Source organism: Akebia trifoliata, chromosome 7 (assembly GCF_017979445.1).
Source record: "Akebia trifoliata isolate Shusen 1 chromosome 7, ASM1797944v1, whole genome shotgun sequence".
Lineage (NCBI taxonomy): Eukaryota > Viridiplantae > Streptophyta > Magnoliopsida > Ranunculales > Lardizabalaceae > Akebia > Akebia trifoliata.
The window spans coordinates 1,776,178-1,848,266 of NC_141381.1; the positions used below are offsets into that span (position 1 = coordinate 1,776,178).

The 72,089-nt window shown below is 33.2% G+C and overlaps 5 protein-coding genes and 1 long non-coding RNA gene across 8 annotated transcripts in view; 4 read left to right on the forward strand and 2 right to left on the reverse strand.

The window, feature by feature from the left end:
* The first annotated feature begins 3,724 nt into the window (after positions 1-3,724).
* On the forward strand, positions 3,725-7,466 carry PSKR1 (phytosulfokin receptor 1). Its single transcript, XM_086447003.1, has one exon. It carries the CDS (start codon positions 4,088-4,090, stop codon positions 7,100-7,102), a length of 3,015 nt encoding a protein of 1,004 aa, XP_086303129.1. The 5' UTR covers positions 3,725-4,087; the 3' UTR covers positions 7,103-7,466.
* Positions 7,467-14,048: 6,582 nt separating this feature from the next.
* LOC147397921 (NADPH-dependent aldo-keto reductase, chloroplastic-like) lies at positions 14,049-19,900 on the reverse strand. Its single transcript, XM_086447004.1, has 4 exons — positions 19,493-19,900; positions 18,474-19,049; positions 17,136-17,390; positions 14,049-14,474 (listed from the first exon to the last, which is right to left on the reverse strand). Exons 2-4 carry the CDS (start codon positions 19,038-19,040, stop codon positions 14,217-14,219), a joined length of 1,080 nt encoding a protein of 359 aa, XP_086303130.1. The 5' UTR covers positions 19,041-19,049; positions 19,493-19,900; the 3' UTR covers positions 14,049-14,216.
* A 4,595-nt stretch (positions 19,901-24,495) lies between these two features.
* Positions 24,496-33,212, reverse strand: TOM3 (tobamovirus multiplication protein 3). Its single transcript, XM_086447006.1, has 11 exons — positions 32,919-33,212; positions 32,319-32,409; positions 32,159-32,211; positions 31,975-32,067; positions 31,781-31,852; positions 26,567-26,639; positions 26,409-26,454; positions 25,865-25,928; positions 25,738-25,791; positions 25,408-25,485; positions 24,496-24,930 (listed from the first exon to the last, which is right to left on the reverse strand). Exons 1-11 carry the CDS (start codon positions 33,060-33,062, stop codon positions 24,838-24,840), a joined length of 861 nt encoding a protein of 286 aa, XP_086303132.1. The 5' UTR covers positions 33,063-33,212; the 3' UTR covers positions 24,496-24,837.
* LOC147397923 (uncharacterized) lies at positions 25,886-31,751 on the forward strand. The gene is made up of 2 exons (XR_015179674.1): positions 25,886-25,977; positions 29,632-31,751. It is a non-coding gene; the product is annotated as an uncharacterized LOC147397923 (long non-coding RNA).
* A 16,132-nt stretch (positions 33,213-49,344) lies between the features above and the next one.
* LOC147397924 (uncharacterized) lies at positions 49,345-63,131 on the forward strand. The gene is made up of 15 exons (XM_086447007.1): positions 49,345-49,932; positions 50,887-51,063; positions 51,869-51,993; positions 52,074-52,212; positions 52,984-53,133; positions 53,223-53,276; positions 59,116-59,211; positions 59,345-59,404; positions 59,555-59,629; positions 59,716-59,769; positions 60,319-60,420; positions 60,523-61,113; positions 61,604-61,738; positions 61,892-61,999; positions 62,747-63,131. Exons 1-15 carry the CDS (start codon positions 49,504-49,506, stop codon positions 62,894-62,896), a joined length of 2,445 nt encoding a protein of 814 aa, XP_086303133.1. The 5' UTR covers positions 49,345-49,503; the 3' UTR covers positions 62,897-63,131.
* A 4,797-nt stretch (positions 63,132-67,928) lies between these two features.
* The window catches only part of LOC147397925 (Remorin family protein), a 7,861-nt gene continuing 3,700 nt past the window's right edge, over positions 67,929-72,089 (forward strand). For 2 of the 3 annotated variants that reach the window (XR_015179675.1, XM_086447008.1), the window contains exons 1-3: positions 67,929-68,090; positions 68,531-68,657; positions 68,758-69,339. Coding sequence is in view for 2 of the 3 variants with exons in the window: in XM_086447008.1 (XP_086303134.1) it covers positions 68,046-68,090; positions 68,531-68,657; positions 68,758-69,339 (754 nt within the window). In the remaining variant the exon portion in view is untranslated. Of the gene's footprint in view, positions 68,091-68,113; positions 68,386-68,530; positions 68,658-68,757; positions 69,340-72,089 lie in introns of those variants that run through there. The other variant, XM_086447009.1, reaches the window with a different exon arrangement.

Genomic DNA, 72,089 nt, shown 5'->3' on the forward strand with positions numbered 1-72,089 from the left:
ATATAACAAAATTTCTTTATGTAATAATAACTAATTTATAAAACATTAATGAATCTTTTCAAAAGTATTTTTTAGCTTAAGAATAATTATTTAATATGATTTTCAATATCATTATAATGGCATAGATAATGGAGGAATGGATGAATGTGATTTGTTTAGTCAACCCCAAATCCGTGGGGTAAGAACTTGATGATGATGATGATGAGCACACAGCAATAATGAAACTTTTAATGATCCCTACCAAGTGTTCTTAATTTAGATTGGATGGTCGAGATCATCTTGTTTTTATCACTCACATACAAGAATCCTCATGAACTCATCGATATTGTGATTCATGGTTGTGGTTTCCATGTCAAGTCTTACACCTAGGGGTGCAACTTGGTTTGGTTCAGTTTGGTTTGGTTTGAGGTCAAATTGGACCGAATTGACATAGGTTGGTTCAACTAAATAAGAACCAGAATTAAATCGAACCAAATTTCATTGGAACTAAATCAAACCAATCCAAATAGAATTAAAGTCGGTCTGGTTCCACAGATTCCAAATATTTTATAAATTGTAAGTAATATTTTTTAATATAAAAATAAACATAAAATTTCATACACTAAATCACCAATCTATCTATAAAAAATCATTAATTTATCCATAAAAGATCATTAATTCATGTCCTAACTCTTAAAATAATTCATAATAATTATTATATACATATATATTTATTTATTGTATAGGGGTTCGATTCGGTTCTATACAAGTTTGATCCGAGAATTGAATCAAATTGATCGATTCTCCATTTTCGTAATCCAGAATCAAACTGTAACTTATTTTAAACCGAACCAAACCATCACAAAGCTATTGAATTTGTTCGATTCTCGATTTGAACCGGACGAAGTTGCACCCCTACTTACACCTACAAAAAAATCTCCTCGTATGGGACCCACACAAAATATTGCAAATAGCCTTTTGGTATGCTTTTGTCGTTGATTCATAATTAATGAAAAATAACATCAATTCAAATGATTTGTACTTTATTTTTTTGGAAATGATAAGGTCAGGTGTATTATTTAATTTGTATATTATAGCCATGGTTTTCACGTAATTAACATAAGAAAAAGTAGTTGACTTCAATACATGCATCTTATAATAAGTTTGATAATACACCCCTCCTTTTGGACCTACATGAAAAGTCATCACGATTTTTAACTTATACCTGTTGGATCCATTAGGATTCCACAATTAACTAAAATGGTTAGAAATCATCGATGAAATTGATTCTTAGTGTTTTATTTAATTTTATGACGGATCAAATTTTTATATAATATTTTTCTTTGATAATCGAGACTATATCTGGGCTTTACCCAATCCATAGACCATGGTCTTGTCCAAAGACTAGTCTCAGGGCACGTGCAACGCTCGCATATCACATGCACCAAGTAGTGAGGGTAAGTTCTCGTGGGTGGCTCATGAGAAATTATTACTCATATTGCTCATTGAGACATCTTGAAGATGTAGAGATTGACTTTAAATTCATATTTATTAGTTTAAATTATAGAGAAAGCAATTACTCGTAATTTACAAATGATATAATATTAGTTAATGAGATTAGAAATAAATACTTTTGAGAAAATGTAAATATAATATAATAGATAATAAACTAAGAGAAAGTCGACTAAGATGATTTAGACATGTTTAACGAAAGTTTGTTACAGTTCCAATTAGATCAAATATTTAATAAATTAAAGGTCCTAAAAGAGTTAGAGAGAAATCCAAAGGAACATAGATGAACACTTTAAAATTAATTGTGAAACAGCGTTAGAGTTGGTGGATTTGAAAACTTGTGACATGTTCAATTTTTCGAGATATTATGGTGTTAGAATATTTAAGATAGAATTATTGTGAAACTGTCAGTATTTAAGATAACTTTTGTAATTTGGTGGATTCACATTTATGATTTTTCCTAAGGTTCCTAAATTTATTTACTAATACCATGTCCGATTAATGAAACAATTACGGTTAAAGCTGTCGTCGATATCTTTGCAATGATATTCAAATTAATTATTTATATAAATATAATCTTAAAATATTTTTAACCATATTTTACAACCAACAATAATGCATAGAAAAATATAATTATTTCATTTAATTATATATTTTAATGATTTAAAAAAAAATTATCTTGATGACCTCTATTATTTATAATACCTTTGGAAAATGACTTAATATGTGCTTGATAATATAAGAAATACGTTTGGATTTATCAATTTTCTTATATTATTGTCAAAACTCGACAGTCATACGGTGTGTACTCGTTACTTGACTCTCTTTCGCTAGAAATTTGATATTTTAGCCCAAAATGGAAAAATATTGTACTCTTAACGCTTTCGGACTTTTTTATGTGAACAGGACGCCAATGTTAATTTGGCTTCCTTACAAATAATCTCTCTCTCACGTTCTCACCCATTCGTAATTTTAAGGGGATTTCTCTTGACCCCTCCAATTAATTAGTTGAATTTGTAAACACCCAATATTTTCAATTTATTTCCATCTTCCCCAAGAAACATAAATAGTGTTGATAATCTAACTTAGGCACATGGCAACTCAATCGGCATACCTGACGTAACAGACTCAAGAATCATAGAGGTGCTCTCCTCGGGATACATAATTATAATTTCTCATTTAATGTGCAATTTTATATCCTGAAGAGAGTAGATATATGATTTTCAAGCCTGTCACGACAAGTAAGTCATTGAATACGCCACATGTCTAAGTCAGATTATCTCAACTCAAATATAAATCATTTAATAAAAGAGTCGTGTAGGAGTGACCTCAAGCTTGTACCTCACATGACACATCTTGACGTGAAAATGTGAAAGTGGATAGCAACCATAAATGCTTATCTCTATGAAAAACATCTATGATTCTCATAAATTTTTTCGTCAGGACGTAGGATGTCAAGTATAATCTTATCGTCACTTCAGTATTATTCTTAATTAAATTTGTTTATTTTAAGAATTGCAAAACTAATCTTACTAACTTAATAAGATTTCAAATTTTATTATAGGTGATTGAGTTTACCTTGTCACATCTAAAAACATGATCCCTTGTCCCCACCAGATTCTAAAGGGAAAAATTCTATAAATTTAAAAAAAAAATAGTTATTTTTTATCATTGAATTTTAATTTTAAATTTGAGAGTTCAATAGAACTTCAATAACCGTCCATTTTCAAAACTTTGAATCATGCAAAAAAAAAATTTGTTTAAAAAAAAAAAAAGATCTAAATTTTTCTCTAAAATATAGAAGAGGAATGTGATGTTGGACTGCCAATGAGCAAACCCTTAGTAAGATTAAAATCTTACTAAGTTAGGAAGGTATGTGTTTTTTTTTTTTTTTTGGGTTAGAATACTTTCTTAGTTAAAGAAGTATGGTCAAAGGTGAAAATTTAAATATAAAAAAGAAAAATTGTATGTTAATTATTTTAGCCAATTAAGTAGGGGGTGAAATAAAAATTTTGTTTTTCGTTAATACTTTATTTTTACTCACATGAGCCATACGTGACTAATGACTGTCTTAGGCGGCCCGGCGTAGATTTGATGACTCAGTGCACGTGTTGAATTATTGACTTCTGTTTACCGGCTATTTCCGGTCACCACTCACCAAAAACGCTTTTCCCGTTCCCGTTACCGTTATCTCAGTCAGTGACTCTCTCTACTAACGTCTCTCTCTTTCGTCTCTCTCATAAACACAAAAGGAGGCTTCTACATTGAGACCCCCAAAGAGGTAGAAAGTCAAAAGCCAATCTCTCTCTCTCTCTCTCTGACTGGTTTGTCTTCTCTTCCTTTAGTTCTTCTTCTTCTCTGTGAAGGAAACCCATCTCTTTCTGGTTCAGTTTTACTTTATTATACTTTTTGTTAAGTTTGTTTGTCCTTCTGATCTTGAACAACAACAACATGGTAGAACCCAGACAAGAAATCTTCAGAATTCGAATGGGTTTTGCAGAAATTAGATTTTCTTCCTGAAAAAAAGAAACTTTTTTTTTCTTGTTTTGGTGAAGTAGTGTGGGGTTTCTCTACCTTTCTGGTTGTATTTGGAGATATGGGTATTAAAAAAATGTGGGTTTTGTTCATTCTTTTGGGTTTCTATCTCCAAGCTTTGGTCTTGAATTCTCAGAATTGTAATCCAAAAGACCTGAATGGGTTACAAGCTTTCAGGAATGGTTTGGAAACAGGGATTGAAGGTTGGGGAATTATCACAAATTCTTCAAATTGTTGTAATTTGACTGGGGTTTTCTGCCAATCTTCAAGGGTTATTAGGTTAGAACTTGGTGGAAAAAGATTAAGAGGTACTATCTCTGATTCATTGAATGATTTGGATCAACTAAAAACCCTCAATCTCTCTCGAAATTTCCTCAAAGGTTCCCTTCCATCAAAACTCTTCCATTTGCAAAAATTGGAGATTCTTGATTTGAGTTACAACGAATTTGAGAGCTCGATCCCATCCAAAACTGATCTACCCTCCATTCATTTTCTCGATCTTTCCGAAAATTTGTTATTGGGTACCATTGATGCTAATATCTGTATAAATTCGACTCAAATTAAAGTTCTCAATCTTTCTACAAATTACCTTTCTGGAGATTTTCCAACAGGTTTCGGAAATTGTACTTCGTTACGATATCTTTCCCTCGCTTCGAATCATCTCTCTGGAAATTTGCCCGAAGATTTATTCTCGTTACGAGAGTTGTATGAATTGCATCTTCAGGATAATTGGCTTTCAGGGCGATTGAGTAACCGAATCGGTAATCTCTCTAACCTTGTTCAATTGGATATCTTCCTTAATGGATTTTTTGGTTCTGTTCCTGATGTTTTTGGTAATTTTGGAAAGCTAGAACGTTTTTCGGCCCATTCGAATAATTTCACTGGCCTTATACCCACCTCATTGTCGAATTCCCCTACCATTCAGTTTCTATCTTTGAGGAACAATTCACTTAGTGGTTCTATCAATCTTAATTGTACTTCCATGGTTAATTTAACCTCGCTCGATCTTGGAACGAATCAGTTCCAAGGGGCTCTTCCCAATAGTCTCTCTTTTTGTGTAGGATTGAAAGCCGTGAATCTTGCCAAAAATAACCTCACCGGCCAAGTACCCGAAAGCTTCAAGAATCTTAGATCCCTTTCTTACCTCTCACTCTCTAATACAAGCCTCCACAATATTTCGGGTGCTCTCAGGGTTCTACAACAATGTACGAAGCTAACAACTCTCGTTCTCACATTGAACTTCCATGGCGAAGAAATGCCCAAAGACGCACAATTTGAGAATCTCGAGGCTCTCGTAATTGCAAGTTGCAGTCTTACAGGTTTAATCCCACAATGGTTGAGCCGATGCACCAAGTTGCAATTGTTGGATTTATCGTGGAACCAATTGGGTGGAACCATTCCGAATTGGATTGGCACATTCGAATCTCTCTTTTACTTGGACTTGTCGAATAATTCTCTTTCAGGGGAGATCCCAAATGACTTAACAAAGCTACCGAGCCTCATATCCCGCAATATCTCATTCAAAGATCCCTCCCCTGACTTCCCATTTTTCATGAGATGGAACGTTAGTGCGAGGGGTTTGCAGTATAATCAGATTTGGAGTTTCCCACCGTCTTTGGTTCTGTGTTCCAACAATCTTACAGGACCAATTTGGCCAGAATTCGGGAACTTCAAGAAGCTTCACGTGTTTGATCTGAAGTGGAATCATCTCTCGGGATCCATTCCCGATGAATTGTCTGGTATGACAATGTTAGAGAAATTGGATTTGTCCCATAATAATCTATCCGGAGTTATACCCTCTTCACTAACCCGGCTCAGCTTTCTATCGAAGTTCAATGTTGCGTACAATCAATTGGTTGGAAGGATCCCTACAGCAGGTCAGTTTATGACGTTTCCAACTTCAAGTTTTGAGGGAAACAAAGGTCTTTGTGGAGAGCACTCGGACCCTTGTCCTCACCCTGATATTTCTCCAGTGTCACCTACTAAGAGAGGACAGAAAAAAAATGGGATTATTATTGGAATGGCTGTCGGAATTGGATCGGGGATGATTTTTCTTCTCGCACTCATATTCTTGATTGTGACGCGGACCCATAGTCGGAAGGAAGATGATACCGAACAGAGGGACATTGATGCAACCGATTTTGAAGTGCCCGGGTCGAAATTGGTGGTTTTGTTCCAAAACCGGGAGTTTAGTAAAGAGCTCTCTATCGACGATCTCTTGAAATCCACCAACAACTTCGATCAAGCAAATATCATTGGGTGTGGAGGCTTTGGTCTAGTCTATAAAGCAACTCTTCCAGATGGGAGGAAAGTCGCGATCAAACGGCTCTCGGGTGATTGTGGACAGATAGATAGAGAATTCCAAGCTGAAGTCGAAGCCCTATCAAGAGCTCAACATGAGAACCTTGTTCTCCTTCAAGGGTATTGTTGGTGCAAGAAAGACAGACTCTTAATTTACTCGTTCATGGAGAATGGGAGCTTGGACTATTGGTTACACGAGAAGTTTGATGGTGCATCCTCACTAGATTGGGAAACGAGGCTTCGGATAGCTCAAGGTGCGGCGAGGGGATTAGCTTACTTGCACCAATCATGCGAGCCTCATATCCTACACCGTGATGTCAAGTCAAGTAATATCCTCCTTGATGAGAACTTTGAAGCCCATTTGGCTGATTTCGGGCTTGCTAGGCTTATACTCCCTTACGACACACATGTGACCACGGACTTAGTTGGAACTTTGGGTTACATTCCTCCCGAATATGGGCAAGCCTCGGTTGCATCTTTTAAAGGCGATGTGTATAGTTTTGGGGTCGTTCTATTGGAGCTCCTCACAGGGAAGAGGCCTATGGATATGTGCAAGCCAAAAGGGTGTCGGGATTTGATATCGTGGGTGCGTCAGATGAAGAAAGAGGAGAGAGAAGCTGAGGTGTTTGATCCGTTCATCTACGACAAACAGAACGATAAGGAAATGTTACGGGTTCTCGAACTTGCTTGCCTTTGCTTGAGCGAGTGCCCTAAAGTGAGACCGTCCACACAACAGATTGTCGCATGTCTCGACAACATCGATCTTTATGGCTAGTACATATCTATCTTTATACATCAAGTTCCCGTATCCAATGGAGATCAGCTGTAAATATCTATGTTCACTTTCAAAATGTCAAGAGTTTCATCTTCTGATAGAGGCGAGAGGGATCTAACCATAGCAATAAAAATACGTATTTCAAGGTTTGTAAGTCTTTTACTTTTTACATTCAAATCAGTTTTCTTTACTTCCTTTGAAGAGAAAATGATGGTGCATGTCAATATTTTGTAATATAAGCTTTCTGAAAACTTTGTATGTTTAGGTATCTAAAACAAAGAAAAAGAAAACTTTCGTAATGTTACAATGTCGGATACTTGAAACAAAATTATATAACTTCTTTTAATTGCACTTTAGATCATAATTTCGCGTCAATGGGTTATAACTTTCACTTGCTCTTGTTGCCATCTAACCTTGTTCAAGCTGGTTTATATAACTTTATATTCTGTATTTATACTCAAATTTCAAGTCGAAACCAGGGACAGTTATACTATTTTGGGGTTTCAAGTGTATGTGAGAGTTATGTGGTGAGTGAAGTCGAATAGGGAACTGTGGGTTTCAGGGATTGGGAGGTCTGAGACATGGTGCGGGGAGAAAACCCACTCTATATTTTCTTTTGTTATCATCTCATCATCATGAACTAAAGCATTCTGTCGAACCACGGAAATCTTGTTGTGTTATGAGTGTTCTTTTATTTTATTGCCTTTTTTGGTTTTATCTCCTGTTTGATGTTCAAATACCTTTTTCCAACTCGACTGCCTTTTCAGCATTTTAAGGCTTGTAATCAACTTAAAGAGGGCACTTTAGTTATTCCCATTAGTACATATATCATGGTTTCAAGACTCGTCCAAGATCGAGATGTATTGCCTAAGTCATCTAGGTATCGCCCAGTGATGAGACGGAGGGACAAGTCTATGTATTGGACGAGATTTAAAACCCATATTCATTTTTCTCATTGTTAAACAAGATGTCTGAAACGTATTAGAAAATTTGACCGAGATGACTCGGTCTCGTTCATAGACGAGACAAGATGTCAAAACGAGTTTTAAAACCATGGTACATATTGCATCTATTTCAAGCTTCTTTGGTAGGGGAATGAGGATATCTCATGTTGTTTATTGTCGTTCCGCAGTTGTGCCTTTTTTTTTAGAGCTTCTATTGGCACACCAACTTCACCCGAATCAAGAAAAAAAGTCAATGGCTTAGAATAAGTTGATTTGAATGTTGAGGTAATGTATTTGAATGTTGTATTTTAATCTTTAATTTTGGGTGATAAATATTTTAGAAAAAGGGAGTGCTAACATCTAAGATCTCATGAGAATATTAGTATTGTCCAATACTCTTTTTTTTCTCAAAAATACCCCTCATCGTTGTCTTTTAGTAAAAAGGTAAGAGCATGTTAATCTTTTACTCAATAAATATATTTATTATGACATTAATAAATGCATGTATTATGTTAACATTGATTGCCAAGGTATTTATTAATATATATATATATAATTCAAAATACTTAAATGCTCATAACATTTATTATGTAAATAAATATTTATTGTGTTAAAAACCTATATACCCTCATACTTTTCACTAAAAGACAAAACAAAAAAGAAGTATTATTAAATATATATATATATATATATAAAATTATTGGACAATACTAACCTCGTGAAATCTTAGACATTAGTATTTCTTCTTAGGAAATTGTAGTGTAATAAGTAAAAGTTGGGGGTGCCAATATCATCTTTCTCTCTCTCTCTCTCTCAAAGTCTCCTTAGTAGCATTGATACATGCAATGCTTCTTCTTCTGCTTTGAGAAATCCGTGCATTTTTCAAATTGATGACATATTTCTTGATCGCAGTCTAATGTGAGAAATTAATGCCTTCATTTTATTGCCAACAACCCTTGATTAGCCCCACACCTGAATCCATTGTTTGCAAACTTTTGTTTTGGTGACAAGATCGCCGCTTATTCTTTCCAAGATTTGATTAATTACTTTATTTTCTCTATTACTTTTCCTTATAAGTCAATGAGAAGAAAATGCGGTCAAGAAAATGGATTTTCCATAGAAAAAGCCAAGATTTTTTGGGGAAAAAAAAAATCAAGAGTTGTCAAACAAATCAAAGTGTTTAATTACTTCAAAGATTAAAGAGGTTGAATATGGTGGATTTCAAGGAAAAATCAAGCAGCTTCTCGAAAGGATGAGACAAGGTTATTTCGGTCATTTTATTGATATCTATACGATACCACAGTCAAAGGGTATGTCATAAGTTTAAAAATAAATAAGGGTCTCTAAAATATTCACCAAAAATTCGGAGGGGCATGTCTAAATTTGCAGCAAAATTCGCGTTATCCTACCCTACCCTAAAATGCGGCGTCGCACACTTTTTTATTTATCTGAACAATGCTAGAGTAACTACATAGAATAATGCGTTTTGACACTACGCTGACGTGAAAGTGTTTATAGAACCATAGATTTTTTCACTCGTTTCTCGAGGAAAAGCATCTATGATTCTGACTTCTGAGTACACCACAACATCAGTTCAATATCGTAGAATGTCACTTTAGAATTTTTTTTTTCTTTTCTTTTTTTTTAACGGATCCCATGGATGGCCCACATGGGTAAGGTAATTACAATTGAAGGTCACCAATCAAATCAAGTTTTGGAGGAGTGGGCCCAGGAAAAGTAAGCTATGTTGGCATCTTTGGTGACATTTGTATCAAACTATTGATTCAAATAGATTTATTAGAATACCAAACAACGCGTAAATAGGTCGACGTGAGTGGAAATCGTTTTCAAACGCTGACCGGGTATGAACGGTTGAACAGGTGAACCAGTGTACGGGCAACTAAAATGGACTATAGGTCGACTACGAAAATCGAACCTGTCATGTGGTTTTGACTGACCGGTTGAACCAGTAACCCAATGGACCAATGTTCTAGATGGATGACCAATCTTGGTTTGAAAGCGAAGTGGACATGAAACTGTATGACGACAAATGATGTAAAGTCTCTACACCAATTTCATTCAAACAAGTTAGTTGGTATCCACCCGACCCAAGTGGGTGGTCATGGGTTCAATTACATCATGATGTAGATTTTCTTTGTGGAGTTTGATTAGGATTCATGATATGGGGGTGGTGAACTTTTACCCCTTTTGTGGACTTAAAATTACTTAATTCCCAAGGATTAGTTAGGTTTAGGGGTGTCAATGGGTACCCATTTAACCGAAATCGAATTGGAATCGTAATCAAAAACAAAAAAAATCCGATTCCAGTTTCCTTTTTGTTGGAACCGATGATAACTGGTTCTAAAATGGAATCAAATCAATAGGAGCTACAACGGTTAGGTTCTATCCAATAGGTATTCATGGGTACCCGAAATTGATTTATTTTATCATTTCTTTATATATTATAGATGATTTAAGATATTATTTTATTTTAAAGTTAATGCATGTTATATAAAATGATTCAATTTTTCTTATAAATTATCGATTGAAGCTTAAAATGAGTTATCTCTTCTAAAAATTTATTCTTTTCAAATAAATTAAAATTTTATTTTTGAAAAAAATCAACAACTTGTATTATAAGTATAACAAATTATATCTAATTTAATAATTTTGTAGATAATACGTTAATTTTTTTAAAGGAAAAAAAGTTTTATAATGATTCGAAATACTTTTTTTCTCATTCTATTCTTGAGAACTAGAACGTTGGGTAGTCATGTGTTTTGGCGGGATCTTTCATTTATTTTGGAATTGGACTCGAAACCAACAAGAACAAGAATCGAAATAAATATAATACTTATGGTTCTAAGTTCCTTGAGAGCCGACCCATTGACACCTTTAGTTAGATTGGACATTTAGGATTGTCAATGGATCTGGTTTGGAGTCAAATTGTGGTACTAAATTAACGTCGATCTAATAATAATAAAAAAGATTTTATCTAGATCCAATCATAAGTAACTTATTTTTAGAAAATTTAGAACCAATTCAATATATATAATACCATGATCCGAGTTCAATCTAAATATCCAACCAGTTAGAAAATTCAATATTTCCCCATCGAACCTAACTCAATCCGATAAAATTTGGTATATAAAGGGAAAAGGTTACATGAAGAGAAGGTCCATCTAAAGCCTTGACCAAGATCCTCAATTGGATCGCTGAATTGCTGCATTGGCCCAAATGACACCTCAGCCCCCTAAGGCTCATGCCACAGTTTAGATTAGAATTTTAGAAGAAGAAAAAAATTGCCTAATGAAAGGCTTTAAAAATTGAATTCTAAAGTTTAAAATGCGTCGATCAATGGTGAAAAAATATCTTTAACTAATTTCTTTAGTGGTCTTATAATTTTGTGCTCTATGTCTAAGTGGCACTTGATCATGTTTTTGGGTGCCACTCGAATGTTGTCTATATAGATAGGTGGTCCTTGGGTCCATGTAAATAATATACATATAAAGGAATGCTAATGATTTGAAATACTTTTTTTCTCATTCTATACTTAAGGGATCGGAACGTTGGATACTCATGTGTTTTGGCAGGACCTTTCATTTATTTTGGAATCGGATTCTAAATTGACAAGAACAAGAATCGAAATAAATATAATGGTTATGATTCTAAGTTCTTTAGGAATCGACCCATTGACGCCCCTAGTTAGGTTGGACATTTTAGGGTTGTCAATGGATCTGGTTTGGAGTCGAATTGGTACTAAATTGGCATCAATCTAATAATAAAAAAATTATCTAGATCCGATCATAAGTAACTTATTTTTAAAAAATTTGGAACCAATTCAATATAATACAATGATCCGGGTCCAATCTGAATATCCAACCAATTCGAAAATTCAATATTTCCCCATAGAAAATAATTCAATCTGATAAAATTTGGTATATAGAGGGGAAAAGGTTACATGAAGCGAAGTTCCATCTGAAGCCTTGACCAAGATCCTCAATTGGATCTCTTGAATTGTCGCATTGGCCCAAATGACACCTCAACCCCCTAAGATTCATGCCACAGTTTAGATTAAGTTTTAAGAAGAAATTTTTTTTTGTCTAATGAAAGACTTTGAAAATGAACGACCATGGAATTCTAAATTTTAAAATGCCTTGATCAATGGTGAAAAAATATCTTTAATTAATTTCTTTAGAGGTCTTATAATTTTGTGTTCTATGTCTAAGTGGCACTTGATCATGATTTTGGGTGCCACTCGAATATTGTCTATATAGTTAGGTGATCCATGTAAATAATATAAGAGAGAGAGAGAGAGAGAGAGAGAGAGAGAGAGAGAGGAATGCTAATGATCAAGATCTCATGGGAACCTTAGTATTATCCAATACTTTTTTTTCTCCTAATAATACCCCTCATCATTTTGTCTTTTAATAAAAAAGATAAGGGTATATTAGTTTCTTACACAATAAATACATTCATTATGTCATCAATAAATGCATTTATTATGTTGGTATTGATTTTCAAAGTATTTATCAAAAAAAAGATATTTAATTCAAAATATTTAAATGCTTATAGCATCTATTGTGTAAAAAATCAATACACCCTTGTCTTTTTCACTAAAAGATAAAATGAGAAAGGGTATTATTAGAAAAAAAAAAAAAAAAAAGTAATATTAACGTCTTCATGAAGTATTGGACATTAGCATTCCCCATATATAAGGTCAGGATCGGGGGGCAACTATTAGTTACAATTTCTTTTTTACCACCAATGTTGTCCATTTTTCAATGTTTTCTACAACACCATTGAATGCCAATGGATCTTGTAAAATGGATGGACAGTGAAGTCATTGTTGTGATGGAGGACATCAACCAAACGCAACCTTAATATTAGGGTTGTAAATGGATTGGACCGGATTAGATCAGGGTTCATTTGGTAGCAATCCAATAAGGATCGTATCAGATCGGATTTTATCAAAACTCAATATCAAGATCCAAATCCAATCCATTAACAATCAGATCAGGTCCGAATCAGGCCAGACCCAATTATAAATACAAAATCTAAATAAAATCCATTCATCTCAACAAATATATAATGTAATTTATATACTTTCTAACATTTTATGAGATCAGGAACTTATTGGGTTAGGACATGGTTGATCTAGATCCGATCCAATAAGATATCGGTTTGAAACCTTATCGTATCAGATGATTATTGGAATCCAAAACATCGATCCAAACCTTGTAGTTATCAGATCGAAATGGATCAAATTTTGGGTCTGACCCGATCCATTGATAACCCTACTTAATATGTATAACAAAAATCAAAATATGAGGGGGGAAATGAAATATATGTGCTACTGATTTAAAAAAATAAAAAAAATAAAAAAAAATTGATATCCTTTCTTTATAAGTCAAATATTATTAAAATAAAATGAAACCCAAGGGTGGCTGTCAATGGATAAGATCAGACCCAAAATCTGACTGTTCCAATAACTTCGGATCTGGATCAAGGGCTTGGGTTCGAATACAAACATGACTCAACAAGGATCCGATTTGATAACTTTTCAAATTCGTCCTAGATCAACTGTTATTGATAGAACAGGTCAAATAAAATTTGAGAAATTATATTATATTTTGTTTAAATATATGAAGTTCATTTATACTATTGTATATAAATGTTTTTACCAACATAAATCAACGGTCAAATCATGGTTTTAAAACTCATTTTGACGTCTCATCTCCTCCATGAATGATATCGAGTACGAAATTAAAAAAACTGCCTTCGAATTAGAACAAATCATGTCTTTGAGATGACTTGTCAACTCGTCTCATTGGTGGATGATACTGAGATTATTTGGACAAGTCCTCTCAGTCTCGGACGAGATTTAAAACACAATATTACAAATAAAATCTCATCTAAAAAGAAAAAATTTGGTACAAAAAATGAAGTTACGATCCAAAAGTTATCCTTGTACAGTAAGTACCATATAAAACATCAGGGTGTGGTCCAATGAAATCTTTTCATATCTCCCACTCCATTAAAATGATAGTCAGACATAAACAATAGAAAATATAAACAATATAAGGAAAATGTTGCAAAATAATGCACATTGTATAATGCGAATCATGAACAAATCATAGTCTTAAAATTGCACAATAAGTAACAAACCATCAAGCATTGTAGTCAATGTCATCTTCCGTCTCGTGCACGGCTTGAAGGGGATCACTTCGAGATGCAAAGCTACCATCAAAAGAATTGACGAGCCCGTTTCCAAAGAGACATACTTGCGGCTCGATCCTGTTTAATCTGTTCCATTCTACATCCGAGAGAGACCAATTGAAAATATCTATGTTTTTATTGATCCGATCGGGATTCAGACTGCAAGGCAGAACACTCGTTCCTCTTTGCAGTCCCCATCTCAGAATAACCTGCAAGAGATAAAATCAAAGTTTTTTGTTCTTAGGATGTGAGCATTGCCCGACTTTTACCACAATTTATGTTCCCTTTTTTTTTTTTTTGGTTTTGCTAGATAAAACAATTTTGTTAAAGAGAAATATAAAAGAAAAATAATAATGGGACTCTCGAGGATGCCTAGGAGACTATACGGAAAGAGAGACATCGAAAGAACAAGACCCCATATCAAAAAATATTAAGACTCGGAACCCCCACAAGCAACCAAGAAAACTCAAAATTAAGAAATCAATGACTCCCATCTATCAAAACAAGCATGATTATAGGTTATTTGGTATGTCAGATTGCATTGTAGTGTATCATTAAATAGGAGAAACCGATGTGTTTTAAGCATTCACAAGTACATTGTAATGTGTCATTAAAAAGGAAATTTAGTTCTTTAGGACTGATGAATTACTTCAGTCTCATGTTCCTTCTAAATGGGCCATTTATCAGTTTTCATTATATAATCATACCATCCAAATCAACCTTCCCTTAGTTTATTTTATTTTTATGGGTAAGCTGGACTTGAACCCACAACCTCAAAGTTGTTTTGCAATGTGTCAAACCAACTGAGCTATGGACCTTAAGTGCAATATAATCACGATAAAGAAAATGGTTGCTTCTAGGTATTCACCAGCAAACAATTTTAACTAGCTCTTCCTTTTTTTTAAGTAGAAATTTGTTTTGTCTAATTAGCAAACTTTTCACGATAGTTGATCACCCATGCATAAACTCCGCTTCTCTTTTCTTATGAAGCCTTGCATTGCTGAAAAAGTCCTTGGACTTGTCTTTCATAACCATATCCAAATTCCTCTTTTACCCTAGCTTTAAAACCCTAAAGGAACTCAAAATACCCTATTGCCTAGGAATCATCTAGCACACTTGTAATGTTTCAAGATGACTTGTTAGACTAGCAATGATCTAACTAATCACAAACATATCCAAAATGCAACAAAAAAGTTAATTAGGGATAAAACATGAATAGTGGAAAAGTGATTTCATTGTATTTTCTTTAAAAGAAAAGTATTCAAAATGTGTTCAGTTCACGATGATTCCAATGGATTGCCGACACCTATTTTTGGTCTAGTAATGGACAAAAGATCATGCAGTAGTCTGTGATTGTGACTTGTCAGACTCATTCATGTAAGCTTCCAAAGGAATGGATGACAAATTTTCTTATAGTAAAGCACGCCAAAATTTATTCATGATGACTATTGAAAAAAGGAGTATTTATATATATAGTTTTGACATGTGGTATTTAGACGTTGATTCAACTTCTACTCCTAAAACCCCTGAAGAATGGTGAAGGAATCAAATCTTCTTGAACATTCGCATATAACATTGCAACGACTCCTATCAATGCTCCAGTTGCAAAAGATGAGGCAACTAACAAGAGATTTTCATACATTTCTCCTTTGAGTAATGCAAGAACAACAAGAGACAAAAAACAATGAAGCAAGAAGAAGAATTGAGAAAATACAACTTCAATGCTCAGGGAATAAGTTTCTTGGGATGCAAAAGCACCCATATCCTTAATTCCTTATAGTGCATACTAACGAGGATTGGTCCAAAGAAAACCATTGAGTTATTTCTCAGAAAGGTCTTTTATGTAATTTGGGGAGTTATAAGGGTGTGCTTGTTATTTTTAAAAGTTCTACTTAAATATTTAAATGAGGGTCATAAAATAGACTCAAACTTTTTCTCTCATTTAGTTTTCTCTTCTTTCTTTATCTTTTCCGCTCATCTTCCTTCTAGAATTTTATTCAACTAAATCATTGTTCAAAACTTCCAAAATTCAAGAACAAATTCTTTCACATGTAGCCCCACAACACAAGGTGGGGTACTATATTATGGCACACCCAAGGAACACCAGATTGCATCAACATTGTAAGAATCTAAGGATGTTTATTATCATAGCAATTTATGTTTTTAGTATTTACAAGAATCTCAATTTTACTATTTTAATAAAACCTTAGTTTATTATTTTTAGTAAATCATCATCAAAGCATTTAACCACAACTCCAGGTTGGTTAAGCAAATGGTGCTTCTCCATTTAATTCTATGCAAATCCATGTGTTCTACTAATTCAAGTGCCCTCAAATATGCCTTTACCACACATATAAACCACAGATAGTTGAAGGAGTATTAGTCATTTTAACAAGATTAGTAAAGTTTAGATTTCCATTAGTTTCTTTTTGGGAAACCTTTATCTGCATGTATTTTAGATGAGGAATGTGTGACAGATAACAACTATATGAGATGCAGTCCTGGTTAATGCGCACCCAACTTGGCACACCTCACACAGTTTATATTATTGCTTCAATATTATTTGTTCTTGAGCAACCAAACCAACTCAACTTAAATGGGTAGATGCAACTCAGGTACATTTTGAACTTCCATCAAGAGAGGGGTTCAGATGACCATCTCCAAGTCAGGTTTTATTATGTCTTTTGTAACAAGCTATTCTTTAAATCTGGATTTTAGTGTTGTGTTATGTACATCAGTTTTATCATATAAAAAATAAAAAAGAAGCAATTTGAAGAAAGGAAACAAACTGTTCAAGAAAGTTTAAAGCTGCATCAGAAAGAACCGAAAAAAGGACTTGAATAGAAAAATGATGATTCAAGTAACCATACCTGCTCTGGTGTCTTTTTATGTCGCTCTGCTATCTCTGCTACGACAGACAACTTCAACATGGGTCCATGTACTGATCTTGACCTTCTGAATGTCATACGAGGAGTTCCTGGTTCATCTTCGCCACCCGATCCACTATCAGAGAGCCCTTGACTAGACTCCGGTACTCCCAAAGGAGTGTGAGCAGATACATGAATACCTTTCAACTGACAGAACTTTACAAGTTCATCTTGCCTCCAAAAAGGATGCAACTCTACCTAACAAAAGCCAATCATATATCAATCAAAAGCTCCAAATAAGTATTATTATTCTTAAACAAATATAATCTCATTATTTCTATGCAAGGTCGATGAGCACTCCAAATGATGGGCTTGCCCCTAAATGAGCATAAACCCTAACCCATTATTTGTATTAGTTGTCTAAACACGGGCAACTTTATTGCTTGAGGTGACCTTTCAATCGATGCAATTTTTGGGGCAATGCACTAACTAATTAGAAAGTTTGAACCTGTTGTTGCCTAATTAGGATAACGGTGGAGTTTATCCCATGTTGGATTGGTTGAGAAAATATAAGGGACCTGATGCTGAAAATGCCTCGATTTACAACACGGCACAATAAATGCCAACCCTGGTAACTGGGATAAGGTGTAGACGACGACGATGATGATGTTGTGTAAATGTCTTGTATTATGTTGGCAGTATGCTGAGTTGTGGGGGTTCAGGGGCGGAGCCTCATGACCAAATTTTTTAGGGATACTAAAAAGGCAATTACATAATATTTTCTTAAGGATTTTTTTTTTCTATTTTTGAGGGTTTCTATTTTGGGGAGATAGACACATTTAGCAACTCTATGTTTATAAATAGAGATCTCTAGGGCTGTAAAACCAAGGAAAGAAAATAGTAATTGTTCTTGATCTAATCCGTGGACGTAGGCACACTGCTGAACCATGTAATTTCTTGTGTTGTGTGTATTTTTGTTCTCTCTACTACTTCTTCTTCTTTTTGTTGTCCACAGAAGACATGAGAAATAACAAGAAGGTTCATACTTAGAAGGATTACACAATCCACATGTGAAATTCAAGATCCGTTATCTTAATTTGGTAGGGATTTAAAATCTAGCAAAGATAGAAAATCTTTTATGATTTTAGGATCTTTATGAGTCAGTCCATAATTCAAACTAAAGCTATGTTATCATTAAATGTAGTAAGAGCATCAAAGCTATTTGGTGGAACAATTCTGGTAACTAGGCAGTCAGCATCACTATTATTGGTAAATTAAATTCTAATGAGAAATGTAACATATAAAAAAATTAAAAAATGGAGGAAAGAAGTAAAGGCTAACCTGATTGACTGCTGGTATGATTTTCGCAAATTGGAGCAATTCTTCGATCTGCCGAACACTAAAATTGCTAACACCAATGGCTCGAACCAGACCAATCTCCACTAGAGCTTCCATGGCTTTCCATGTCGGCTTCAAGCGGTTTGAAAACTGCCTATACTCACTACCTGTCTTCCAAGGAGGATCGGTAGCATCACTAAAAGCCGAATTTTCAGGCCAATGCACCAAATAGAGATCCAAGTATGAGACTCCAAGGTTCTTAAGAGAAAATTTCACAGAATCCTCTATTCTCTTATGGGAATTTGTATTACAATATAGTTTAGAGGTCAAGAAAACATCCTCCCTCTTTAACCCATCCTCAAAAACCTCAGATAGTGCTTCGCCAACTTCGATCTCATTTCCATAAAGATGGGCACAATCTATGTGCCGGTACCCGACCTTCAACGATGTTTTAATAGCTTCAACACAAAGGTCTCCACCACTCTGCCATGTTCCTAACCCTATGGCAGGAATCTTTGCCCCAGTGTTCAGTAGGAAGTAATTTCCTGTTGCCCCTCCTTTTCCTTTCATTCTCTAAAGCTATTTGAGATTAAAAATAAAGAAACAATCTCAAAATACAAACACTTAAGCAGAACAGAACAAAACCCAATTACTCAAATCAAAGAGAAACCCAAGAATTGAACAATTAAAGCAGAATGGAGAAAAACACAATAACCCAATTTTGAGAAACAAAACCGAACTTAGATAAACAACTTGTGGGGTATGAACATGAAGGAGGCAAAACCCAATTACCCAAATCAAAAAGAATCCCAAGAATTAAACAATCAAAGCAGAATGGAGTAAAACAAAATAACCCAATTTAGAGAAACAACTTGTGGGGAGTGAACATGCAGAAGACAAAACCCAATTACCCAAATTAAAGAGAATCTCAAGAATTAAACAATCACAACAATGATGGAGAAAAACCCAATAACCCAAATCACAAAAGAGAAAAAAGAAAAAAAACCCAAAATTCAAATTACCTTAGCAGTAAAATGAGAGGAAAGAATCAAGTATAAGATGAATCAGAAACAATCCAACAGCCTCAGTAACTCTGAACAATCTTCTTTTTCTCTCAAAAAGCTACAATTTTTTTCTCTTAGAAATCCAAACCTCTTGTATTGTGAATTTATCTGAAGGAAACCCAATAATCCAAAAGTCAAATCTCGGAAAGAAACAAAGCCAAGGTGAACCAATTACTGTTCAAAAAAAAAACTTAAGTTCCAAGAAAAAGAATCCATGGGGACGAGTCTTGTTGAAAAATAGCATAAAAAAGAGAAAAAAACCAATTCAAAGAACACTTCTTAGTTTCTTAGAACTACAAGACTCCTCACTTTCTTGGAAGATTATTTACTTTATAATATAAATTTGGTGAAGATTAGGACAAAAAAGAATTCAAGGTTCCACCTAATGAGATGACTGAAGTCTACCAATCACCCACCTATATAACAATGACATCTATTGACCACTTTTATCTAGTATATAAATATATGCTCTTTTCATACCTGTGTTGTGTACGCATCAAAAATTTGCTACACGCATACCCTTAAATATAGCCACGTGGACCATTTTCTTGGGCCCACTGATCCATGATTGTGTTTATGCATTTAGTCCTGTGTGGAAACCCATAAAAAATAAAAAAATTAAAAAAAAAAGGGAGACTAACAAATAGGTGGTTAAACTCTGTTGGCCCAACCCTATCTAGGGCTAGATATGATTGGTATTATATAAGACTAATGGTTTCTGACACACACCCCCTACACCCCCATCAATTAACAGTAGATCATTTGCTTTGGGATATGCTTAATCATAAATATTTTCTTGTGTATCATAAGCAAATGATCTACGATTTTGTGACGGAGGGTTTCAAATGGGGCGTCATATTATCACAACTGAGCTCAAATTCTATTTCTCGATTAATTTCAGGTTGGAATCAAGTTGGGTGTGGGCTAAACACCCTAGGCCCAACTAAAATGGGTTATGTGATTCTATCAAGGTTTTGGTTTAACTTATTTGATCCATCCTTAATCCAACTTTTTTTTTATTATGAACAATGCTAGAGTGACTGTGCATGACATTGACGATCGATTCTGAGCTCATGTGGAGGTGTGTTTAGAACAATAGATGCTATTCACTCATATCTCAAGGAAAAGTATCTATGGTTCTTAGCACACTTCCACGTCAGTGCACTGACAGTGTTGTAGGAAGTCACTTTAACATTTTTTATTCCCTTTCTAGGGGTAGGACGAGTTTTTTTTTCTTGATTTATAGAGTTTACTCTTTAGAGTTGGACTTCTCAAGTTGAACTTTTTAAAGTTGATGGTAAAAGTTAATTACAACGTCGGCGTTTAGTTGTTTGTAAGAAAGCACTCTAAAATTACATAAAACTCGAACTCCATTACTTTGTCAATTTATATTGTGCTTTGGATTAGATACTGTAGATTCTTCAATTGGCTTGCTGGTATATCAAGAACGAGTGGTACAAATTCATGCATCATTAGTATAATTTCTATGTTGATTATTTGAGGAACAAAAATGTTTGACAAAAGTTGGATTTGAGTTTCTAATAGAGAAGGTTAACCCCTTAAAAAAAATTTGAGAGTTACGAAGAGTTGGAGAAATCGATCCAAAAATAACAAAGAAATAACAAAGAAAGAACAAATAATCAAGATCAATCACACACAAACCATAATACCGAGGTCCTCGTATGGGCTACATAGACTGCCATGTTGGTCTGCCTCATACACCTTGAGCTAGGTGTCTAGATTAAGTTAAAAATATTTATTAAAAAAATTAAAAAAGTAATTAACTGATCTAAGACTCTGAAAATGGACGACTCTCAAGTTTAATATTCAAACTTAATGGTAAAAAATAAGTCATTTTTTTAAGTTCATAAAATTTTATGTTTTACATCATTGACGTCCAATAATTTTTTAGGTGATACATGGTGGACATTTGATCCATATAGATAGGTGGTCATTTGATCAATGATGACTTTTTCACTGATAAAGAAACTTGGTTATGTTTAATTGCATGGAAAGTGACTTTCTATGAAATTTGAAATCCATGAAAAAATAATTGTGGAAAATAGGTAGGGTTGGAAAATCAAATTTCATTGTTTGATTTTACTTGGATAAAATCATGAGAAAATTATCTAAGACAAATGAAGAAGATGAAGAAGAAGGAGGAGGAGGAGGAGAAGGAGAAGCTTGGGAAATGATAAGAGGGTAGGGAGGAGGACTTGGTGATGGTGGTGGTGGCGGCAGATGTGAGGAAAAAATGAGAAGAAGAAGAAGATGAAGAGAGAGAGAGAGAGAGAGAGAGAAGGTAGTCAAAGATGGTGATGACGGTTAAAGCAACGGTGACAATGACAAAGTTAGTGTGATGATGAAATTTGAGGATGAAAAATATGGGTTGATTTCACTTTTCCACCCATATAAGTAAAAAAGCAAAATTCATATTTTAGTAGACTTTTTGATTGGAGTGAAAAATCAATTTCATGAAAAAATGCAATCAAACAAATGAAAAATGTCATTTTCTATAGAAATTGATTTTTCACCCTATTTTCCATGTGCAATCAAACATATCCTTAAAATCAGTGAAAAATTAAGGATTTATTTGAGAAGAAGAAAGTGTATATAATGGGAAGTCTTTTTTACTTATTCATAAGACAAAGAGAAGCAATTGAATTTTTCAAGTAAATATGTAGTACATTTTTTTTATACCTATTTTGGCCATCTAAATGTTATATTGAAAATTTAGGGTGATTTGAATAGGCCCTCATGTTTTGTGGAATATTAGAGATACCCCATATATTTTGAAATTTTTGTCATGCATACCTTGACCTCAATCTTCTACATAGACTCAGGGAAAATGACTCAAATGCTCTCATCTTCAACCTTTTTGGATAAAAATCTTAATCCTCATCATCTACCTTAAGATGTTATCTACTTCAACCTTTAAATCTCAAGGAAAGATACAATTTATTGAGAAAGTATAAAATGATGAAATTTTTAGGTAAAAAAATTTGAAGTTCTATACAAAACAGACTATGTAGAAAATGATGGATGAAAAGAAGGTTGAATAGATTAAAATTACCCTGGAGGCTGAAAAACTTGAAGATGGTTGGTCTTAAGAAGAGAAAAATACAATAATTTTGAGAAAATTGAAAATGATGATTTTGGGTACAAAATCTAGGGTTTTGTGTAAATGATTAGTCTTAGGTTGAAAACGATGAATTGAACTATGTTACCCAATTCGTTTCTATTAGTCCAAATCACAAATCGGTACGAAGCGAACCAATTCGTATTGGGTTCACAAACTCAAGCAAACCACAAAGCCACTGAATTTTGACCTGGTTCAATGAACCAAATATTTTTTTAACTGAATTTTTTTTTTTTTCATTGTTGATATTTAAAATTTAGATAATTTTATTAATTCATTTCTATTTAACTTAGAATTTTTTTAATATTATAATTGTAATTATAACTTGTATACTTGAATTTTATATATATGCACAAACAAACCAGACTAGTTTTGAGAAGAAAAATCTGAATTTTTTTTTTTTTTTTAAGAAATTGAAGATAAGAGCACTTGAGTCTTTTTTCCTTAATCTATGTAGAAGACTGAGGTCAAGTGATGCATGTCATTAGTATCAAATCATAAGGGAGTATCTCTAATATTCAGAAAAATAATTAGCTTAAATTTATAATGAATAATGCTGAAGTGACCTCAGAATTAGCTGCTTTTTTATTTTAATGATTCCCATTTTTATCATCCAGATCATCATCTAACAACCAATCTTAAAACTCTCTCCATGTGGGACCTACAAACTCATCACATATTGATCATGGATTAGGGTCACGGAGATAAGGTGTAATGTAACCTTCCTGATTTTTATAAGACACGTCATCAAGGGATTTTTTATATTCCTAAGTATGGTAGCTTAGTTAACGTTTATGAAACGTTAACTAAGCTATACGTACTAGAAAACCTAACATTCAAATGCTGCAGACTTTTTTTTTAAAAGACTGTTAGGCGAAGAAGGAAAAGCTTAAGAACCCCCCCACCAAAAAAAAAAAGCACATAATTCTCCTCAACCAGTAAGGAAGAAGAGACAGAGAAGCCGATCCCTTCTCATGGAGGAGAATCTCAAATCCTTAAGGGCTTGCAAATTTTACTCCCAGGTATGATTGTTCTACCATCACACCCCATCTTTGCTGCTTTTCTTATTTTTCCTCTGATACTTTATCCTGGTCTCTGCATGATCTTATATTCATTGTCAAATTACTTCCTCATCTAGCTTCTCTTCTTTTGAGGAACAAAGTTCACAAAGCATTACTGTCAAACTAACATCCTCATTACGAAAAGGAATATACTATCGGACAGCCTGTTCGACACTGAGCTGACTTAGAGGTGTGCACAGTACTGTTAATGTTCTTCCTCAAGATACACATGAAAAGTAGTGTGTGCTATTTTGGACCGACATTTTGGAGACCTTAACAAGACCACATATTCTCATTGGTTCACGTGTATTGAAGGGCATCCCAACGTGAGTGTTTTCGTAATTTTAGAATGTCCTTCAATACACATGGACCAATGGGAATGTGCGGTCTTAATGAGTCTCCAAGATTGCACTCTGAATAGCATCGAAGACTCTTGTGCACACCCCTCCACATCAGCTCAGTGTTGAACGCAGTGTTCTGCAGTCACTCTAGGATGAATCTTACGGAAAATTTCCCCACTGCCAACCTCCCCTCTTATCAATTTCCCCAGCTTGGGGCATCCTCCAAAGAAGGCACACTGCAGTAGAGATCAATAGCAATATATATGTGTGTGTGTGTGTGTGTGTGTGTGTGTGTGTGTTGCATCCCAACTTGGGAATAATAAAAAGATAAAAATAACAACTTAATTCAGTATGTTTTGCATCCCATCGCAAGCATGATAAAAGGATAAAAATAAGAAAACTTAATTTAGCATGATCATCTTCTCCCAACTATAAAACCATAAAGCATCTATAATATTAGATCTGTATATATATAGCCAACCAAGGTGGAGGTTAAAATGCACTAAAAGCACCTGGAAATATTTCACAATCCTTACCCAGAGAAAGGTCTTTTTTTTTCCACAAAATCTACAACACTTCTGAATAAACAGAACCCTCTTTCCAACAAATCCAATGAGCTCGGCAACTCCTATGGAGTGGTCAATCTTTGCCATTCCCGTCTTATCTTTTGCATACTTATGAGGGAAGATGAGCTTCTCCAAACACAAACCATCACTTAGCAGGTTTCCGTGCCACCACCACATGCTTCATCATCCCAGACTCTCAACGGATTGGGTGATACTGTGTAATCCCGCGCTTGGGAGGCAATTTCCTCAGAATAAAAAGGACCAGAGAAGAGGGAAGAATCTCCACCAACTGTGGCACAAGAAAACAATAAACAAAATTGACAAAACATTCGGTATATGTAAATGTATATGTATATGTGCCTATCAACCCAAACATTCATCTGAAGGGTCATGTCCACTGGTATAGGTTATAACAGCCCAAACCACTCCATTTGGAGGATAAAATTATTCAATCAATTACAGGCTTCAAGAGAATTGATAAAACAAAAGTTTCATCTCATAGCCCATCCAAGATATTATTAATCTATTGGATGGTCTCAGGTCTGTAAGGGAGATCAATAGTGCCTGTTCCTTCAAGAATACAAAATTTGTTCCCACAGTGGTCACACATGGGGGGGTACATGGTTCTCATTTTCTAAAGACCAGAAATGTAGTTTCCAGAGCCAGAAGCATCTGAAAATCAACCTCACTGAACATTTTCACCTTTCTAAAACTACGTTCTTGATTTAATTAAATTCCAATGCATTTCACAATAACCAAAACTTACCAGATAGTATAGAAAGTTCAGAATTGGATGATTCAAGAGATCAAGGTCAGCGGCTTTATCAAATGCATTGAAGAACATCTGTAGCATAGAAAATTCCAATCTATTAAAAAGGCAGATGGAGCTATTAGAAGCCGATGCTCCAGTAGTATTTATGTCACCATCACCTTCATGGATTGGAAAATAGATCCATGTTGTGATTCCAACAATCAGCGGTGACAGATGTGGTGCAGTATCAAACACCTTTTCCATTAACGGTTATATTTCTTGTACTTATGAATTGTGTACATGTGGGTATTCTTTACAACTAGTAAAGAGTAGCATAGGACTTACCATAATGCATCTTATAAGGAAACACGAGAAACATATGGTTGTCACATAACCAACCTGTAAAAACAACATACAATTAAAATTGGAAGTATGAAGACATCCTGAAACTATGTAAGGGACGAAAAAATACCTCCTGTAACTTCTTGCGTCTCCCTTTCGATTCAACAGGAAAGCGTTGCAGCATTAGGAAAAGCCTGGCACAAGCGGACAGCCAAAAAGGAAAGAACCATCAGAACAATGCAGGTAACTTTAAGATCCATTAGCATCATGTGTGTTGGTCAGACATTACACCATATTCTTTCAGGCAGTACTGTTAGAGTGTTGGTCCAAATGGGATCTATGATAGGTAGCTTGACAAATATATCTAGGTTCTCTGATTTTCAGTCCATGACACATCCAGGAGGATGGTTGTCATATCATGGGCCATACTCGAGGTGAGGCACTAAGAATGTACCTAAATTGCTGGTAGTGGACTCTTTTTTTTTATGGGTTATAGTACAGGCCTTTTGTATGCTACAGATCGGGTGTAGAGCTAATGCACTATGTTATGTAAGTATATCTCTTGGTCGTGCATGTCTCTATGTAAGACTATCGGTTTTGGACTTATGGTCATGCAATCATGTGGCTCCAAGATTAAACAATCGTGGTAGGAAAAGTAAAGTTAAAAAAAATACCTCCCTCCATAAAGAAGAAATCCAAGGGCCGCAAATAAAGAGACACCTGCCCAACATACATGATGGTAAGGTATCAAGATGTTCTCCCTTGAATAAACTGAAACTCAGTTAAACATAGTATTGTAAAAGATATTTATCGTTTGCAATGATGGACAAACCTGCAAAGAATATCTTGGTAAGGGTGATAACAACTGGGATAGGCTTCCACCACAAGATAAACCACATAGCTATCTGTGATCATTTTCAGAAAGAAAAAAAAAAAACTTCAAGTTCATGTCAACATCAACCAACTAGGAAAAGGAGGTTTCAACCAATAGAACTAGATGTGATATAGATAACCTTGGTGTGAACACACTAGTCATAAATAAAATGAAACATAGAATGCAAAATATGACAAGTGAATGGAGGAACAGGATTCATTCAGCCAACCCCAAATTATTTTTGGGATATCGCTTTGATGATAAAATTAATGCAAAATATACAGAACCATTTTCGATGGGTTGCAAAAGATCGATTTGTTCATGTGCAATTAAAAGTACAGCAAACTTTATGATGATCCTCACAACCTAAATGTCCTTGCAAGGATTGGTGTGATCATGCAAGATTTTTTTTTTCTGAAAAGTAAAATCATGCAAGAATAAAACATAAATAAGCTGTTAGCGAGTGGACAGGAGTAAAACCATAAGTAGAAGATTGAAGCACTAAGATATCAACTTTCTCAAGAAAAGTATATCTCAATAAAACACTAAATTTTCTAAGTTGGGAGACATTCAAGACATCAACCTCACAACCAGACAATTTGAACAGCTTTTTTTAGGAGGTGATTAAAAGAACTCTGAAACTTCTCACCTTTCTGTATTTAAACACTTATTACATATGTTTGTTATGCATTCATATTCATTGAACCTTGTGTTACTAGTTTCAACTATTTTTCTTTATTTATTTTTCAATTGAAAATGCATGGTGGGATCCTTCCCCTTTTAGTTGGAATAATGGGTTATGCATTCCCCATGAATAGTGCAAGTGAAAAAAGGAAGAATAAGGAGGATTTTGGGAAAGTGGATGTTAATAAGAACTGTTACTTTAAGTGATAGCCCGTATTGATAGAAAAGTAGACATGGGCACATCTAACATGAAGAATAAAAGGAGAATCTCCTGCAAGACAAGCAGTGCAAGTTTGATAACAACTCTCCGCTCAAACTGGGTAATTCCTTGTCAGATGAATAGGAAAATGTCCTGAAGTATGAGGTAGATTTCTCACCAGTCAGAGAAAAGGTGTTAGATTTCTATACCACGCATAACTTGAATCAATTCATTCATATCTTGCCTTGATGGGTTAAAAATTTACAATTTGGTTGTTTATCCTTTAACCTCCACTTCTCGAGATTGGTTGGAAGTGCCTTTAAAGAAGAGATGGAATCCTTCAAGAAATTAGTCACTTAAGAGGTAATTGGGCCCTTGGGTTGGTGGTTTCTCTCCTGCATTTTCTTATAAGTGTTGGAAGATAACCAAAGTAGATGTTATGAGGGGGGGTGAAGGAATTCTTTCAAGAAGCCCACATTGATGGATACTCCAATAACATTGTCATTGTGTTAATTCCAAACGAAGGAGAAGAGAAAGATCTTAAGGATTTCTGACATATTGCCAGGGAGTATGTAGAAGACTTGGTGACGTCCATAGCATCTAAATCCATATGACTGTAACAAGGCGTGGCCAAATTTCCTGGTACCTTTAAATTGGATTTTAACTATGAATGCTTGGGTTTTAATATCTGATTTTCTAAGAGATTAATACACTTCTTCCTAGGGGAATCCCTAACATCCCAACAGTCATGTTGATGGAGATCCTGGACCCATGGGTTGAGGCTAGCATTTTTCTTTTATATATCTTTGTATGTTTTCTTCATTTCAAGTCATTTGCCAAGACTTGCAATAGATCCTTCTTCTTCACTGCATCCTAAGCATTATCAACAAAAACAGATTTAAGACTGTTGCCATAAACTATGTACATCCCAAAGAACGATGAAAAGGTAAAATTATACCCAAAAAACTCCTTGACCATACAGACCAATGAAATTAAGAAGTTTTATTGATCACCAACACCACTTATCAAACTTGACTTCAAAAAATGATTGCTTCTTTCTTTCAAAATTCCCCGCAAATTACTATACAATGCAAAATCTTCTAAAGAAACCCCAAATCAATGAACTCTTACAATATACCATTCCCTAACCACAATGAAAGAGACGATTATCAAATAATGCACACCACTTTCCTCATTGAGAAGACAATATTGAGCCTAATCCTGTGTCTCTTAATCGCGTTGTCAACCATTAGAATACTTTCTTGACCATTCGTCCAGAGAAATAACCCCACATTTGGCACACTAGTAGTTTCCACATCACCCGTGCCAGGAAAGGTATGTATGCATTCCACACTAGGAAACAGCACTATCTATGATCTAGAATTTCCCTATTATAAGCAAACAATCCTCGAAGTTTGCATTTTCTAAGTGCATTACTATAAATAACATTATAAGTTGCACACGATCTTATTATATGATCAATGATGTTTTTTCCAAGTTCTTGATAAATGGGTCCAAAAAAAGGTTGTTTTGGGGATAGCGCCATAAGGAAGTACAGCTTTCATTCCAAAAACTACTAAAAAATAAAAATTATATTATTTTTCCTTTCTTTTTATTTGACTTTTGTGATAGGATCTTAGCTTAAGTCTATGCCAAGGTTTCAGATAGAAAGGAAATAGAATCTTTATTTGAATAAGGTCAACGGCATTAAACCCCAACAGCATGATGCCCGGTTGATGAATTAGCCTAGTCAACACCACTTCAGTTGTCTGGAGTTGAGTACTTTGATGGTCCTCAATCCTTTCAACAAGTAGCTGCCCTCATTGGAACTTCTAATTTTGACTAGACTAAAATACTCTTTGAGCAACAAAACTCCATAATCCCCAAAAATGCTTCCAACGCAAATCAACTTCAAGGTCATAGGTTATATACTAACAACACAAGCCACTTGAGAATACAAAAGGTGCTTCCATCAAAGTTAAATATAAAACATTTGCTTTTCTAGCTTTTTCCAGCATGGCCATGACTTCTTTTTATTTTCAAAAATAAATTATATGACCTTTTTTCTTCTTGGCCACTTCACAAATTTCCTTCCAATCATGCCCAATTTCCAACATTCTAACATCTTGAAACTCCTCAGGGACCAAAGCTGAGATAACTCTAAAGTGGAGGTAAACGGAGATAACTCTAATGCAACACACCAACAAAATGCAAACAAGATGAGATACCAAAGTAAACAACCATATATGGGACGCCAAAGTTGCAGACTTGCTTCCAAAGTCTCATTTTTTATGTGGACGATGACATTGCGGAAGATCCCTACCCTTGACCTAATCATTGGGAAAGGGTATCCTATGAAAAATCTTTACTTATGCAAGAAGAGTGATTAGTCAATGGACCATATCCTAATTCATTGTGTTGCTACCCACAAGATTTTGATCCACTTCCTATCGTTTTTTGACATGGGTGCTTCTGATCATCAGCTGGGGCTTTATCCCAATCTTGGATTCAATAAGGGTGGCGTATTGAAAGATCAAAAGAGAATTCTATGGGAGAATCACTCTGTTTGCAATTTGTTGGGGCATATAAAAAGAGAGAAACAACTGAAATTTTTTAAGAAAGGGAGCAATTGGTTGAGGATATGATTATCAAAATTAAAGGCCTTCTTTTGTTCTTTTGGGGGGGCAAAGTATTTAAAGAATTTAAATGAGCCTTCTTTGAAGGTTTCCTAGTTCGGTGGGAATTTAGCATTGGCTTAGTCCTTTATGTATGTGTGTTTTGTTCTTGGGAATTGGGATGGTCTCGACCTCCTCCCCTTTTTTACTAATAGAAATTTGTTTGCTTACCAAAAAGGCCGAAGTACATATTACCTTGGTCATGTTGCTTAACATAAGCCAGCTAGAAGCCTAACATTATTTGGGTTGAATAGGTTTATTAAGTTTCTTATAATATTAAATTTATATTTTTTTAAATAAATATTGCAATTCCATTCATAAAAATAGAAAAATACAGATCGGAGGAAAAAAGCCTACCTAGGGTGGCCAAACCAAGCAAAAAACCACTTTAACACCCCAAACAACCCCTCCAAAAACTCTCAACTTACAAAAGCATCATCCAACCCAATAGCTACAAAGTCCACCTAAAAACAAAATCTTCAAAGAGAGCCCCTTTAAATTCTAGATAAATCTTCAACTAGTAGAACAAAGTTGCTTTAACAACTAGAATAACCTCCTACAAGCACACCATATATTCAATGTGTCTTATTTCTTTCTTTAAAGATGCATCAACATATTCCAAATGGTAACTTCGTCAACAAAATCTTACCTCTACTGTTAAAACTTAAAAGCATTGTTGAGACTTGGGTTACCGGATTCTCTGTGGAAGAACCGAACCCGTTCGCGGTACAGTTCGCTCTTGGTTCGTGAAAAGCGGCTAACCTAGCAAACTTCAATGTTTTATCATCCTCTTTTTTTTTACACCCCCTCCACATTTTAATAATATTTGAGACATACCCCTAAATTTTCAAACTAATAGCATGCTCCTTTGACCTTAGTCTATACAAATAGACTGATGAAAATTGACTAAATACCCTCCTGTAAATAAAATTCAGATTCTTTTCTTCCCATGATCTACCATCTTCTTCTACATTTAGTAGAGAATGGTACAAGAAGTATCCATTCAAGAATTCTTTAAAGACAACTTCCATTCAAAGTTGCTAAACTCAACAATTTACAAAATACCCTTGAAACTTAACACCACCTTCTTTCTTGGGCCTAGAAAGTCTCCCATCTCATAAGGTGGTGATCAAATTTCTCAGAGACATTTATGGCATTCATTAGCTTTTAGTTAGTCACCTCATGACCAAAAATAAGCCATGAAAAATCAAAGGGCCCACATTTGTGAACCAACCATTATCAATATAAATTAGTAGGTATAATTTTAAGTGACGTGACTGAATCAGAATCCAAATCTATTTTATACACAAATGCTCGTGATATGGAGTTAAAACTTAAATGGAGGAACAAGATTTGTGTTAAATAAAGGCAAACCAAAATATTCAGGATAAGGCACTGGTAATGATGATATGTGACGAGATTATTTAATTTGTAAGATAACAAGTTAATATTGTGGCATTGTCTTAGAATACAATGTGATTGTGAAAATATTACATAATAATTGAATAATAAATGTGAAACATGGTTCCACTTCCATGCAAAATAGTACAGCTCACAAATCTCCCTCTACTGGGACTTACATTATTATATAAACAAAATAAACAAAGACTTTACCTGTATGGCATACACCACAGCATTAATTGTGTAGAAACTTGGCCTAAGCCCATCAGTAGATACAGCACGTGCCTGTCAAATATCATGTAACAAAAACAATTTAAAAAACACTACTTCTAGTTGAATCAAGTCATCAACCAACAGAAATATATATATATATATATATATATATGAACCATAATGTGAATTCCAACCTGGTAGTATATCTCAGCCCAGAAAAGAACCAAAAGTGCATATGTCGTGAAGAACGCAAGACTAGGCATATCAAGCAATATATGTTGGACAATCTGACAGCCAATCCAAAGCAAACTACCATTAGAACTAATAAACATAAAGCATGCCCAGAAACGAGAATCACCAAGAAATATCAATCCAAACCTCGGGATTTATCAGTTGCACATTCCGGCGGAATACAAAGACCAATGACCGAACTATCAAACACAAGCAAGAATAACAATTAGGAAACACACAGCCCAAACCCTAGCAACACTACTGAGAGTAAAACACACCCCAAAAGCATACACATACAGATACGAACCAGCGTTCACAATAAAGTTCAAGAAATGGAAGACCTTCTGTGTGGTCCAACCATACTCGGGCACTCTTAATTCAATTCGAACGAGTTGGATCTGCAGTTCAATATCAATTTAATAAATCCAAAACCAAACCCTAACCCTAATCAGAATTACAACTCGAAAAGATAATTTGAAACCCTAAACTGAAGATTACTCAAAACCCCATAAATAAACAGAACGATTTTTACATAATTCAAATTAAAAAACGCTTTCCTTAATCAGAATTAGAACTCAAGTAGAAAATTTTGAAACCCCAAATTGAAGATTACTTAAAACCCATGAATAAACAGAAAAATTCTTACAGAATTCAAATTAAAAACACTGACCCTAATCAGAATTACAATTCAAGAAGATAAATTTGAAACCCTAAATTGAAGATTATTCAAAAACCCCATAAATAAACATAACGATTCTTACCAAATTCAAAGTAAAAACCCTAACCCTAATCGGAATTACAACTCAGAAACATAAATTTGAAACCCTAAATGGAAGATTACTCAAAATCCCATATATAATCAAACCAATTCTTATCGAATTCCAATTAAAAACGAAGGAAATTTCACCAGAGCGACGACAGCAACTACGCCATAAAGTCCGGCGAGTGTATGATAGATCCGATCCTGCCACACAGATGAATTGTTCACATCTTCCCACCAATCGGAAGCGTCTTTAAGTTCGAGCGCCATCACCGACGATGGCGAAGACATCAGAATACTCGCCCGTAATTCTAATTTTCCGGCGAAAAGGTCCTCGGAGATTCTTCTCTCTCTCTCTCTCTCTCTCTCTCTCTCTCTAAATCAAACAGAGAATCTGAAGGAAAGCTGGTACGGAACGGCAGACCACCTTGGACCAAAAGATAAAGAATGGAGAGAGAGGCTTTATTTTTCTATGTTTAAATTTTCTAGACCTTCCACGACACACGAGATTCGATAAGGGCAATAGCAGGTAATTTGGATTATTTTACCGACACGTGTCAGTTTCCCAATACAGCTAATTTGAGCTTTGGCCGCGGAAACGTGGGTCGCCAGCTCGACACACTGCTTTGCATCATAGACTCCACGCATTTATAGTCTACGGATCGCACGTGTGTTTAAATGTGATTTATCCATCTCAAGCTCAACTCGGATGTCGACATGACGAGTCAACTCGATGATCCACGGGTCGAATCAAACGACTCAACTAAATTTATTAGTTTATATCGAATAATGGTTTTTTCAGTTCCCTTATGTCAAACTATCCTCATGTGGCATGTGCATTAACCATAAAAAAATTTCTCAGGATACACAATTGCACATATGCACATGACACATCAAGTGAGTTTGGGGGGAGTAAGAAAATCACGACTGTATTTTATTACGTATTTAGAAAGACTTACTTGTCAAACTTGGGCTCTGTTTGAATAGAAAGTAAATACAAGGAAAATAATAGTTTTTTTTAAATGAATTCAAACTTACTTTTTAAAGTGTATTCAAACAAATTCTTAACTTTTACACTTTTTCACAAAAACTCCCTTCGAGATCAAAGGGAACTTTACTTATCATGTTTGTTAATCAACAAACCTTCGATTGAGATCATATCATTTTTAATAATTAAATATTTACAATATCATTAATTCTTTTAATCAAATACCTATTATAGAAGTCACAAAATTCTACTACATGAGAACCATACACGTGACAGATGATCAAAGGATGTATGTCAAAGGATTTTTTTTTTTTTGTGTCTATCGTATTAAATTTGGGTTCGGACAATCTAATCTCTATGCCCGAACCCAACCTAATTTCATTTCGTCAAAAAAGAATTCTCAAATCCAAGCTCGACCCCTAGTTAATCCTGACCAAGCGGTTGGGTTGAACCCATTAGGTTCAGGTTTGGCCCGCCTAAGTTGCAATCGTGTACTCCGCCTTCATTCTAATAGTAACGTGTTGGATAAAGACGTCTTCATTAATAGTTAAATTCACTATTATTTAGCAACGGTGGCTACACGAAGGAAAGCAATCAAAGTAATGTCTCGTTCATGCCAATGTTCATAAAGAAACATTTAACGTCTAATTTATAAAGACCTTGTCTGCTAAGTAAAGTATCGAAACTACCCCAAGGACTTTTTTTAATATTTTTTGGGAGTTGGGAGCACCTTGATTTCTTATCTTCATGTAAAATTAAGTATAATAATTAATACTCAATTGTTTCAATAATATTTCTATTTTAATTAATTTTATTTGGATTTCTTTCTAATGATGTATAAAATGCAATTTAGCATTAGAATAATAAATGACATTTAAGGTTACCAAACTATTGTTGAAAAGCACTATTACAAAATTTAATCCCAATTAAGTGATTTTACAAAAGTAATTAGAAAGTTACAAAAGTAATTGGAAAGTTACAAAAGACATAAACGATTGTTTAAGTGGCTTCTTTTTCCTTGAAAAAAGAATATCAAATTCACTGCTTAAAAAAATTGTATGATTTAATAAATGTTTAGAGCGGAATTCTAAGTTACCAAATTATCAATTTATGAAAAATTAGAGGCTAATGTACTTTAAAATACAAAGTCAAGTCTTTAAAAAAGATGTTAAGTATCTCAATTTCATCTTTACATATTTCTTTTACTGTTACCCTTTATTTTTAACATAAAAAAAGATCAAGATGAATTTTAAAATACAAATTCAAGTCTTTAAGGAAAAAAAAAAAAAAAAAAACTTATTTAATAAATGTAAAGTATCTCAATTTCATCTTTTCATATTCTTTTCATTATTACCCTTTATTTTTAATATCAAAATAGACAAAGATTTAGACCAGGCTTTCCACATTTATTTATAGACTAAAATGACTTTTGAATAATTATAAAATATATCATTCATCATGTTTTGAATTTAAAGACTAAAATTTATTTCAGTATCATAAAATTTATCTAAATGACTTTGAGGCTTTGATGATATTAATTTTTTCTTCCATCCTTCGACCCTCTTCCATCTTTTAATCACTCACTTTCAAACATCTCACCTCTATCTTCAAACATTACATCCTTCATTAATTTTCAAAATTTTCAAAAGTAATTTGATCTCGTAAACTATTGTCAGAGCCAAGTCTCAAAAGATGCAAAAGACGTATTATTTCAAAAGTTGCAAAGGATGTATTGTTTCAAAAGTTGCAAAGGTATATATTTGTTCAAATATCAATTTTGATTATTTTGTACCTTGTATAGTCAAAATTAGTAAACACAGGCACCCACAACCTCTTGGGGTGAAACTAGCTTTCCTCCAACTATCTATATGGTAGTCTGAAATTGCCTTATGATTTTACATTTTGATTCTACAAGAATATATATTCTCCATTATTGCATATTTAATTTTTCTTTAACTATTTTACATTTATTTTCATTAAAAGCAAGTTAAACTTTTAAATCCTTAGATCTAAGACCGAGGCTTCTTAGGCGGGTAGTAAAGTTCGCAGTCTATGTTTTGTATGTCAAGTAGAAAATCCTTGACCAACCGTTAGAACTAAAATATTTAAAAAATAAATTTGTTTTAAATGGAGATAATTTAAAAACCTTTTAAAAGAAAATTACAAACAGGTAATACTTCTTCTCAAACAGATCTAATAAAAATAACTTCTATAAAAAAAAATGATGAAATTTCTTATGAAAATATAAAGCAATCAATAAAAAAATGGACAATTCCAAAACTTCCTACAAATGAAATTTATAAAGACAAGTAAAAAATAAAAAATGGTTATATAATAAATACAATAGAGTAATCAATGTCAATTTCCAAAAAAAATGAAAAATATTTCGCTACTTTCTCATAATCTATTAGAAAAAATTTCAAAATTAAAAAATATAATTATATTCATTTCGGCCTTATTCAGGTAGTAATAATACCCTTAATCAGAACATGCCTCAATACGTCAACTCTGGCTTATGTCAGATATAGACAACATATTAAATTTTTAGATCAATTAATATGAATGATTCAGGAACCATTACACGATGATCCTGTATTTTTTAACTGTTTTTCAAATTTTTCTGTCTCTTTGACAGATTCAACAATTTCAAGATTATTGATTTTAGGAGCTCAAACCAAAAGATTTAATATGCCAAATTCAGAGAATATCACTGTGATTTATAGAATTTATTATAAATTCATGATGTCTCTAATACCAAACGTAACATATTAGAGTCAAATCAAATGATTAACTACATTATTTCTGACAAACTTCATAAATATTGTAATAACTCCAAAATGGATTCAATAGGATACCATTAATATTATTTGTCATGGAAAATAGAATAAGTCCAATAATCAATACCAAAAAAAGAAGATCAAATAAAAAGTATCATTGAACACTCACTATTGAATCAACCTTGACACAAGTCAAAGGAACTATGTTGTGTCGAGATCATCAACAAGTTCATCTTCTAAAAAATGTTCTAATCAAATGACCAATAAGTCATATAACACTGTTCTAACTCATATTTCTTATCTTGTTTATACAAAACCAAAAGAACTTGAAACAAAATACAACCCTACCGAATCTAATTTATATAGTCCACCTAGGCAAGTCAATATGATTTGTCTAGAAAATAAAAAATTTACAATAAATAAAGAATCACTAAAAGAAAAGATTCTAAAAAATCCTTTAAACAAAATATATTTTAAAAGCTTCTCTTAAACAGAACAAAAAATAAAAAGAAAAATGATTCAAAGAAATGAATAAAAAACAAATTCATATTCCATTATTTACATGACTAGAAACTCAAACAAATCTGAAAATCATCTCATTCAGTAAATGTGATAAAACAAAACAAATATGGGAAACTATAAAATAAAAATGAAAAGATTGAATCAATATTTCTCCCTTTTAAAGCTATAAAAACATTGGGTTCAATAGCAACACTTCTTAAATAAGAAACATAATTTCAAAAAGAAATTTCGTGTATTAAAAAAAAATTATCTCACCTAATAAAACATAATAATTATACAAATGCATACATTCACCAAATGTGACAATAAATTGGATCATTATCCAATAAACCTAAAACCAATATTATAGGACAAACGTCAATAATTCAATCAAAGGTTAAAAATTCATCCCACCTTAAAAAATGATTAACACCAATAGAAATCTCTTCATCCTTTTTAGATGGAATAACAAAAAAAAATCAAGAAAATTTAAAAAATAAATATTTTATCAGAACAAGTAAATAAAGAACTGAAGAATAAGAAGATTATTCTGATTCCTCTACAACAAGCTCTTCAAAAAATTTAGAATAATAATTCATTGATGACAATAAAAAAACCTTTCAAATAAATAAACTTAAAAAATTTAGATACACTAAATCAAACAATTCTAGACCAAATTATTATTAAAAAATAAGATCTTATTATGGAATACCAACACTTGTTGATATTCATTTTGAAGAAAAAGTAAATCCAACAAAACATTGCAATGGAAATGAAATATATAAATGAAATGTAGATGGACAAATTAAATATCAAATAATAAATACAATTTCTCAAATGATAGTATTTAAAAATGCATGTACTTGTTATAATCTATCAGAAAAACACACAGCAAGAGCAATTGCTGGAAGTTTTACTGGCCAACTCTAATGATGGTGGCACAATATACTAAAAGCCAAGAAGATAGAGATGGCATAATTAATCATGTAAAATTAAAAAATGATGAAAAATCAGAATTAGATGAAAATGGACAAAAAATTCCAGATCTCTTTCTTAACCTCATATCAAACATCTTCATTAATTTTAATGGAAGACTAAAAAAAATAAAACAAAAGAACTGAAAAATATTAATAAGTCTAAAATATCTAACACTAACTAATTTTAAATGATATAAAGACGTATATCTATCTAAACTCTACTCATTAAAATTTGAAAGCAATGATATTTTCTTAAAAGAAAATTTTGTATCAAGATTATCAAAATTAATTGTTGAAAAAGTTAGAAAAATCTCAAAAAAGACCTTAATAGAATAAATTACTATCAATTTTCTTTTGAATTGTTTATGTAAAGAATCAATATGGTAGGATTAAAACTATGCTCAGAATTAAAACTTAAAAAATAAATTAAAAAATAAAAAATTTGTAAAGAATTATGAGACTTTATCTACCAATTCGAAAAAGAAATGTTTAAAGCACCCTCACAAAAAATAAATGGAATACCCAAAAGATCAACATATTTTCCTCCAAAATTTTAAAGAAAATTCTCAAAAAGAAAAATCAATCTAGATTCTAAAGTAAAAATATAAAAAGAATCTAAACCAATTATTTGCTATATATGTGGAAAGCTTGGCCACACAGTAAATAGATGTCATTTAAAAAATTTTAAGAAAAAAATAAATAAATTATATATGTCTTCTTCTTCTGATTAAGCTCATTCTTCCTCATATGATAACTGTGGATGCCATTGACATCTTGACTCAATTTCATCTACATCCTTTTTAATAAATATATTTAAATTAATTGTTTTAATCGAAAATGAAAAACTTATATTAAATTACTATATAAAATTTATGACAAAAATTAACATAATCTACATTTAAAACAAATAATGGAAAACCTAAAAAATCAAAATCAAAATAATAACTCTTCAACAGAACAAATCTTTACCCCTTCTACTTCAACATCAATGTATTTCCAAAAGATGTTTACTCAAGAAAAAATAAAATCTCTACAAAAGAAACTACTTCTTTTATGAACCTTTCAAATCTACAATAACAAATTAATCAATTAAAAGAGGAAATTAAAATTTTAAAAGAACAAGTAGCAGAACTACAAATATCATCCAAGCCTCAAGTTGATTCAGATAAATTTTCTGACACTGAAGATCAAATTAATCAATTTCTTAATGTCATAACCTGATATACTTATCCAAAATGGTATACTTTAATCACGATAAAAATAAAAAAAAATTCTAAAAAATTTATTGCTTTTATTGACTCAAGAACATACATAAATTGTATACAAGAAGGATTAATATCTCTATCTTATTGTGAATCAAGACTAACGTCTTTAATAGTAGCTAATGAAAAAAAAATTTATATTAAATATAAATTAACAGACTCATTTGTTGTAAACAAAAAGTCTGTCTTCATGTTTCTTTTCTTGTTGTACTAACATTACAACAAAAAATAATATTAAGAAATTTTTTTTACTTAAATTCAACCATTTATAATGACATTAGAGGGAATCCTCTGTAAACTAAGAGATAAATAAGTTCTATTTAACTTCATATCTCCTCCTATATTTGGATAAATTGATCTTTTAATAAACTTGATCAAATCAAAAGAAAAACAATTTGATTTTGTTAATCAAGAAAAATAATTTCAAAAAATAAAACAAGACGTTACTTTTTCAAAATTACAAAAAAAGATAATTTTTTTTTAAAACAATTAATTAAAACTTGATACTCAAATATTCATAATACATTATAGTATAGGAAAACACATAAAGTAACTCTACCTTATATCTTATCTTTAAATGAAAAAATATTCTTACAAAATATTGACCAATTGAAATGAATGTTAGATATTTAGAATTATGCTAAAAAAAATTTTAAGATCTTATTGAAAAAATAATAATTATAAAGTGTAAATCACCTTGAAGTTGTGCTGTTTTTTATATAGACAATACAGTTGAATTAGAAATAAGAGTTCTAAGACTTGTAATAAATTACAAATCCCTTTACAAAGTAGTACAATCAATAAGATAATATGTCCCTAATAAACAAGATCTTGTTGATCAACTTACAAACACAAATATTTTATCAAATTTCAACTTAAAATCAGGATTCTGACACATCTAAATTCAAGAATTAAACAAATATAAAATAGTGTTCACAGTATCATTTGAACATTACGAATGGAACGTAATGCCACTTGGACTAAAGAATATTCCTAGTGAATTTCAAAATACGATGAATGATATATTTTATAATTATTAAAAATTTATTTTAGTTTATAAAAATGTCATTCTTGTATTCTTTTAAAATATAGATTTTCACTGAAAACATCTTTACATATTCAAAAATGCAATTTTGTAAAATGGAATAGTTTTGTCTTTAAAAAAATCAAATTATTTCAAACAAAAGTTCAGTTTCTAGGATTTTCTTTAGAAAATAAAATATATACACCAGTAAATTGTGTCATACAATTTGTTGACAAATTTCCTAATTAAATAATTGATAAAAAAATAACTATAGAAATTTTTAGGATGTCTCAATTATGCTCTTAATTTTATAAAAAATCTTAAAGAAGAGTGAAATCTTCTTTTCAATTTTCTCAAAAAATCAAAGAAAAATGGAACTAAAAAGATATGGACGCAAAACCATAGCCTAATAGTACTAAAAATCAAAGAAATCGTAAAAGTTCTACCCTGCTTATACATTCAAAATTCATAATTAAATAAAATAATTCAAATAAATGCCTCTGAAATATGATATGAGAGAGTTTTAATCTAAAAAACACTAACAAATGAATAACAAACAGTTAGATATACCATAGGAATATAGAATCATTGTCAACAAAACTATTTAATAATCAAAAAGAAAATTTTAGTAATTGTTTTAACAATTCTAGAATTTCAAAGTGATGTTTTAAATAATTTTTTATTATTAAAAATTGATTACAAATCTGTAAAATATATTTTAGAATAAAATGTTAAAAATCTAGTATTAAAATAAATATTTGTCAGATAGTAAGTATTACTTTAAATTTTTGAATGCGATATAAAATTTATTCCTAGTTCTCAAAACTATCTGCCTAATTTCTTAACCAGGAAATTTCTTCAAAAACCTCAATGAATACTTCCAAAAACCTTCATAGATCAAAAGATAAGGAAAAAATTCTCATTGATATCCAAATTTCTCTTTATTGTTTTTCACCAATAATTTCAAAATCTGAAAAATACATGGGTAAGAATGATTAATACCTCTATCTCATTTTTTATCATTTTTATCTCAATTTCATCTTTATATCTTCCTTTCACTGTTACCTTTTATTTTTAATATCAAAAGAGAACAATATTTAGACCATAGATAATTCATCGAATTGGTATCACAGTTATATTCAGTGATCTTGCACCAACTCAAACATTCAACTGAGTCAATTAAAATGTTGTCGAGTCAAATTAAAATCTTGACCGAGTTAACATATATATATATATATATATATATATATCTTTAACATTATTTTTTTTTTGAAATTAAATATAAATATAACTATAAAGTTTAAAATATCTTTGAATGGGTGGAAAAATTCAAATTACAAAATAAAATTACAAAATGTTAAAAAAAACTTTTTTGGACTTGATCCAAGTTGTTGAAAATGGATGACGATTAAACTCTTAAATTTAAAATAATAAAAATTCAATGACGAAAAATAATTTTAAATTTTTTTGAAAATTCATACAAATATTTGAATATGTTGACTATAGAGTTGTAGTAATAGTTCATCACTATAGGAAAAAAATTGTACCAAACATGTGCACAATTAACTGATTTAACTCAGTTTGATGTTAATTTATTTCAATTAAACGTTTTTAGTAAATCAGTGCACATTATCTATTATACTATTTAGGCATTAAAATTTGTTATATCCAAATTTCATATGCAAACATAAATTCATTATTAATTTGATAATCTCGATATGATTGTAATTTTGTGATACTAATTTATACACACCCGAATGGTATTTTAACTAGAATAATGAATATTTATATTAAATTATGGACCCACAATGAAAAAATTCTAATATCAAATTAGAGTTTAACAAAAACGACCTAGTATTTTATTGAAATTATGATCCTAGCTAGTGTTTCGAAATAAAAAAAAAAATTATATTTTTATAGATTTTTCACGAAATGAAAACTTCAAGGCTGATTTTTCCACCGTTGAATTTTAAATTTAAGAGTTCTCAGGTTGTACATTTTCAAATCCTTGGCTATCATCAAATCTGATATGTTGACATGATAATACATGGATTAGGTCCAAATGAGATCAAACCCAATTTGATGATACAAACTAGAAAAATATTAGTCTCAAATGACATTTGACCCTCTATTTTAATTGTCATTCGACGTTAAAAGAATCCTATAAATTATGGATACAAATCAAATTCCTAACACTAATGATTTCCTGACTCGAAAATTTTTAAACGATCTATACTCAACTGGCGTGACAAGGGCAGAACTATTGATATTTTCCTTATGTATTCTGAAAAAAAAAAAAAAGAAATATGATTTTGTGCCCTTACCACATCAGGCACATACAGACCGAGTGAAATTTTTTTGGTAAGAAAATCACAACTCAATTCCTAAACATATAGTATATGTGTGAATTAAAATCTATAAAGGTGTCTTGTTCTTATAGAATGGAAATGGTGTCTAAGCATCTATTGGTAGGAATTTGGAACACACTGGACTTATAATAAAATTATTTTTCAACACTACATGCAATCCAATGCATTTTATCTCCAATCAAAAAGTGTCACATTGACGTCATACATTGCTATAGGAATGAGACATTATCCTCGATTATGACTCTATATATTACATATTATCAGACCAATACATGGTTGATTCAACAAATTATTATATAAAATCTTTGTTAAATCATGTATCCTAAATTATCATATTAGATTTTGGGTCTAATCCAATCTATCTTACCATCTGACGATTCAAAACAAATACATTAATTTGTAAAAATTGAATTATTCGTATTGAACAATTGCAATTTGAAAAAAATTGAATTCAATATAAAATTTCTTTTAGAATTAAGAGTTATTTAGCAATTTTGTATAAATTAATACTTGAATTGACACATAAACATGTCATGATGTTATAAATAAATTACGTTAGATTTTGCTTGATTTGATTGTAAATCACCATAAATTAGCATAATATTTTTTTTTCTTTTCTTATAAGCATTCATTAAAAGAAATCTATATATTTTTTATGCCTCTATCACCTTGAATACTTCATTTGAATTTGGTTATCAATTTGCTTAAGAATACTATAAATTTAATTGCTTTTTTAAGCCGAATATTGTGTTGAAGTTATACATATCTCACCACATGAATGGTATAGGATTTTCTTTTCGTTTTATTTTTTTCAAAATCATTTTTTATTTTTAGAACTTGCATTTTCTAGTAAAAAACTACAGATATTTAGATTCGACAATTTCTAGAACTTGATTTCCTTTCTAGTCTCATAAACCAAAAATAAAAATAAAAAATGTTGAATGCAAGTGACTACTTCATCTCTAACTAAAGAAAATACACAATGTCACAATCCATCTTGAATGAAAATCCGGATCAGGAACGCTCATTAACATGGGTTTGTACATTAATAGTTTCTTATTATTCATAGAAGAAACATTAATAATTGCACAAAAACCCTTTTCTAAACCATACTACTTAAATCCTAATGTATTACCCATTTAATAGCTGCAAAAGATTCACTTGTTTTCATTAATGGAAGTTACACTAATAAAGAAAACTATATTGATCTTGATTTATACATATATCTTATTTTGAATTTAATGCATTAAACTCAGATAAATTGATATTTGGATTGGATAGGATGCATATCCATATCTGACCTTGAAAAAACTAGATAAAATAACTAAAGATAAATTTACTTGAATTCTTGAGTGGATTAAAAAAAATTATATCCATACCCGACTAACTCAGGTCAGATGAGTCGGATAAGTGAATATTATTCAAATCATTCACAACCCTATCTATAGATATGTGAATTTCGTCATTACGACGGTCGCACCTACTATGGTTTGGAGTCGCCACCATTCATGTTGTAAGTGGGTGTGAATGGTCACCCGATGTACATTTTTTAAAAAATATCATTTTTGGTATGTAGTGGCTCGCGATAAATATGGATTGATCAAACCTAAAGTTCGGGTAAGCGGCTCGGTTGGAGAAAATGGAAGGTGTTAGACACCCTTTTCTCCCCGTCAAGTGGTGGTAACCTCAAAGAACTCAGTCATTTGATAATAAAAGAAAAGTAAAATAAAGTGCCACGTAGATGCATTTGTAGACTACGAGGTCCATTCATTCTAAATCATCTAAAATAAAATTAAGGGGAGAAGAGATAATAGAAGAGAGAGGAGGAGATGGTAGAGAGAAGAGGGGGGTATGGAGTCTTGAACCCACCTTTAAGCTTCTCTTCTCTTCTTTCTTTCTTCTTTTATGTCTTCTTGAGTCCATAGTAGACTATGAGAGAGTGTATATATATATATATATATATATATATATATATATATATATATATATATATTTTAAGATTATTGTGAAAGTAGAATAATAGAGGAGAGGTAAGTAGAGATTTGAGTTCTTTTTTTATATGTAAAACTTTGTAACACTTGGTAATCCTTTTTAGAAGGAGGGGAGGGGTATTTATAGATGCTTGGAGAATGTTTAGGGGTATAATGGGGTGAAGAGTTAAGATAATAGAAAATGATATGGGTTTTAGAAGTGAGGGGTATGAAATTTGGGGTGTAAGTGAGGGTAGTTGTGTAATAAGGCAAATGGGTTATATTTTAACCCAAATGGTTTGGATTTTACCCAAATCCAGTTGAGTAGAGTGCTTGATGGGGTAAGATGAGTGATGGTTGATGGAGGGAATGAGGGTGTAAGGGAGTTGTTTAAAGAATGAGTATTATGTTGGTTGAAGAGGTGAGGTGTGTAGATTTAGGAGAATGGGTTATGTAAGAGATTGGTAGATTGGTTTTTGGGAGGATTAAGGGGATGAATACATGTGGCAATCATGGTGAGAGAGTGAGGTGATGAGATTAATTGATTGGTTGATGGTGGTTGTTTGATTAGAAGGGTATGGGTTGATTTGTTGATGATGATGGGAGGTATGGGTTGAGGTGATTTTGTTGGAGTGTTTTAAGGAAAATGATGGATAGAGATATGGGTTGTGATGTGGGTGGTTGATGGTGTTAGAGAATGATGAAAGGTTATGGTGTGTAGGGTATGGGTTCTGATGTGGGTGGTTGTTGATGTTAGAGAATAGAGATAGGTTAGGTTAGGGTAGGGTATGGGTTGAGGTGATTTTAGAGAGAGGTGATATGGGTTAGATGAATTGTTTAGAGAATGATGATGGGGGTAGGTGATTAGATGAGGGAGGTGGAAGGGGATGATGACATGTGTCATCTTTTGATGTTGAGAGGGTGATTGGTTGATGTGGGTAGTGATTAATGGGTTAAGATTGCGGGTTGGATAATGAATAGGGTATGGATAGTGGTTTTGTGGGCTTTTAGTGTATTGGGCTTGGGTTTTGAAGATTGTTTATATGTGTTTTGAATTGGGTAGGATTTGTTTTGGATAGGATTTTTGAGGGTGGGTAGGTTTTAGGGTTTAAGTGATATGAGATTAATTTTAGGTTAATGTGTAAGGTGGGAAATTGGTTTTTGGAGAATTGCGGGTTTATGGGCCATGAATGGGCTTAGGGTGTTTGCGGATTCGGAGATGAGCGGCGGAAGTAAAAGGGGGGTAGGCATCCCAAGCCTCGCATTTTTTTTATTATTTTTTATTTTTTTGAGATTTTTGAAATCATTGATTTGATAAAAAAACGCCACGTGTTGGCAAATCAGGTTTTTTTAGGCCCGTTGGAGAATTTTATCGATTTTTTTGGATGCAAACGTGGAGCGGTGAAGGTTGGGATAACGTAGGATGAGTCCGGTCCCTTTAATGGGTCCCTTAGACCATTGGATGGTCTTAGGGGCCTTGATTCAATCAAAACTGCCATTTTTAATGTTTTGGGCCTTAGAGGCTCGTTAGCTTATTTTGTTAGAAAATCGGTATTTTGAATGGAGCGGGGTAGATGGGAGCATGCCGAGCCTCTTCATATGAGCCCATTAAACCCTTAGGGGCCTCGATTTTGATAAAAATGTCACATTTTAACAATTCGGGCCCTCGAGGCCCGTTGGCCAAGCTTATTGGAAAATTATTATTTTTAGGCCCTTTCGAGTGAGGGCTCGTTCAAATTGGGGTGTCTACACTATCAATATATCATTGTCTTTTTCACTAAGAGACAAAATGAGTATTATTAAAAAGTGGACATGGTAGAGAATGTTGATGTCCTAATGAGGTCTTAGATGTTAGTATTCTCTTATATTACAGATATATCTATAACTTATAACAATGGACTGAAAGCTATTAAGCCCTAGTTCAAATAGAATTTGACGTGGCCTAAAATTTTACAACCTAATCCTACCTTTTATGGACTCAATGTCAAGGTCAAAACCCTTACTTGTCTCGAATGAATCAAATGAGGATATAACGAGTTAAATTTTTTTTTTTTTTTAAATATTACTAATCCTGCAATTCAATGCAAGTAACTACTACTTCCATGCCTCCTCGCATTACAAAACATAGTTTTAAATCTTGTCAACGTCATCTCGGTATTGTCCATGAATGAGAGAGGCAAACAAAGCGGCTCACATTTGCAAAATCTTGCAAGATTAACGAGATGACTTAGATGATATTTTGAAAATCTAAGTCGAGATAGTAAAACTCGTCCAAGTCAACTAAGATTTTGTATATTTTAAGTAAAATGAATATATTTTTTAATTTTAATACTTATTATCTAAATAAAACATGACTTTATGATTGAACATCTAATCTATCTTATTTTATAAAAAACTTATAATTAATGTAGAGAGTTGCTATTGGCACTCCAAAATATAATTATTATAGTCTAAATTCTTAAAATTATTTATGACACCCCAATTAAAAGATTAAAACACACCATTCAAGCATTAGAAAAGTTTAGCTCAAATTATTATCTCAAAATTACAAAACATTATACCACTTGGTCAAATAATTCCAGTAGTTGTTTACTATTATGATCGGGCTCCTATAAAATCTTAAATACAAAAATCTAGCCAAAAAATGAGAGTTTCTATTGGCACCCCAACTTTTACTTATTATCAATCATTTTCTTTATTTTTAATTATGGTGTAATAAGTAAAAGTTTGAGTGCCAGCAACAGTATATAAGTTTAAGAGAGCTACTGTTGCCACACCAACTTTTACTAATACCACATCAATTCCCATATAAATCACCAAAGAATTGCATACAGTTGGTGTGGCGTAAGTAAAAGTTGGTGCGGCAATAGCAACTCTCATAAATAATTCTAAAATGAGTTACATAATTCATCTCTTCCGATCTGAGTTGACTTGTCCGAGATAATGCGGTCTCCTCTAGGGGTACACATTGGATTGGGTAAATCCGAGAACCGAATCAATCCGAAGCCTTTTGGATTGGATTGGTTCGGATTGAGCATGGTTTGGTTCGGGTACGGATTGTATATTAAAAAATCCGATTGATTTGGTTCGATTCCGGATTAGGGGTATAATAGAACCGAACCAATCCGAAAATCGAACTAATCCGAAGTATCTATTATAATATTAATATATATATAGGGTCCCGTTCAGCACCCTAAGTTTTACCACACACTTTAACAAACGCGTTTTGTCTTACATGGGTTAGAAGTTTCGGAATGAGCTGATTTTTGGTGAGGATGATCTCTATGGTGAGGAGATCATCCTCACCAAAAATCAGCTCATTCCAAAACTTCTAACCCCATCAAAATTGATTTACAAAAAATGGACGGTCCATGATTTTTCAACGTGTAAACATGGGGCTAAACATTTCGGAATGGGCTGATTTTTGGGGAGGATGATCTTCTAATCATAGAGATCATCCTCACCAAAAATCAGCTCATTCCAAAACTTCTAACCTATGTAGGACAAAAAACGTTTGTTAAAGTGTGTGGTAAAACTTAGGGTGCTGAACATTTCCCATATATATATATATATATATATATATATATATATATATATATATATATATATATATATGGGTCCCGTTCGGCACCCTAAGTTTTACCACACACTTTAACAAACGCGTTTTGTCTTACATGGGTTAGAAGTTTCGGAATGGGCTGATTTTTGGTGAGGATGATCTCTATGGTGAGGAGATCATCCTCACCAAAAATCAGCTCATTCCAAAACTTCTAACCCCATCAAAATTGATTTACAAAAAATGGACGGTCCACGATTTTTCAACGTGTAAACATGGGGCTAAACATTTCGGAATGGGCTGATTTTTGGGGAGGATGATCTTCTAATCATAGAGATCATCCTCACCAAAAATCAGCTCATTCCAAAACTTCTAACCCATGTAGGACAAAAAACGTTTGTTAAAGTATGTGGTAAAACTTAGGGTGCTGAACATTTCCCTATATATATATATATATATATATATATATATATATATATATATATATGTTATGTAGAGGTAACTCATCAAAGTCTTCAACTTTATCTCCTTTATTTTTTTCTAACAAAAACTCATAAAAAATGCACACAAATCTCTCTCTCAACTCTCAAATGAATCAACCCATTTATGGAAAAACTTTTTCAAAGAGTTTGATTCCTTATTTTTTTACGAGAATCTTTATGCCGTATTTATTAGATGAAATATACTATACGAACCTAGGTTTGAATACGTTAATCTACCATTTATAGATTAGTTTCCTCACTAATCCATTCAAAATACCAATTTTAAAATTATAATTTTTTTTAGTCTCATTGAACTTCCTCTAATTTTCAATTTTTACTGATTTTAGTCAGAATTTAATTATAAAATCATTTTCATTTTAAAAGTAGGCATTATTTATGATCTAATCCAAAGGGTTCCTCTTTAAAAAAAAAAAATACTAATTTTTCTAATTTGAAAGTATGAGAATCGGGAATCGATCCGAACCAAGGTTAATTTGAATTGGTTCGGTTCTATAAGGTAATTGGATTGATTTAGTTTCAAATTTGTAGAACCGATCATATTTGATTCCATTCTAATTTTGCCAAAATCCGAACCATGTGCACCCCTACTCTCCTCCATGCCCCTGCCCCAACACGAGACGACAAACCAAGTTTTATATCCATCACTGCAAATTGCACCCTATATTGCAGTTGTACCTTGTAAAATAGAAAGATCGTTTTTTAGTTATTTATCAGGTTTCACTTCAGCTAATTCCCCTTCTAGGGTTTTTCTAGGGTTTCTGTTCAGATTTCTAATTTGTAAATCCCCAAATCAGTAGAGAAGATCATGTCGTATAGTTCTAATCGATCATGTCACGGTCTCCCCGATCTCTCTCCAGAACCTTTAATGGCTTCTGGTCGAAGCGGAGAGAAGCTGAGCCTTCCAACACTTCAATCGAAGATGAAATGTGATCCAGAAGGATACGAATCCGAGCTAATCCTCCTCTATCGCCACTTTGATTCCTCTCTTCATCTCTTCCAACAACAAGCAGCTTTGAACTTCAATTCGATCAGTGGCGTTGGTGGAGACCCTACCGTTGCAAAGGAACTCGGTGAAATGGCCATGTTCTTATCTCACGTCACTCCATTTTACCTCACTCATCTCTCTGATTTCCCCCAAAAGATCTCTGATTTTCTTCGTTCTGCGGCACGGTCTCTCCCTTCGTCTCTTCGGTGTCATCTCGCACAAGCCCTAATTCTCCTCATTAATCGAAAGGTATATATATGAGATTCACATGAAATGTTTGTTATTTATTAGCATATGAGTATAAGCCCTTTGGAAAACTTACTTTTGGTCTAGAGCACAGTTCCAATATCTCTGATATGGACATTGTTTAAATTAAAATATCGAAATGTGTCGGCTGACATATATCGGAATTCAGCTGAGACTGATACGGAACATTAAATGTTGCAGGATGTATCGGGTAAAACCATATCGATTTTTTCATTACTCTAAACATTCAATTGATACAACATTTTAAACATTGGATATGAGTTATGCTCTAAAGGAGCAATTTTTTAAGCCCCTCATTAGAAAATTTATGTGGTTAACAGACATATTGATGTTGATGGAAAAAAACCCTATGGTCGAAACACAATGTTTCAGTAATATACAATGCAAAATGACAACCAGCAAAATTCGTTCCTTGAAGTATTGTTTGCATTTTGAAATACCCTCATCTTTTGCGTAATAATTTCAAATTGGGTAAATTTGAAAACTTCCAAAAATCAGAGTTCAGGTGAACATTCATGCATTAAGAACCACTTTAACTAATGCGTGTAGTGCTGCACTGAAGTGACACTATTTAGGGTTTCCATATTGTACAATCTTTTCTTTTTTCCGCTTATTGTGGTATCCCCACCTTTCGGGTGAGACTAATTCCACGGTCACATGCACTACCCCCCTCAGAGAGTCCTACGTGTAAGTTGCAACTGGTTGAGTCGAGGGTCAACTGGACCCTGGAGGGTGGCCCCAAAGAATTCATTGTTTTGTGGGGTTTCAAACACTTGACCTACCCTTCCTGAGGAGTTTATCAAGGCTCAACTTGCCACTAGGCCAACCTCTTGGGGTAGTACAAGCTTTTATTAGAATCTTTTCATTTTTTTGTAATTGATATGATTTTATGATATCAAATCATGCACTAACTTTGACACATTTCTTGTTTTATAGATAGTCGATATTGGTGAAAACCTTGCATTATTCATGGAACTTCAAACTCTAGGTGATAGGGCCCTGAGGAAATTGGCCTTCTCTCATGTTGTTCACAGTATTCGGCGCTTGAACCAGAAGCATAAAAATGAAGCTACAAATCGAGGACTTCAGAATACCCTATTTTCAATGCTACAGGTTGGTAATACTTTCTTGTTGGTAGTGTTTTTTTACATGTCTAAATTCAAGAAACAATCCCCGGCCATGATTTTTTTTTTTGGTTTTGTTTTTGATGCTTTATCGATGAAGAAAAAACTATTTGATAGTGATTTCTTTAAAAAATTTCATCATCCATGTACTGAATATTAGGGGGCAAGTTAAGGTTGACACTAATCATACACGGTTTAAAATATCGGAATGTATTGGCCGATATGGAACATTGACCTCAAAACATTGAATGTTTTAGGAATGTATCGGGTATGTGTCCGAATTATCGGTTTGTATTGAATGTATCGGCCGACACAGTATTGTTTTTTTTAATTAACTGAAATATTCAATCGACATTTTAAACCTTGATTTTATACCAGTTGTTAATCTGATGTAGATAGGTTTGGCGATATTTATCTCAATACCTATGATCGAGTTAAGATGTGTAGAAGAAAGAAATCAACACATTGACTGAGTCAAATCAGTCAAAACCGTGTCAACTCAGTTTGACCAAGTTTGAGCATAAGAGATTGATATTGGTTCTTAATTGCAATTGATTTCCATCAATCTCAAATCTAGATTGAAGTTTCTAGTCCATTTTGCTTGACATAGAAATTCTTCATTACTCTTAGTCTTGGGATTTCACCTTAGAACCAGATTTTGAATATAAACTTCAGGTTTGTGTGTTCTACCCTACATCATAATCTCACACAACCCTCATTTATCTAGGCTTAGGAACGGCAATGCAAGCCTAATGTAGATATACCTAATTCATGAAAATTATTTGTTTATGTAGGAAGAGGATGAAGCTAAAGCTAAAAGGTCTCTTATTGTACTTTGCGATCTTCACCGGAGAAGGGTATGGTTTGATGATAGAACAGCAAATGCAATCTGCACAGCATGTTTTCATCCTTCTTCCAGGTAATAGATCGTACTACAACTCCAACATGTCATGGCCAGTCCCGAATAACCAAGTAAAAATGAATATGTGAATCTTTTAGGATTATGATCGCTGCTCTATCATTTCTTCTTGGTTATGAGCGGATAGAAGAAGCAGATGATAGTGAAGATTCTGCTGGTGAAGACGATATGACTCCTCAGAAGCCTCAAGTTGTTCTTGGCAGGGAGGCTGTGTATAAGGTCATTTGTGCATCAATATTCTACTGTTATTGTGTCAATTTATCATTGTATTCGTCATATAATTTTCAGTGCAAATCAATTTATCTAAACAAATTATTTACGTGATAAAAAGCACTTTCTAACTGAATTACTTGATGCAATATATTTTTATGAACTGAATTACTTGATGCAATATACTTTTATGAACGAAATTTACTTGAAAATTTCTTGTAATATTTAACATTGTACTTAGTAGCTTTGGGACCATAGGGTCAGATTTCATCCAATTCAATTGATTGGGCCAAAACAAGATGGCTGATACTTTAGTTAAAGGATATATATATATATATATATAATTTTATTTATTTATTTTTAAGTTGAGAACTCTCCTGTATCTTAAAACTGTCAGATCAGTGTATTTGACTCAAACAAGTTTCCATATCTAAGTTGCATAGCCTGAAATTTGGAAAGTGTGATTTAAAAAAATATCTGAGTCTGGCCTACAGCTATGTTTGTGGAACTGATCAAGTCACTTCTCACTTCAAAAAATTAAAGGAGGATGATTAAAAAATGATGGTGAATGTCATCTTGGCATATTGTTCCCGTTGTTTTCTTCTACTTATCAAGAAATGTTAAGTTGGTACAGTATTTTGAAGCAAATGTCTCATATATCAAATGGCTAAAATCCATCAGATTTCCAGCACTGTTATTCAATGAAGCATACATTACTACTTTCCCTTAGATTCAAGAAATCCACGAGTTTTATAATTTTTTTCGTATCCTTGATTTTAGGCACATCACAAAGGCACAATTTCTAGCAAGAAGAAAAAACAGGCTAAATTGCAGCGTGCAGTTCGCAGCATGAAGAGGCAGCAACGCATTTCATCAGAAAAAACTAGTCCAAATTATTATTCACCACTTAATCATTTGAAAGATTCACAGGTTAGTTTGCTACCATATTTTTTTCCCCAGCGTGATAAATATGTTTATTGGATGCAAATAGTTTTCTGATTTGTATCCCCCATTTGCAGGGCTTTGTAGAGAAGCTTTTTTCACGTCTTCAAACATGCAATGAACGGTTTGAGGTAGATAGTTTAATTTTTCTTTTCATTATTAATTCATTTCTTTACTGTTTCTTGATTTGGGCTTCTCCGTTATAAATTCTTAGGAATGTATTTGACTTTATCAAGTTCATCTTGTTCTGTTATATTTTCTTGGCATTTGCAAGAATAGAAGTAGTGGATACCTAAGTAACAAGGACTTGAACATGGGTTTCACTCTCTGACAAGGGTACAAGGTATCTGACATAAAGCCTTTGAGAGGCCCAATGTCACGACCCCAATTTTTATATCTAAATTTCCCCAAGAAACTTAGATATAAATATCGGAGTTCCATTCATCATTTGCAGAAGCGATAATTTTCATTATTATAATGAGTTCTTACATTGAAACTACAATAAACTCTTACAATTATCCTTAAACACGCTTATAAAAATAAAATAAACTATCCTTAAACATGGAAATCACTATATGACTATGAAAGCATGTTCAAACTAAGTTCATCTCGACAGTTGATCTCCAGCATTCGTCTAACTCTCCCTATCTTCTGCTGACATAAAATTTCGAAGAACTATGAAGCCCAACAGTATTCTAACAGTTCTATATCGAATTTAAACTATACAAAAATCAGATAATTTATCATATAGTCACAACGAGAAATCAAATAAAAATAGTGATACAAATAATTCTTATTTATCCTTGCATTCTAAATTTTTGGTCGATCGTTTATCTTAGTTTGTTGCTCTCAACTAGTATCAACCTTTCTTGAGGAAACATGTGCCTCTCAAGGTATATTGCCAATTGAGAGCTTCTTTGAACATGATCAACCTCTCTTTAGTAAACCTCTGACCTCAAGGTATTCAGTTGATCAAAGATTTTTTTTCCTTAATGCCCGAGACTTCTTTACCTCCCTTCCTTGGACTAGGGAGCAACCTTGACCAGGTCGACCTATCTTGGGGAAACCTTGGCCCCCAAGATATTTTTCCAGTCAACGTTGGGTTTAAGTTAACTCTATCTTGGGGATCTTTAACCCTCAAGGTATTTTGTTAATCTCTTTCATCATCTTCTTGCATTTCCTTATTTTCAATGTCTTTCAACATTTTAGCTTATAATAATTTTCAAGTACTAGTCAATCCTCTTTAATTAAGCTTTTAGATAATTTAAACAATATACTTATAAGTCATGTAAGAATATAGTCAATGCAATAATATAATGAAGTTTAGAACTTATGACATTAAACAAGATATACTGAAAATATACTCAAGATTGATATGTTCTAGTGGATTTCCGAAAGAGAATCAGAATTATGGTAGGCTCAGGAGGAGGGGGGGGGGGGGGGTGGAGTGGGGGAGAGTTCGCTTTTGAGAAGATATTTGGTGAAAGGAGACCCTGCTTAAGTTGATGTTCCCCCAAACTCTTTTTGTTATCTACAAAGAGGGGATTACCAGTGTTCTTTTCTTAACCAAGATGAGAGTGCGTCAGTGTGGGACCTCGAGTTTAGAAGGAATATAAATGATTGGGACTTGGATGGGGTTACTTTACTTTTACAGTGTCTGGAAGGAATGGGGGTTAACATTAAGGCTTTAGATGCTCGTTGCTGGGTAAGTAGCAATTCAGGGGCCTTCTCAGTAAGCTCGTTCTATGAGTCCCTGATGCTTGCAATTAGTAGCTTCCCAACAAAGGAGGTGTGGGGCCAAAAAGTCCATCTAAAGGTGGTTTTTTTCATTTGGTGAGCTATTTTGAGCTAGAACTTAACCATGGACCAACTTATGTTCAAAGGTGTGTGAGGTCCCAATGTTTGTTTGCTTTACCTGAGGAACTGATCATGTTCTCTTGCATTGTGTTTTCGTGAGACATATTTAGAGCTTCTTCCTAGGTAGGTTTGGAGTGGAGGGTTGCCTCCCTGGTTCAGTTTTGTCCCTGTTGCAGTCTTGGCAGGAGTGGGGCTCTTCTTAATTTGATGCCAAGAGAGTGCTTTGGATGCTTACCCTGTTTGCTATCTGTTGGGGGATTTGGAAGAAGCAAAACAATATGCATCCACAACAAGAAGATGAAATCTGAATCATGCATCCACAACAATTCGATTAATCATAGACATTTAATTTGAGGACCAAATTCCCATAAGAGAGGGAGAATGTCATGCCCTGTATTTTATAAGAAATTAAAATTTCAAATATATATGTTACATATATTCTTTAAGGTGTATGTACGCATAGTTATAAGTGTATGTATATATATAATACACATACGCATAGAGGAGTGAATGAATAATTTGACCATTAATAAATTATGATGTGTTACCTATCAAAAATAAATAAATTTTGATGTGTGTGTATACTAAGATAAAGTATATTATATGCATAACTTAGATTTTATTTATTTCATTAAGCAAGGAGTTAAATTTTAATATAGCTAGGACATTGGGGTGTCACACGTCACTACATAAACATCTAAGGAAAAATTGGCATTTGGGACATACTTTTATTGTAAAATCATGTATGTGGATCATGTGGGGTCTATTTTGTAATGAACAATGTTGAAAATCCAAAAGAGGTTGTCCATTGTAAGGGAACCAAAGTGAGACCCACTTGTTTTAACTAATGAATGTATGAAATAAATGGAGCCTCGGTTCACGTAGGACTTGGTTCAATGTCCTAAAACCAAGTCATTCTCTAAAAATACCTGTCCTAGTCTCCACATTCTTGGCACAATCTTAGAAAAGAAGAATTATGGAGAATTAGTGTGTGTGTGTGTGAGAGAGAGAGAGAGAGAGAGAGAGAGAGAGAGAGAGGAGGGGGGGGGGGGGGGGGGAAGAGAAAGGGAAAGGAGAAGAGGAGATGATCAAGTGAAGGATTAGAAAGAATTCTGAAATGAGGAAAGTGAATGATCAACTATTATTTAGGTAGGTGATTTTATTCTAATCCTTTTGTTTGTAATTTAAATTTTAGATCATAGATTAATTTTATGTGACCACTTAGCGATCTTTGACACTTTTCCTGAAAAATCTAAAGAGTAATGGATTCCGACTTCTTGGTGAGAGTTGTAGATATTTGGAAATTAAACATGATAAAATCAAGAAGCATAGAATTTCATCGACGAAAATGGGAGTTGGAACAATTTCAAAACAGGTATGTTCTATGTGCAGGTTTGACACTCTTCACGTGTCAACACCTTTGACGTCATTTCTGATTTGGATATAATGGAAATACGGACAAAGGTACTTCTAGAGATTTGCAGCTCGTGAAGACTAAATGGGTTTAGACATATGGTTTGTTTTATTCTGCCAACGTATGTAGAAGTCATGGGCATTTTAGTACAGTTCTATAAATCTGAATTTTTTGCAGAATACAGGTTGGGACAACAATGTTAAATTTTTTTTTACTGAACTTAGTAGTGAGAATTGGGACTGGGCATCTTTTAAGAAAATGTAGGTCTCAGTCGAGTGGATAATTTCATAACTTCAGTTTGCTTAATTTCTTATCTGGAGCCTGAGATATCATCAAAACAAGTTTGGGCTATAATTTCTCCATTTACAAGAAATTCAAATTTATCTCTATAGTAATTTTTAGGGGTGCACATTGGATTGGGTAAATCTGAGAACTGAACCAATCCAAAGCCTTTTGGATTTGATTGGTTCGGATTGAGCATGGTTTGGTTTAGGTGCGGATTGGAAAAAAAATCCGATTGATTTGGTTTGATTCCGGATTAGGGGTATAATACAACCGAACCAATCCAAAGTATCTATTATAATATATAGATTATTTAAAAATAAAACCCTTTCTTAGTTTCGTTCTTCTATTATTTATTTCTCTCTTCTTCAAGTTTGAAGAAAACCTAGCCGTCGTTCGTATCACTCACCACTCACCACTCACCACCTTGTCGGAAAACGAAGTGGTAACCCATCTCTCTCTCAATTATGTTAGTATGTTACGAAGAGGTAACTCATGAAGTCTTCAACTTCGTCTCCTCTGTTTTTTTCTAACAAAAATTCATAAAAAAAATGTAGACAAATCTCTCTCTCAACTCTCAAATGGATCTACCCATTTATGGACAAAATTTCTCAAAGATTTTGATTCCTTGTTTTTTTACAGGAACCTTTATGCTGTGTTTGTTAGATGAAATATACTGTACGAACCTAGACTTGGATTCGTTAATCTACCATTTATGAAATAGTTTCCTCACTAATCCATCCAAAATACCAATTTTAAAATTTTAACTTTTTTTAGTCTCATTGAGCTTCCTCTAATTTTCAATTTATATAGATTTCAGTCAAAATTTAATCATAAAATCATTTTCATTTTAAAAATAGACATTATTTATGATCTAATCCAAAGGGTTCCTCTTTTGAAAGAAAAAATACTAGTTTTTCTATTTTGAAAGTATGAGAACCGAGAACCGATCCGAACCAAGGTTGATTTGGATTGGTTCGGTTCCAAATTTGTAGAACCAATCATGTTTAGTTCAGTTCCAATTTTGTCAAAATCCGAACCAATTCGAACCATGTGCACCCCTTGTAATTTTGTTTTGAAAAACATAAATCTATAGGTTATAATACAACATAAGATTAACCCGTGATCATAAGTTTAAATCCAAAATAGAAGGGTTGGAATAAAAGCACTTGCCTAAATAATGATTGATCTTTCACTCTCCTCATTCGAGATTTTTTTCTAATCTTTCACTTGATCTCCTCTTTTGCTTTCTCTTCCTATCTATTGTTCTTCCTCCCTATCTCTTACACTAATTCTCTAGGATGTTGCCAAGTATGTGAAAACTAAGAGAGATATTTATAGAGAATGGCTTGGCTTTGGGCCATTGAACCAGGTCCTAAGTGAACTGAGACTTCATTTATTCCATGCATGAGTTAAATTTTCTTACTACTCATTTATTTTGATTTTCATGTTTCCCATAAATTGATTAAAAATCCAGCTTTGGGTCCCACTTTGGTTCTCATGAAATGGATGGCTTCCTTAAGATTTCCAATATTATTCATTACAAAGTGGATCCCATATGCTCAACATGCATGATTTTACAACAAAAGTGGGTCCCACATGCCAATTTGCCCTTAGGTGTTTATGTAATGACATGTAGCACCCCAATATCCAAGCTATGATTAAAATTTAACTCCTAACCTTAATGAAATCAAATAATAAAAGTGGGTCCAACATGCCTGTGTCTCTTGATCTATGTAATTACATGTCGCGCTAATATCTATAAGGTATAATTAAATTTAACTCTTAATCTTATTAAAACCAAAATAATAAATGAATATATTAATAGTCGCAGAAAACATTTCTGTATAGTATACTCCAAAACATTATAAAAGTTGATTTTTAATAGCAAATGGGCATGTTTAACAATGAAATGAATTAGTACATGGAGGACTTTCCATAGAAAATCAATAAGATAAAGGGTGAACACCTAACATGTTTGGATGGGGTGTTTTGAAGTGGAGGCAAAGAATCGTAGACTTTAAGTCCTAGGAACCAACTTCCATAATACTTGTATATATGTCAGAGTCAAAACCAAATGTCCCTACTCTGTTGCATTTTTTTCACGTGAATAAATTGCTTATTTTCATGTCGGGAAATTGGTTTAATATTCCTTCTGCTTTTGTAAATTTTCATCCAAAAATTGGCTCAAGATTTAAACCTTATTAGTTACGTATTGAACTTTCATACTTAGTTGCAAGATGCAACGATTTGTGGTAGGATCCGTAGCTTTATCAATTACAAGCTCTGAGATCATAATTTCAACCATTTATGCCAATAATTCTTTGTACACATCCTTTCCGAACTATTTTTTTTCCTCATTTTTAATGAAATACTCAACCCTTTTTCACATCATATATGAATGCTTTTTTTTTCAGGTGAAGATGATGATGTTGAAAGTAATTGCTCGAACTATTGGGCTCCACCGCTTGATCTTGTTGAATTTCTATCCTTTTATGCAAAAATACGTTCAGGTATACCTCGTTGATTATGCTTTAAATTAGACATTCTTTTCTTATCTCTCTTTCTTTCTTTTTTCTGTATAAGAGTTGCTTTTCTTTTTCAAGCTTCATATTAGTATTTGACTGCATATTGGTATTTTGGCAGCCTCATCAACGTGATGTCACAGATTTGCTTGCGGCAGCAGTCCAGGCTTGCCATGATATGGTTGTGCTTTTTATTGTGTAGCTGTTAATGCCATAGTCCATAACTTTTCTTTCTTGCTTCAATTTACAATTTTACTGCTTTTCCTTTATAATCATGCCACCCCCTTTGTAGATCTGTTCTGATTGGTCCAATTGATATTATCTTAACTAGGTTCCTCCAGATGCAGTTGAACCATTATTCAGACAAGTAGTAAACCAATTTGTACATGATCGTTCCCGTACAGAGGTATTGCTTGATATCTCTTTTGTTTCAGTTGAGTATTTCTTTGTGTTGTCTATGATTTGATTTTAAAGCTATATTGCTTTTGCTAGGCAATTGCTGTTGGACTGAATGTAGTAAGGGAGATATGCCTTCGCATGCCTTTGGTATACTTCTCTATCCATTTGTGGCTTTGTTGGTTTCTTTTTCATGTGCACCCTTACCATGTTAACACTCATACTGTTGATTGTGTGTGGACTATTGACCTGTCTCCATATTTATGACAATAGAAGAGCTTTCCTAAATTTTTGGGTTAAAGAGAATATATTCCACACATGCTTGTTTTAAAAAAAAAAAAAAAAATTTAGTCCTTGTTACTTAGCCATATGGTGTTCTTTCCTTGTTATCCTTTAGCACCTGCTCTTTTGAAAACCTTGATTTATTGTAGATGTGTGCCTTGATGTTACCTGAATTATGAGATTTATTTTATCCTTCTTGGGCTTCTTTCCAAGCCTTCACTAGTTGTAGATGTGTTCATTAGCCTAGAACCAATGTTTCATTTCCAAGTTTTATGGTCCAGGTTTCTTGCTAATATCCTCCACAACCATTTTCCCTTTCTTCTGTTTGGTACTCACGCCTTCTGCAAATATATGTGTTTGTAAGCCCATCAAATTGTTCTAACTCTCTAATTATACTTTTCTTCTTGTGTCAACTAGTTGATGACAGAGGATTTGCTGCAAGACCTTGTCTTATATAAGAAGTCGCATGAAAAAGCAGTTTCAACAGCAGCTCGTTCACTGATCGTTTTGTTCAGAGAGGTCATAAAAAAGTCGTCTTATTGGGCTATTATTCTATTTTCATTGTTTTGTTTATCAGCGAATCAGCTGATGATGGCTAAAGTATTTAATTTTCTTATACAGGTGTGCCCTTCGTTGCTGGTTAAGAAGGATCGTGGGCGCCCTACTAACCCAAAGGCAAAGCCAAAAGCATTTGGAGAAGTGAATGTTTCCAGCGATGTTCCTGATGTTGAGTTGCTAGATGATGATGATGATGGCGACAGCGATGGTGAATCCACATTCAGTGTCGGAGTCTCTGATGATGAGGTGAAGGCTTTCGCTACTGATGATGAACAAAATCAGTCACTTGTTGTGGGGGCTGGCAGTGTCAGCGAGGAAGAAAATGATGAAATAGATGAAGGACAAGATTGTAACAATGATGATGACGATGATGAGGAAGAATCTGATGGTGTTGACGATGTTGATGATGATGATGAAGAAGAGGAGGAAGAATCTGATGGTGATGATGAGGGGGAGGGGGAGGACGTGGTAGATAAGGGAGAATCTAAAGCACGGAAGAGGAAGTTTTATGATTACGATGGACAAATGAACGCTGCAGATACAAGCCTTCGGGCTTTAAAGAAATTAGCAGGAGCACATATGGATCATGTATCATCAGACTTAACTGATGGTTTTCTTTCAAATGAAGATTTCCAACGGATTAAAGAGCTAAAGGTACGTTTCTTTTTTAATGAAATTTATAGAGCTTGCAGTGCCCAAACTCTATAAAGTGACAATTTCAGACCTTTTATCTGTAAGGTCCTTTATGGAAGCTTAGAAAAAATTTCCTGAAAAATATTTTTGTAATGAATAATTTTGTACTGTTTGGGATTATTTGAAAATTCCAAAACAGTAGAAGATCTTTCCCAAGGAAAATTTTCTAAGCTTCTTCCGTTAAGGGCTCAATAGAAATCCAAACCCCTTAATCTGTAGATCAAGAGAAAACTGTCTTTGAATTTGAATTCTTGAGCCTTTGATTGTACCTGTTGAATAAACCCCGTTGGAAAATAAGCATCACCGTAACACAGTAAACATACTGCAATGGAAAACATAATTCACCTGTTATGCCTTAACAAATGTCAAAAGCCTTAGCCCTTATGTAAATACTTCGATGATTATTTTTCTAACTTCCATTATTCGTCTATTTATTTGGGTTATATATCAGGCAAAGAAAGATGCAAAGCTTGCTTTGACTCAGCATGGACTGTTAAAAAAGGGTTCAGATGCAAAGTCAGCAACATTTAAGATTCCTAGTTCTGAGCAGCTAAGTATTAAGCCAATGGATCCAGCTAAACTTGAGGTGAGTCCACTATTTCCTTATAGGCTGTTGTGCCCTACAGTTTATTATTGCTTCTCTCTTTTCTCCAAACTGAGTTTGCCGTAGTTCCTATGGAAATTGGTATCCTTTAAACATTATATATATAACTAACATGCTCATAATTCTGCTTTACAGATAAACATAAGAAGAAAACTAAACAAGGAAGAAAGGCTAGCATTAGTTAGAGCAGGGAGGGAGGATAGAGGGAAGTACCAGGCCCGAGCTGCCGTTAAACAGAAAAAGGTGTGTTGTGCTACTTTTATATGCTTAAATTTTCATTACTTATATTATTGAACTTCTACTTATTTCTGGAAAGTCTTTTACTGGTTATCAGAATTATGTAGCACGAGTTGAGCCCAAAGACTCTTTAAGGCACAATTATCATCAGTTGCTAAGAAATGGAAATTGTCCCGAATTTTAAGAATTTGGGCTTATAAGAAACAACAATTCCCACCTATGCATGAAAGCAAAAGTGGCACAACACTACTATTTTACTAATTTGTTTTTTATGAGAACCGAATAATATTCTAATGCTCCTGTAACCATATTATCCATACGCTGACCTATTAACTTGCCAAGTTGGCCAGAATCGGACCTGGCTTCAGAAAGCATTATGGGTATTTTTGGAATACCCCCCTGTTAAATTGGTGATATTAGGTTTACCCCCTTGCAAAAAGCATTATTAGGTTTACTTATCAAAAAAAAAAAGCATTATTAGGTTTAACCCCCCCTCCTGATCAAAATTTTCCTTTTCTTACAATCAAGAAAAATTTCACCATTCAATCATCAAGAAAAAACAACCTTGACTTACGATCAAGGGGGTTAAACCTAATATCACCAATTTAATAGGGGTGGTATTCTTAGGAATACCCAAACAATTTCGTGGTTGCTAGCAAATGTCATGGCTTCAAGTGGTAACCACAGAGTTTCCATTTTCTTAAATATCCTCTGACTGCATTTTGGTGCTGTGCCGTGATATATGGATAACAGACGGGTGGTTTGAGCAACCGGCAAAAGGAGCACAAGAAGGCAATGCCTCTAGCTGCAAAGAAAGCCAAGGTCGCACGATCGCGACAAGAGAAAAAGAAACAATCACGGCTGGCTGGCAAACAGTTCCGGGGAAAGAAAGCATGGAAGTGATGATCTATAGAAGTGAGTTCTGTTTTTGTCCAATGCCGAATATTTTAGTTTTATTTTTATTTTTTCTTGCCAGTTTTGTTTTCTTGTTTATTATGTTAGTGAAATTTTACATCTTTTGGGCTCCCTGGCTCAGCTTGCCAGTGGAGAGCGGTCATGACTTCTAATAAGCACATTAGTTTGAATGTTAGCCATTGATTGTTTTTATAGAAAGAATGAAATACTGTTTTTATTTGCTCTTGGAGGTGTGGTATGGGTAACTTCTGCTTTATAATTTCGTCCAAATTTTCGATAGTTTTTAGAAAGAAGTCGGTGGGCCTTGGTTTCCACCATCACTCGTTGTAGTGCCTCTGATACTTTTTGGTCTTCATTGAACCTCTGATTCTGAAGAGAATGTGAGAGATGTTGGTTTTCTTGTATAACTAATCAGAATTATGACAAATGATACCGGAATTTCTGACGACACCATCTCAAACTGGACATTTAAGTATTGGCTAGAAGAAATCAAGATAAAGAAGATGATAATCGAACCAAAAAGAAAACCCGAAATAATGCCTTTCATCTGATGAGAGGAAAAACCGTCAAATTTTACTGTTGGAGGTTCAAAGAGCTTCAATTGTCGAAGGATTACTGATTTGTTTCTCGGTTCTGATTTTGGATTTGAATACCGCACTGGCTTGAATGAATTTTCCTTTGTATATCAATTCTCTTGATAGGAATAACAATTAAACTTAATCGGAATAGACCTTGATCATTCCACCGAAGATCTACGACTGTCCAAGTACGTTCCATTCAAAACCTAATCGCAAAACCTTAACCTTGTGATGGACAGATCTTGGCCATCGATGTGGTTTTTCATGGCTCCTTGTTCATTCTCACGGACAACGCCAATCCTCGATCATGATTTTATTATTAAACTAACACAAGGACGAAAATATATAGAACAAGAAAAGAACACGATTATTTTTTATATGGTTCGATGAATGTGCTTACGTCCAAGGGCTTTTAGAAAGTTGTTTCACTATAAATTTGAAATTATTACATGATCTCTTCTCCTTGGTCTTTTTTTTTTTTCTCTCTTTACAATAATTTTTAGCTTTTTAAATTAAAAAAATTTAGAAAAAATATCTTAATTCTAGTTAAATTGTAATTGATTATTTTATCTCTTATCCATACAAAAAAAATTATTTAATATCTAAAAAGAGAATAATCCTCTTAAATTGAGATTTTTCTTAATAGGAAAGAGTCATTTTCAAAAGATGTCACTAATCTACCTTGAGATGTATATTGATAGTTCGAATAAACGGTACAGGTGGAAAAGGATTTTATCCACTCCATAATAATCATATTAAATTTGGGTTCGGACAATCCACCCTTTATGCCCGAACCCAACCCAATTTGATTTCGTTAAAAAAGAATTCCCAAACCCGAGCTCGACCCCTAACTAATCCTAACCAAGATCGGGTTGAACCCATTGGGTTTAGGTTTGGCCCACCCAAGTTTCCACCGTGCACTCCGCCTTCATTCCAGTAGTAACGTGTTTCATAGAGGCATCTTCGTCAATAGTCGTATTCGGTCTTACTTAACATCGATGGTTACACGAAGGAAAGCAGTCAAAGTAATGTTCCTTTAATTATCCACGTCAGCATGGCAATGTTCATAAAGAAACATTTAAAGTCTAACTCATAAAGACCCTCTTTGGTAAGTAGAATATCGAAAGTGCCCTAAGCACTTTTTTAATAATTCTTGGGCGTTAGGGACCACCTTGATGTCTTATTCTCATGTGAAATCAAATATAATAATTAATACTCAATTGTTTCCAGACCATAACAGAATATTTCCATTTCAATTAATTTGGATTTGGATTTCTTTTTAAAGATGTATAAACTACAATTTAATATTAGAGTAATAAATGACATTTAAGGTTAAAATGCAGGTGCCCTTTAAATCATTAGTTGTTGGTTATGTCTGGTCAAATAATTTTACTTAGAATTAGGATTATTAATGGATTGGATTGGATCGGATTGGATTAAATTAACTCAATCATTAAAAATTGAATGAGATCATCAAATCTTAATATGTTGACTTGATAACACATGGATCAGGTCTAAATGAGATCAAACCTAATTTAATGATACAAATTAAAAAAATATTAGTCTCAAATGATATTTGACACTCTGTTTTAATAGTCGTTCGACGTTAGAAAAATCCTATAAATTATAGATACATATCAAATTACTAACACTAATGATTTTCTGACTCAAAAATTTTTAAATGGTTTGTACTCGACTGACGTGACAAGGGCAGAATTGTTGATCTTTTCCTGGTGTATCCTGAAGAAATAGATCTATGGTTTTGTGCCCTTGCCACATCAACTGCGTATAGACCGAGTGGAGAATTTTTAGTAAGAAAATCACGACTCAATCCCTAAACATGTAATATATATATATATGAATCAAAATCTAGAACAACGTCTCATTCCTATAGAATAGAAATGGTGTCTACGCATTTATTGCCAGTGGTAGGAGTCTGAAATACATTGGACTTCTAATAAAATTGTTTTTCAACACTACACGCAATCCAATGCATTTAAATCAAAAAGTGTCACATTGACGTCCTACATTGCTATAGGAATGAGACATTGTTCTCGGTCGTTACTCTACATATATTACATATTATCATACCAATACATAGTTGATTCAACAGATTATTATATAAAATTCTTGTCAGATCATGTATCCTACATTATCATATTAGATTTTAGGTCTAATCCAATCCATCTTGCTATTTAGTGATTCAAAGCAAATACATTTATTTGTAAAAATTGAACTATTTGTATTGAACAATTGCAACCCGAAAAAAATTGAATCCAATACAAAATTTCTTTTAGAGTAATAGAGTTCTTTAGCAATTTTGTATAAATTAGTACTAGAATTAACTCATAAACATGTCCTGATGTTATAAATAAATTACATTAGGTTTTGCTTGATTTGATTGTAAATCACCATAAATTAACATAAATCTTTTTTTCTTTTTTTCTTGTAAGTATTCATTAAAAGAATTCTATATATCTTTTTCATTCAAAAGGCAACGTCGATCACTTTCTAAGCCAAGTAGCATTTTATCTATTTTATCAATGTTATGCCTCCATTGCCTTGGATGCTTCATTTTGATTTGGTTATCAATTTGCTTAAGAATAATAATTTTTTAACACCCCTTCTGACATACGCCCCCATCACATAACCATAAATCATTTGCCTCGGGATACGCAAAATCATAAATATATATATTTTTTGTATCTCAAGGCAAATGATCTATGATTCTATGGTAGAGGTGTACATCACAGAGGAGAGTCGAATTATCACGACTCTTTGCTTAATGACCACCTCCCAACTGCAAATCGAACCAATAGTTTGCGTTTCACATACATTTTCTTTAGAAATCATGCAAAATTTTATCATTAAAAAAAAAATAATGTTAGATTCATACAAAAGTTTGCAAGGAAAAACTTTTAAGACTAGTGTGGTATTAATTGCAGATGTATGCTCGTCTTCTAGCTGATTTTCTTTCCAATTAGTGATAATTACATACATATTATTGATACATGTTGCGTGCCAATTAAGATTTTATGCTACTTAAAGGACAATTCTCAAGTGTCGTTTTTGATAATTACACCTATCCCATCAAGAAGTAAAATGATAGAATGCTTCTATGATGGACAATGTAGCAATATTATTTCATATATAGACCATTGATAATTCTCGTGATTCTTTAGCATTTGATTTAAAATTTTCATTGTAAACTTCACACATAGAAAAATGTTTTCTTTCTTTAACTCTTGTTAGTAAGATTTTAACTCTTGTTAAGGGTCCTTGAGTTCAAATGGATTACCACATTAACAATCCAATACTACAACATTGAGAAAAAAAATCAAAAAACAATTTTTTGAGAGCTTGATCCAAGATTTTGAAAATGAATGATTATCGAACTTTCTCAGAATTTCTAAATTTAAAATTAAAATTAAAATATAATGGTAAAAAATAACATTTTTTTTTCTTCAAAATCCATAAAATTTTGTCCTTTACAACCTTGTGGCATTAGATCATGTTTTTTAGGATGTCACAAGGTGGGCTCAACAACCCTTTGGGAGAGTTGAAATCTTATTAAGTTATTTTAGTCTAAACTCTTACATATAAGTCTTTAATTAACGAGAGTACCGCCTAGCCTTTGTAAGTTACTAAGGATTTCATGTTTATTAAGGTCGTTAGGCTCTCACCTTTGGATGCGGATCCTCTCTAGCACATGGTTCCTGTAACACAAATCCAACAAATGAGCGAGAGTTATCTTGAAAAAAAAATTAACATCTCAACCTCTTGTCATCATGATTTAAATCTGATTTAAAAATAAATATCAAAAAAATAGTTGTTTTTTTCTCTAGATCCATGTCTTTGAAAATGAATGACTACTGAACACCCAATACTTTTAAGTGTATGGTTGATGTGACATTCTTTCAACTGTTGGATCTGCGTTACAGGGTGCTATGGGAATCATGTGCTACAAAGGATAAGCTCCCCTCACCTCTTGGCATAAAAAAACCATGATTCAATGCCTCAATGTTGCAGAGAATGAAATTCTATGAGTTTTGAAAAGAAAAAAAAAGTTCACCATTGAATTTTATTTTTAATTTTGAGAGTGAAGTAGAGTTTCTGACCATTCCTAGGAGGTCACTAAAGCTAATATGTTCTGAGAGGTATTTTTATGTTTTATATATATAATATATTCAATGATTACTGTTAAAAATAAAATACTTTGAATCTAACTTATCTTTTTTCCACGTGGTACTATTTGGGGTGACAATACACAAGTCTGGTATAACTTTAAGCATCTAAATTTTCCTTATTGTCTGATTAGAGAATAATTTATTATTTCTATCGGTTTAAAATATGCACTTTTTAACAGCCAAAGGTGAACTGGAGAAGTGGCATTTCCGTAAAATACAGTAATAAGTAGGGCATTTTCTAAATCAATTGGGATTAATGATTTGCAGTCAAAGTCGAAAGACGAGAAAGCGAGCTTCGACTGAGATTGGACTGAGAAGCAGAGAGAAAGAGAGAGAGAGAGAGAGAGACAGAGAATGACTTCTTAGCTTCTGATGAACGAAACCCAAATGGACTACGAAAGGATCGAAAAGCCTCAGGTTTGTACGGCTTTTCATTTGAATCCGATTTTTTTTTTCTTACGTTTCGTCAAGGAAGAAATTTTCAGACTCTGAGAGATCTGATTCTCACTTATTGTCTCCAAGCTCTACTACCGTAACTGAACCTTCGATCTGTCAAAATCTTCTATCCTTCGCCGCGATTTATCTGTGAAATCTCTTCGAGTAGATGTTTTCAGGCACTAATTTTGAGATTTTTAGAGTCTAGAAATCCCTATATGGATTGATTTAAGATTTAAATGAGGTTTGTGTGAGAGTTAATGATTTCGACTGACAGGTTGATGTCTTTCACTTTGATTTTCTTGCGATTTATCCGATGGAGCTAAAATTTAGGTTACAATGGAAAAAAGAAGAAGATATTTTTGTTAAATGTAGTAAATTTGATTACTGACTATGTTTTTATTGGTTTTTTTGCACTCCAGGGAGGAGGATTTTCCCCAGCTAAGCTGAGAAGTATGCTTTTGGGGATCGAGAAGAAGAGAAAAGTAGAGGAAGAGCTCGATTCGACTTTCTCTTTGAGATCTGAAGTTAGTGAGATCGAAGATCGAGGTAAGAACTAAGAACTTCGCCAATTTGCCTCATTTTCTCTCGCATTCGTTAAATTAGGGTTTGGTGTCAGACTTAGAGTGTTAAAAATTAATATTTCTAGGTGAGAATTGCAAAGATGTGGACATTGTAAGCGAACTTCCAGACTGCTCAACATCTCCGACTACAATGGCGTCTGATCTGACTACCGATCGTAGATTGAAGGAACAAAGTTCAGTAACTTCGAGGATTAGATCTCACGAAGATGGATCTCTAGATTACGATAGTGGTTACGACAGTGCAAGCATGTCGATGACATCTGCTTTCGAGTTTCAGAAAGCTGAGAGAGCACCACATAGACTTCCATTGACACCTTTCTCCAAACAAGCGCCTTCGAAGTGGGATGATGCACAGAAGTGGATCGCAAGTCCAACTTCAAACCGGCATAAACCGGCTGGATCGAAAAAAACTGGTTTTCTTGGTTGTGGAAGTCGGCAATCAGCGACGAAGGTTGTTGTTGAAGTTCCAGACAACAAAAAGGTTGCTTTGGAAGAACCGGATACCAAGCGGATTGATCCAAGCCAACAATCGAAGAGGGAGGTTGGAGGACAGAAGTTTGTGAATTGGGTACCCGAACCGTATCCAATTGCAGAATTATATGCTAAGCCTGCACTCATGATCGAGAGCTCTGTTGCAGATTCTGCAAGTAAGAACATATATAAATGACTTTGACGGTCTGTATTATTACTAATATTATTTCTATTTATTTTTAGTATATAGGGCAGTTTCATCTTTCATGTCATGGTGTAGTTTATATATATTAAATTTTATAATTTACAAATATTTGTATAATAGGGAATCTTCATTTTTGCAGTTAGCTAAAACCCAACATTTGCATTTAACATTACTTAGTTGATTTAATCATTTTATTAATTGAAGGAAATATGGATGAGTTTTAGGAATAATAATCTAGATGAAAATATCTCACACAGTAACTAATAATTAAATTATCTGGACACTTAATTGTTACTCCTTAAAATGGTATCAACTATCAACTATGAATTATTGCATATCGGATTTCCAGAGAGATTGTATGAGTAAACAATATGTGGCTCTAGGAAGAATCTGTAAATGAAACGTAAGGTAAAATAAATTATCTTGTTCATTGGTGACAACATTGTGATAATTTGTAAATAAAACAATGAATAATAACATATTGGATTTCCAAGGAGATTGTGTAGGTGTTTAGAATAATCCATAAATAAAGCAAAAGGAAAAAAAAAATCTTGGACAATACTTGATTTTGGAGTTATATCTACTACTAGAGTTCGTACGGGCATCCTCTTTGGGGTTAAGGGGGTAAAAGAGGGAAAAATAATAATATTGGAAGGGTATTATTAAAAAAAATTGAGATTAAGGAAGTAAAAGATGAAAAACAATAAAATGGGTTAAAGGGGTTAAAGAGAGAACATGAGTATTATTAAAAGAGAGAGAGTAAAAGATAAAATTGGAAGGTTATTATTAGAAAAAAATTGAGGTTAAGGGGGTAAAATATGAAAAACAATCAAACGGGTTAAAGGGGTCATAGGGAAAATATAATAAAGTTGGAGGGGGTTGAAAAGAAAATGCAATAAAGTGGACCCACAAATTGTATCTCAGATGGGATATTTATCCCCACAAAAGTGTAGTTGATAGGAAGTTTATCCCCCACACAACTGTAGTATCTGTGGGCCTTATAGTTGTGTTTTATTATATAGATTTATTTATATTTATCCATTTACCTTTACTACTTAATTTATTCATTTGAATTAATTAAATTTTAATTGACTATTTTTTTGATACCTAGTTGTCGATGCTCCCGTATAAAAAATGAAATAACTTAGACAAAAAAGAGGAGTGACTTGGACATCTCTCTCTCAACGACGAAGAAGTCGGCTCGCTATATGCCGTTAGTTTTTCTTTGCTCCCTCTCCTTGCATTAGTAGTAAGGCAAGCTATCTTCAACTTCCTTACCTTATTAGGGGGAAAGAGTTGCTTGCCTTTACCCACCTTCCTAACCCACTTAAAGAAGCATAAGCTGCTTCTAAGCTAATAATTTGGGGTGATAGGAAGCCCAACATTTAATTGTGTGTTCGACATTGTGATTATCCATAAATAAACAATGAATAATTGCATATCAGATTTTCAAAGTGATTGTGTATCATATGTTGCTCTAAGAATAATTCGTAAATATAACCAATGGGAAAATAAATTCATCTTGTTATTGGTGACAATTTTGAGGCACATGTTCATAGTAGTCCTTGAGGTGTTAATTTTCCCTACTTGGTCATGGCCATCATATTTATAGTGTTCATCCCCCAAGATACAGTAGTGATGTTCCTTTGTAGATGGCACAATCAATAGTTGGGATTGGCAAATTCCATTGTATAGGATACACTTAAAAAATAAGAAGACAATTTCTATAAAGTTCTGGTTAAAAATTATATATTATCAATGCATTATCCTGAATTTTAAAAGAATGCACTGTTGTTATTTATAGAAATTGTGATTATCAGGATGCTTTAGCAAGAATGGGAAATAATATCTTTATCTATAATTGCTCATTATTAAACTAATCAAGATTAACTATAAAAAGTCCATCATTGTGTAGGATACACTTTAAAAATAAGAAGACAATTTCTATAAAGTTCTAGTTAAAAATTATATATTATCAATGCATTATCCTGAATTTTAAAAGAATGCACTGTTGTTATTTGTACAAATTGTGATTATCAGGATGCTTTAGCAGGAATGGGAAATAATATCTTTGTTTATAATTGCTCATTATTAAACTAATCAAGCTTAACTATAAAAAGTCCATCATAAGGAAAATTAGCATTGTTCATTTGCTATAGAATTGACAACATAATTCACATTAGAGATACCATCAGGAACAATTTATTCTATTTATATATTTTGCAACCATTATGTACTAGGAGATGTCATTATTAGTCAAACACATAATTATATTAAAATTTGTTGTGGTTGATTTAAGTGAGTCTAGATACAGCATAACAGCTCATCGTACCTTGAGAGGAATGAGGCCAAGGCCTATAGAAAGTTAATGACCGGCATCAACCCAATTCTAGATGACCCGGGGGGTTTGAACCTAGGACATGTGAACAACACTCCATGCGTCTTACCAACTTAGCTAAGTTGGCACTTCAAAGTGGTGTGAGTATATTAGTGGAGTTGGATTTGTGGGAGAGGCATTTGGGGAGGACACATCTGATGGTGATCGAGCTCTATTGAGAAAGTACAATTGTAATGAGAAAGTGTATGCATGAGCGCGGTCGGGTGCATGTATGTGGTCTGTTCGATAAATGGTTGTGGCAGCGTGACTGGGTGGGAGTTGGCTCTAGCTAGTGCTGCAACTATTTACAGTGATATGCAGCCCTACCATGCATGGCCATTGCA

What these genes read in the sequence shown, in the direction of transcription:
- PSKR1 (XM_086447003.1), top strand. Translation starts at nt 4,088, where the DNA reads ATGGGTATTAAAAAAATGTGGGTTTTGTTCATTCTTTTGGGTTTCTAT.
- LOC147397921 (XM_086447004.1), bottom strand. Translation starts at nt 19,040, where the DNA reads ATGAAAGGAAAAGGAGGGGCAACAGGAAATTACTTCCTACTGAACACT. An exon ending in TCATACCAGCAGTCAATCAG is followed by an intron (nt 17,391 to 18,473) that starts GTTAGCCTTTAC and finishes GGCTTTTGTTAG; the next exon opens with GTAGAGTTGCATCCTTTTTG. An exon ending in ATAAAAAGACACCAGAGCAG is followed by an intron (nt 14,475 to 17,135) that starts GTATGGTTACTT and finishes TATCTCTTGCAG; the next exon opens with GTTATTCTGAGATGGGGACT.
- TOM3 (XM_086447006.1), bottom strand. Translation starts at nt 33,062, where the DNA reads ATGTCTTCGCCATCGTCGGTGATGGCGCTCGAACTTAAAGACGCTTCC. An exon ending in TAGTTGCTGTCGTCGCTCTG is followed by an intron (nt 32,410 to 32,918) that starts GTGAAATTTCCT and finishes ATTGAACTGCAG; the next exon opens with ATCCAACTCGTTCGAATTGA. An exon ending in GAACTTTATTGTGAACGCTG is followed by an intron (nt 32,212 to 32,318) that starts GTTCGTATCTGT and finishes TGTGTTTGATAG; the next exon opens with TTCGGTCATTGGTCTTTGTA.
- LOC147397924 (XM_086447007.1), top strand. Translation starts at nt 49,504, where the DNA reads ATGTCGTATAGTTCTAATCGATCATGTCACGGTCTCCCCGATCTCTCT. An exon ending in CCCTATTTTCAATGCTACAG is followed by an intron (nt 51,064 to 51,868) that starts GTTGGTAATACT and finishes TTGTTTATGTAG; the next exon opens with GAAGAGGATGAAGCTAAAGC. An exon ending in CTGCCGTTAAACAGAAAAAG is followed by an intron (nt 62,000 to 62,746) that starts GTGTGTTGTGCT and finishes TATGGATAACAG; the next exon opens with ACGGGTGGTTTGAGCAACCG.